The sequence below is a fragment of the Bubalus bubalis genome, chromosome 3 (assembly GCF_019923935.1).
Source record: "Bubalus bubalis isolate 160015118507 breed Murrah chromosome 3, NDDB_SH_1, whole genome shotgun sequence".
NCBI lineage: Eukaryota > Metazoa > Chordata > Mammalia > Artiodactyla > Bovidae > Bubalus > Bubalus bubalis.
Window position 1 is genome coordinate 36,781,184 of NC_059159.1, and position 60,948 is coordinate 36,842,131.

Consider the following 60,948-nt stretch of genomic DNA (forward strand, 5'->3'; position numbering starts at 1 on the left):
ACAGTACAGTTAAATTTTAAAGCAAGTTGCATAGAATTCCCTGTTGTTCCAATGATTAGGACTCAGACGCTTTCACTATAGAGGGTGCAGACAATATGTGGACTTTCTTCCTCAATATCTCTGTCTCTTCCTTCCCTCCTCCCACAAATACTTACTGAGCACCCACCATGTTGATCATTGAAAATACGAGGGGTGAGCAAAGCAGCAATAGTGCAGCGAAGAATGCCCCTGCCAATATAGGAGATGCAAGAGACATGGGTTGGGTATCTGGGTTGGGAAGATCTCCTGGAAGAGGAAATGGCAGTCCATTCTGGTATTCTTGGCTGGAAAATTTCATGGCCAGAGGAGCCTCTCGGGCTACAGTCCATGGGCCACACAGAGTCAAACACAACTGAACGTGCGTGCACACATACACACACACACCCCCCTTGTAGTCCCCTGCAGAGGGACAGATATGTAAGTTCTATTTTCTTATTATAACAAAAAAATCTAGAAAGAACATTTTTATACATGTTCTTGAGCTTCTTTTGGACAGTGGTTCTCAAAGTGTGGTCTGAGCCATGAGAACAATACTATCTTTATAAATAGTATAAAGATGTTATTTGCCCTTTCTCGCTCATAAATGTACAATGGAGCCTTCCAGGAGCTACATGATGTTGATTTGCAACACAAATAAGATATAAGGATCTGGATATTTTTTAATAAGCTAGACAAAGAGATTCATAAAAATGTAACAATGCCAAAAACTTCTCACTAATTTTTTTTTTTTTGGCTTGGGAAAATGTGATTATTTTAACTAAATTTTATTTACATTAATATGAATGGGTCATTGTTTTAAATGAATAAATCAATATCTTAAGTCTTTGTCACTTTTGCTTTCCAATAAGGTAAATATCAATAGGTATCTTCTGCATAAACGAAATTTCTTTGGTGTCCTCAGTCATTTTGAAGAGTGTGATGGAGATCTGGTGCCAAAAATGTCAAAAGTCACTGTTGTAGTGTATGTATTCTGCAGTAGGGTTGCTGGGTCATATTCAGTTTTGCTTTCTGTGTGTGTTCAGTTGCTCAATAGTGTCCAACTCTTTGTGACCCTAAGAACTGTAGCCCACCAGGCTCCTCTGTCCATGGAATTTTCCAGGCAAAAGTACTGGAGCGAGTTGCCATTTCCTATTTCAGGGGATCTTCCCAACCAGAGATCAAACCCACATCTCCTGTGTCTCCTGCGTTGGCAAGCAGATTCTTTACCACTATCTAGATGTTGCCAAACTGTTCTCCACAGTGGCTAAAGCTGGGCTTTTAAAAAAATCTGTATATAGTTGTTTTCAGGTAAATTTGAAACTGTAAATAATTATAGAATTGTTATTAAAGTAGGCTAATGATACAATAGAGATTTGATATATGAAATATTGAATATCTTTTCTAAACAACTGTGAGAAATTCATGGTACTTTTATTTTTAGAGTACTTTAGAGGAAGAAGTTTTTCCTAACCACTAAGAATAGCATTGTAGAGTGTAAACATTAAATGTATTAGATTTATTCTTGTTTGGTGCCTCAGGGGAGGTAGATGTGTACAAGTTATGCAAATCAACCTTTTTTTTTCTATCATCAGGGGAATTTCATTTTTCTTAAATTCTACCTTTTGCTATTTTGGTTAAAGCCTAAGCCATGTTCCACTGACCCTCAATTTGTTTAAAAAAAATGCTGAGGCATCTAATATTGAAAAAGTAATAATTCAAAACCTGTTAGTTCATAGCTCACTTTGTGAAAGTTTATTTTAAGTAATTCAGCTTCAATTTTAAGCTTGTTTGATTGTAGAATATTTAAATTGTGCAAGTCTAGTTGATTTAATACTTTGCATTAAATTTTGGCAACAAGATGTGAGTAAATACATAAACTTATACGGTTGAAGGACCAAGATGCAACAATATTAATTGGCTGTTCTTACAATGGTTTTGCAGATAGAGATTTGCACACTCTCATGGTGGTTTAGTCGCTCAGTCGTGTCCGACTCTTTGTGACCCCGTGGACTGTAGCCTGCCAGGCTCCTCTGTCCATGGGATTCTCCAGGCAAGAATACTGGAGTAGGTTGCCATTTCCTTCTCCAGGGGATCTTCCCACCCCAGGGATCAAACCCGGGTCTCCTGCATTGCAGGCAGATTCTTTACCAACTTAGCTATGAGGGAGCACTTTGCACACTCTACTGTAGTAGTAAAATGCAATGTGACCACAGTCAGCTGTTACCTGTCTATTTATGGTGGAGGGTTTTCAGCAACCAAGAGTTAATCAAGGTAGGATTTCATTCTGCTGTACGGCTGTGACAAAGCATGCAGAGAAGTGGTCGGGCTAGGTTAGAAACCGATGCCTACAATTCAGGAGACATGTCTGAGCAATCATAACACTGTTGATGCAAAGCGCATCACAAGAACCAATGGAAATTGTTTTTTTGTCTGTTGTTAGGAGATTATCCTTTCTTGGACTTCAAAATCACTGCAGATGGTGACTGCAGCCATGAAATTAACAAACACCTGCTCCTTGGAAGAAAAGCTACGACCAACCTAGATAGCTTGTTAAAAAGCAGGGACATTGCTGATAAAGGTCCATCTAGTCAAAGCTATGGTTTTCCCAGTAGTCCTGTATGGATGTGAGAGTTGGACCATAAAGAAGGCTGAGCGTCAAAGAATTGATGCTTTTGAACTGTGGTGTTGGAGAAGACTCTTGAGAGTCCCTTGGACAGCAAGGAGATCCAACCAGTAAATCCTAAAGGAAATTCGTCCTGAATATTCATTGGAAAGACCTGATGTGAAGAGCTGACTCATTAGAAAAGACCCTGATGCTGGGAAAGATTGAAGGCCGGAGAAGGGGATTTTAGAGGATGAGGTGGTTGGATGGCTTGATGGACTGTTGATGTCTGCCCTCAACAGAGTGTTAAAAAAATCTCTTTCAGATGAATGCATGAATGTGCGACCCTCCCTAGGGCTCATTTTCTTCTATCAGAAAAATGGCTGAACTAGATGAAGTCAGTCCATCACTGACTTGATGGACATAAGTTTGAGCAAGCTCAAGGAGATGGTGAAGGACAGGGAAGCCTGGCATGCTGAAGTCCATGGGGTTGCAAAGAGTTGGATATAACTGAGCGACTGAACAACAACAAAGGAAATTATCCAGCAACTAGTGGGGCTACCTGAGGGAACTGTGTCTTCAGATGAGAAGACTTCCATCTTCAGTCCATATTGTGTCAGTTGCCAGCCTCCCAGAAGGTAATGGTCTGTAGGGTTGTTGATCCAGGCGTGAATATATTTGAAGGTGTAATTCTGTAAGGCAGGTCCTTTTGAGGGGAAGATAAATCTGATGGTTTTGGCTTTTAGGATTACTGACTTTATTTGAATCACCTCAAGAAGTAAAGAACTTAGAAATCATCTAGCTCAGCCATTTTTCTGATAGAAGAAAATGAGACCTAGGGAGGGTCACACATTCATGTATTCATTTGAAAGAGATTTTTTATAACACTCTGTTGAGGGCAGACATCATGAATAAGTAGGCTGAATGTATGGTTTATCATCCAAACCAGGACACTTTTGAGAGTTAAACAGAGTGCTGTTAATAATTATGCCAAGGCATTAAAGCCAAAACTCTCCTGGGCAAAAATGAATTTACAGTCACCCTAAAATAATCTAAACCCTCAAGGAGCCCAATATCTGATGGGAAAGAGATGTGTAACCATGAGATGGAGATAGTTATGCATTATGATAAGTATAAGAGAAATACTGGAGAAGGGTGAGTAAAGACCTCATGGAAAAAGCAACACCCCAGCTGGGTTCTGAGGAGTGAGTCACAGTTTATCCAGTGGAGAAGGGGAGAAGGGGTGTTCCCAGCAGAAGGAAGAGACTATGGAAAGCCTTAGTACCATTTCATTCCTTTGGGAGTGTTGCAAGCAGTTTCCTGTGGTCAGGATGCATGGCGGGAGGACAGGAAGTGCTGAAATGAGGCTGGTCAGTCAGTTAGTTCAGTCGCTCAATCGTGTTCGACTCTTTGTGACCCCATGAATCGCAGCACACCAGGCCTCCCTGTCCATCATCACCCAGACTCAAGTCCATCAAGTCAGTGATGCCATCCAGCCATCTCATCCTCTGTCGTCCCCTTCTCCTCCTGCCCCCAATCCCTCCCAGCATCAGAGTCTTTTCCAATGAGTCAACTCTTCGCATGAGGTGGCCAAAGTACTGGAGTTTCAGCTTCAGCATCATTCCTTCCAAAGAAATCCCAGGGCTGATCTCCTTCAGAATGGACTAGTTGGATCTCCTTGCAGTCCAGGGGACTCTCAAGAGTCTTCTCCAACACCACAGTTCAAAAGCATCAGTTCTTCGGTGCTCAGCTTTCTTCACAGTCCAGCTCTCACATCCATACATGACCACTGGAAAAACCATAGCCTTGACTAGACAGACCTTTTTTGGCAAAATAATGTCTCTGCTTTTCAATATGCTATCTAGGTTGGTCATAACTTTTCTTTCAAGGAGTAAGCGTCTTTTAATTTCGTGGCTGCAGTCACCATCTGCAGTGATTTTGAAGCCCCCAAAAATAAAGTCTTATACTGTTTCCACTGTTTCCCCATCTATTTCCCATGAAGTGATGGGACCAGATGCCATGATCTTCATTTTCTGAATGTTGAGCTTTAAGCCAACTTTTTCACTCTCCACTTTGAGGCTGGTAGGGACCAGTTATCAAGGCATTACATGGTGTACAAAAGAGTGTGGATTTTAATTGTAGGCAATAAGGGCACCATAGAGAGGTTTTAAGCAGAGCCATGATATAATCGTATTTGTGTTTTAGAAAGTTTACTCTGACAGCAAGTGGGAGATGCATTGGAGGAGTAGAGAATAGTCAGGAGGCTTTTGCATTAAGCCAAATGAATGATGGCAAGACCTAGATTAGGCAGCAGTGATGAGGATAAGCCTTAATGTGCAGAGTCAAAGACTTAAAGAATATTGGCTCAAGTAACTAAAAACTCCAGAGGGTATGCCAGCTTTCAAGCATGGCTGCTTACAGGAGCTCAAACAATGCCAATTGCATCTGGACTCTCTTAGCTCAGCATCCTTCATGATGGGCTCTCTGTTGAGAATTTATATCCCCTCAGCTTCAGATCCAGTGAGAGGGGACACCTGCCTTGGTACTCAATGCATCAACCAATCAGTCACTGGGGCCAAGGGAATGAGAGCCTCTGATTGCCCAGACTGGGTCACATGCTCTAGCCTATGTTAGGGATGAGACTGTACACAAACTTCACCAACAGAGAGAAGAAAAATAAGTGGATCCAATGGGAAAATCAGGAGCTTTTTCTGGAAAGAGTGGAGTACATATCGGGGAGGTGAAGAACACCTACCAGGGAGGCAGAGCTGGATTGACCCCCAGGAAATTGCTCTGACCTCAGTCCATTGGCCACACAGCAAGTTCGGGAAAAGGTCATCCTTAGTCAGGAGGGAGTCATCCTCTTTCTCTTAATTTCCATGGAGAAGGAAGAAAAGAGAGGGACTAGCTTGACTGAATTGACTCTAAGAGATTTGCTGAGAATAGGGATGAAGTTATTTTATCTCAAAAGGGAGAGATGAGAGGGAATTCCCTGGCAGTCCAGTGGTTCTCCAGGCTTCCATTGCAGGGAGCATGGGTTCTATCCTAGTCAGAGAACTAAGATCGCACATGCCACATGTCATGGCAAAAAAAAAAAAAGGAGAAATGGCTCCAACCCTCTCTCTGGCCTAAAGTGCAGGCTCTACAACTTTCTTGTCTTTGGAATTATTTCAACATAAATTGTGAACACTAGTGTGCCTCCCCTAACTACTTCAGTGTGCATATCATTATAGAGTTCAATATTTGTTTACAGTTTTTCTTTTTTTAAAATTTTATTTATTTATTTATTTTTGGTTGCACTGGGTCTTAATTGCTGCGTGCAGGCTTTCTCTAGTTGTGTCGAGCAGGGGCTGCTCTCTAGTTGCAGTGCACGGGCTTCTCATTGTGGTGGCTTCTCATTGCAGAGCGCAGGTTCTAGGGCACTCAGGCTTTATTAGTTGTGGCACATGGGTTTGGTTTCCCTGCAATATGTGGAATCTTCCCCAACTAGGGATCAAACCCATGTCCCCTGCATTGGCAGCCAGATTCTTTTGAGGTAAAATTTACTTAGGTTGAAATGCAAAAATCTGACGTGTGTAGTCACTGAGTTTTAAGAAATGCATACACCTGTGTAAACCACACCTGGCAGACTTTTTATTACTGTAGAGTGAACAGAAAAATCCATCACCTTCAGATTTTATCTGAGGGCAGGGAAGAATGAGACCATCAGAGTGGTTTTCAAGGAACAGCAAGGCCAAGGAGGTGGAAGGAGGAGGATGAAGCCCTTCCCTGATAACTATAACTGTCCCCCTAGGCCTGCCTGTTCCAGGTTGTTGTTACACTGCACAGTGATCCCTTAGAACATAACATGAAGTAGTGCTCAGTCACTCTGGGCCCGTGTTAGTGATGCTATTGTTGTTATTGTGATTATCCTCACCTGATGGCAATTCTTTGTCAATTTTTAATTGATCAAAACCCTGTAAGAAAAGAAGGGTGAATGGTAGAATCTGGACATGACACCTTACCCTGAACCTACCAACTCTGAGGTTTTAACTGAAAACCAGCAAGTAATGAACAGTGTTATATATAAAAATGAAGTGATGGTAGATTGCCTATTTAGCAGCTATCCCCTTCATTTTCCTTGATGGCAAAGCCCACTTCCAGCCAGAAAGGCTGAAAATAGGCCTTTCCTATAGCTGGGCATGTGAACCAATCCTGACCATCGAGACATTAGGAAAAGTTGCTGGGAGCTTCTGGGAAAGTTTTTCCTAATTAATGGAAAGTTCTATGGGAGAAAATACCCCCTTTTCTTCCTAGGTTTAATGTCAGAGGATGTGATTGTTAGCTTTCCTTTCATAGGAAAATTCTCTTAGCTTTCCCCGCATGGTGGCAAAATAGCTGCCATGAGGGGAAAGCTAAGAGAATGTAAGAAAAGTCAGCTCATACCTCTGAGTCTTAAATCTCATGAATTCTGGAGTGAGTGCTTATCAAGATGCCTTGGTTTGTGAAGTCATACATTTCTTATTGTTTAAGTTATCTTTCATTGGATAGTCTGTTCCTTGCAGCCTAAAGCATACTAATTGATACACATGATTTGTAAAATTTGTTGCTAGTAAACCAGAGCATTTCCAGGGAACAATCTTGTCTGTATCACAAAGAAGATCAGACTGTTAACTATTGTAAAGAAAACTAAATTCACTGATTTGGGGCATGGGTAAGCCATCAGTTCTCAAATCAGCTAAGGTGGTAGGTAGAACAGGAATTGTTTCCAAATGATAGTTTTTCATGTTTGCAGGGATTTTAACATCATCACTGTTGCTCAGAATGGAAACTGTCTTCTTATTTGTGACTTTATCTATGAGTCAGATATGGCAGTGGTGGCTGACCTGGGGTTTCCTGTGGGGCTAGAATACACAAAAATGTCCTGGGGAGTCTTGATGTACCTGACTATATCATCCAAACTGGAAACAACTTTGTGTAGAAAACAAGGTTTTATTACAGGTGCCCTGTACAAAATCTCAGCCAAGTTACACAGGCCCAGAGAAAAATGATTTGTTTTTGTCACACTGGTAGATTTTCCATTAATGATCAACATTCAATAAATATTTATTAAGTGCCTAATATATGCCAGGGTTTGAGCTGGACATTGGGAATATAGTGGAATATAGACAGCTTCCACCCCAAAGAGTCCCAAGTTAGGAAGGAGATAAAGAATTAACTAGGCAATTATAATGCAGAGTGAGAAGTGTTTCATTAGGGCCAATTGCAGGGAGCAGTAAGATCCCATGAGGTCACTCATGAGTGTTTGGAGGGAGATGCAGGGACAGGACCCTGAGAAAGATTGGCATTGAAGAGATGTTTCAGAAGGAGGTGTTCTTGCAAAGATGGAGACAGGCCAGTCAGGCAGGAGGAGAACCAGGAGATGGTGGTGGCCCAGAAACCAAGGAGGAGTTTACACATGTCTGGTATTTACTTTTTAACTTTTGGTGTAGATGTGGATGGTTTGTGGAAATTTTAAAAGGGAAAGCTTGCTTGGTAAACACTTCTATCCTTTAGCCATTTTTTTCCCTATAATTAAAAAATATAATTAATTAATTTATGGCTGCACTGGGCCTTTGTTGCTTTGTGCAGGCTTCCTCTAGCTGTGGCAATCAGGGGCTACTCTCTATTGCAGCGCTTGGGCTTCTCATTGAAGTGGCTTCTCTTGTTGTGGAACATAAGCACTAGGCATGCGGGCTTCAGCAGTTGTCCTGTGCGGGCTCTAGGGCACATGGGTTTTTTCTAGGATTTAAGAAATGAGTCCTCTCTGGCTCATGGAATACCAGAATTCCCTAAGGCCATAGTTAGAGAACCACTGGTCTAAAACAAGGAGGTATTACAAGGAGTTGGAAGTTTCTATGGAGTCTAGAAAGAGAGAACCTGGGAGGAAACACATGTCCTCACTGGTCCAGCAATGGTTAAGTGGTTGAGGGGGATGACAGGTACACACTTTCTATCTCTCAAGGAGGAGCTCAGTCCAGGTGTCACTCCTGGGCCTTTCCACCAGTTCATGCTGCTCGCCCTGCAAGCCTGTTAGCTGGATTTCTCAGGGATTGCTTAGAAGTCAGCATCCTGTGAGACTGGCTAGACAGTGTCAAGTCTTCAGGCGTCAGCAGATCAACTTGAAGGAATCGATGAGGTTCAGGGTGACTTGGGCCTTGGCGACCCCACTAGGACACTCGTATAACTGGACAGCAGCCCGCTCCCCGGATGTTTCATTAGGTGTAGCATAATGAACTGGAGTTTCTGCCTCCCAGTCACTCAGGGGTAGGAATCTGGCAGGGAGGATATGATACTGTTTGTCTTGAATGCTACACAAGGGGGAAAGCAGTAATGAAAATATAGGAGGAGGGTATTAAAGACCCCTGAACTTTCATCTTGAATCTGCCACTGACTCGTCCCTTTCTTTCCTGTTCCCTATAATTTTTCCTGGGGAAACCTTTTTTCCTCCAGTACACATATTGCAAAATTGACACCCCTATGGGTAATGTCTGTCCTGTGGTCTAGAAGGTGACTTCTGTTCTTTGTTGATTGTTACGGTGCAGCCAGGAAGCAGTGAAAAAACTCTGGCTGGAAACTTGGATCTCTGTGGTTAGTTTGGCGGATGTCATAGAGAGGCCTTGGGGCTTGGGGTTGTGTAGGTGGGGAGGGTCCACAAGAACAAGAAGCACACCCCCACCCTTGAAGAATCAACAAGGTGTGATGTGTGACTTGTGTGCAAGAGCACTTAGCTGTGACTACCACCCACAGCCCCTCAGTGTGTGAGGTGGGTAGAGCGGGTAGGGGCTTGTGCAGGGTATGGGAGCCTGGGAGGCTCGTACAATCAAACACCAAGATTAAAGATCACTTAGAACCACACAAACAGGGGAAGAATGCCAGGAACTGAGTGGTTTCTCAGGGCGATGGGAAGTGGGGAGAGCTTTGCAGGGTCCAATGGGCCTCCACATGGAACCTCGCTCAGCAGAAGCCCAAGGCCTGACTCCTCTCCATTCTTAGAGCTGAGCACAGGCAGCTTTCCTCTGGCTGCAGTTATCTGATCACTGATGCTTCTCCATCTGATTCAGAAAGTGTTTATCTTATAGAGCTCCATAATGTTACCACTGGCTTTCGGACCTGGGCACTTATTGAACTTCAGCCATTCTTGATTGTTTTTAAAATAAGCTCTGTGAACCATCTTCTGCTTGCCAAAAGGAAGAAACATTTGTTTCAAGATGATGATTTTCTGTATTGGCAGGGACATCAACATCATCATAGTCTTCCTCAGGCTCAATATAGCTTGGGACGGTACTTGTCTTCTTATTTCTAATTTTATGTACCGAAGAGTATGCAGCTGGTGTGGGCCGACTTGGGGTTTCCTGTGGGGCTAGAATACACAAAAAGGTATCAGATGCAAAGCTAGCGTATGTTTATGTATTTTTGACCAAGTGGCTCTGCATGATTTTCATGGGTTTCAGTATCCTCCCACGTCTTGGTGGACCAGATCCCCATTTTGCAGAGGAAACTGAGGTCCAGCCATGACACAGTCTCAGGCTCACCCTAGTGAGTAAGTGGCAAACATCAGTCAGACGTCTTGACTCCCTTGTCGCTTTGCCTGACTGCACTGCAGTGAGAGCCACAAGACGGAAGTTCAGACAAGAAACTGACCAGAGCTAGTAGTGAAATGAGTAGTGCTGTACCTACAGGTTCTAATCCTCATAAGGAAGCGATACAAACACTATTTCCTTTCAGGCATGTCCCTCACAACGACTGAACACAGCATTCCAGAACTATCTATAATTGCTCACGTCCATCACCCCTCTGCTAAGAAGGAAGGGGGCAGTGGTGTCTTCAAAAGGTAGAATTAGCAGAAGATGGGCACATAGCACATGGACTAAAGTGGGAGGAAAATCTCAGCTCCCCCTTGATGGGGCCTGGAACTGCCTCCCCACATCTTTTCCTAAGAGAACTTGAATAACAACCACCATTTCAGTTCTGCAGTCAGATCCAAACTCATCTTCAGGATTCAGCAGTCACTAGCTGTGTGACCATGAGTAAGTCACTTAACTTCTCTGTGCTTCAGTGTCTTCCTCTGTCAGAAGGACATAATAATGTACCTGCTGCATATAGTTGCTGAGAGGATTAAATGAGACAGTACATATAAAGTGCCAAGCATGGGACCTGACACACAGTGCCTGCTCAACAAATGCTAGCTAATATTACTGTTTATCTATTCAATTAAAATATTTCATCCATTATCTACTAAGCTCCAGACACTATTGTTTTTTTTAATATTTTTATATATTTATTTAGTTGTCCAGGGTCTTCGTTGTGGCATGCAAACTCTTTAGTTGTATGGCACGTGGGGGATCTAGTTCCCCAACCAGGGATCAAACCCAGGCCCCTTGCACTGGGAGTGTGGAGTCTTACCCATGGACCTCCAGGGAAATCCCTTTAGGCACTGTTCTTTATGGTGGGTAAAGAACGGTGAACAAGACAAGAAGGGCGCTTATTTTCTAGGGTTTGTATTATAATGGAGGACACAGATAATGGACAAATGAAGGATAATTAGCTTACTTAGGATAATTGTCATAAGCTTCAAAAGGAGAATTGGAGGGATTTCTTTATGTAGGATGGTCAGGAGTGAACTCTCTGAGGTGGTAACATTTGAGCTGACACCAGAAGGGTGAGGTAAAGTCAGCTGTATGTAGAGCTTAAGGAAGACTATTCCGGTCAAGGGAACCAGGCAGAGATTTTCTGATACAAAGTGTGAGAAGCCCAGTGTTCCTTTATACCCATGCTGCAAGCTGGAATTTGAATATGAATTTACACATTGAATATTGGAAGCATTGGTACTTAGTTTGTACTCCCCCCCACATCTTAAACTTTATTCATCTCCTTGAAACAGGCTGCTGCCATCTGCAAATTCCAGTATAATAGACTGAAAGTTTGTGTCCCCACAAAATCCATATGCTGAACCATATGTGCCAACCACCAGTGCAGTTATATTCAGAAATGGGGTCTCCAAATAAGTAATTAAAGTTAAACAAGGTCAGAAGGGCAGGGCCCTGATCCAACAGGATTAGTGCCCTTCTAAGAGACACCAGAGAGCTGTTTCCCCTCCATGTTTGCACACAGTCATCTACAAACTAGAAGTATTCTCACCAGAAACCAGATTGGCCTGGCACCTTGATCTTAGACTTTTAGCCTCCAGAACTATGAGAAATTTACTGTCATTTAAGCCACATTGTCTGTGTTACTGTTTTATGGGCAACCCAAGCTGACTGCTTCCTAAGTGGCTCAGTGGTAAAGAATCTGCCTGCAAATGCAGGAGGTACAGGAGAGGTGGGTTCGATTCCTGGGTCAGGAAGATCCCCTGGAGGAGGAAATGGCAATCCACTCCAGTATTCTTGCCTGGAGAATCCCATGGACAGAGGAGCCTAGTAGGCTATAGTCTGTGGGGTTGCAAAGAGTTGGACACGACTGAGCAACTGAGGACAAGCTGACTAAGATGCCAAGACAAATTTATTATTTTACCCTGAATGAGACTGTTATCAGCAAAATATACTCACAGGCAACTCCTGGGGAAAGCATATCCCTGGGTGGCAGAGGGGGTAATTGAACTGAGAATTGTTCTGTAACATTCCTGGAAGAGAGAAAGAATAGGAGTCAGTGTTTGGTTTTGATCATGCCTGCCGATTTAAGAGAAACTGTCAAGGGAAATGGACAGAGTTGAACATTCAAATCTTGGTCCATAAAGACTGAAAGCATCTCCTTTCTTTCCTAGGTCTTGCATCCCATCTGTAATTGACACACTAAAGAAACCACTTCTTTAGCCCAGGGACCATTTGGATTGGAGGGTGTGGAGCAGAAGCACTCTAACTTAGACCACGGATCTCATCTTTCTGTGTTTACCTGAGCTGGATCAGCAGGGGGAGGTAAGCACCAGGTGTATTTTGATGTGCAAAATGGATGTGCAAAACCTGGGCTTCCCAGGTGGCTCAGTGATAAAAAGTATCTGCCTGCCAATGCAGGAGACATGGGTTTGACCCCTGATGCGGGAAGTCAACATACTGTAGAGCAACTAAGCCTGTGTACCATAACTATTGAGCCTGTGCTCTGGAGCCTGGGGAGCCACAACTGTGGAACCCATATGCTGCAGCTATTAAAGCTCTAGAGCCTGTGCTCTGCAACAAGAGAAGCCACAGCAACGAGAAGCCCTCACACCTCAATGAAGAGTAGCCCCCGCTCGCCACAACTAGAGAAAAGCCCTTGAAGCAATGAAGACCCAGCACAGCCAAAAAAACAAACAAAAAACAGGTGTACTCCTAATGTTAAACATACACCCACCATGAGACAGCAACATTGGGTATATATCCTGCTGATCAAAAGATATGTTACTAAAATGTTTATAACAGCACTATTCATAACAATGGCAAACTGGTTGCTACTCAAATGCCTATAAGTAGCAGAATGGATAAATTCATCATGGTTCAGTTCCACAGAGGAACACTCTATGGTAATGAGAATGAACAGTCTACAACTACACACAATGAATCTCACAAAAAAGTGCTGAGCAGAAGAGGTTAAACACTGAATAACACATACTGTATAATTCCATGTATATGAAGTATAAAGACAAGGAAAAATGAGCCTATACTATTTCAGACAGTGATTATCCTTAGGGTTTAAAGGCTGAAAGGGCATTTATGGGATTGAGATGCTGGTAATTTTGTTTCTTTATCTGGGTGCAGCTACCGGGTCTGTTTAGTTTGTGGAAATTCATTGAGTTGTACTCTTAGCATATGCATTTTTCTGTATTTATATTATACTTTGGTAAGAAGTTTCAGGGGCTTCCCAGGTGACTCAGTGGTAAAGAATCTGCCAGCCAAGCAGAAGATGTGGGTTGGATCCCTGGGTCAGGAAGATCCCCTGGAGAAGGGAATGGCAACCCACTCCAGTATTCTTGCCTGGAAAAATCCCGTGGGCAGCGGAGCCTGGTGGGCTAAAGTCCACAGGGTCGCAAAGAGTCAGACATGACTAAGTGGCTGACCATGCACATACCAGCTCAGTAGTGCAGGCACAAGAATGCAAGTGGACAGGCGGTTCTCAAAATTAAAAAGCAGGATTCCCCGCACTTACTCATACATCGTTTCTTCATCTCTCTGCTTTTGTTTCAAGGACTTGGAAATTTCCCATTTCTTGCCTAAGGAAAAAAATAAGCATATTCATTTAGGAAAAATTGTCCAAAATTGTGATCTTTAGAGTTTAGAAGAGACCAGAGAATGGGCAGGTTCAGGATAGTCAGAAGAAGAACCATCCAGAGAAAACAGACTTAGGGGCACAGAGCTCATAAGTGATAGAGTCAGAATGTCATCCAGACCGTCTGACCTCAGAGCCTGGGACTAATCCAGTGTGGGCTGTGGCTGCTTCCTCATCGCCTGGTACTGTGTCTACCTAGCATATAGTTGTCACTTAGAAATACTAGTTGAGTGAATAGCCAAAAGCATTAACGGGAGGAAATGAGATGAAGAATGGGAATAGCAGTTTGTAAACTGTGATATGCTGGACATGTAAGTTATTATTAATTATAACCTACTTGTTAATAGGAGTGGGTCAAGATAAAAGAGAATAAGTAAAGTTTTTGTTCAGGGTCATATTTTGTCCATATCTAAAAGCAAAATGTTTTGAGACTTCTCTGGTGGTCCAGTGGTTAAGAATCTGCCTTCCAATACAGGGGAAGTGGTTCAATCCCTGGTCAGGGAACTAAGATCTCACATGCTTCGAGGCAACTAAACTGGCACACCACAGCTAGCAAAAGCTTGTGCACCGCACCCAAGAGCCTGTGCAACCAAAATTAAAACAAATCCAAATTTAAAAAATGAAATATTTTAAAAAGACAAGTGGATAGAGGACTATAGTGGCTAGAATACACTTTCTGTATTTAAAAAACTAATTACCATCAGAGGGTGCAGGGGAAAGGGCTTTGAATGGGGAGCCCAGTGTACCCAAGTTCTGGCTCCAACTCTGCCACCAAGTCCCAGGAGACCTGAACCAAGGATTTGCCTCTCTTTGAACCTTGCTTTTCTTATCTCTAAAGAGAGATTGAAAAGAATGACAGAAGCTTTCATTTCTGAGCAGCCCTGACCTTTCAGCACTGGTTCAGCAGGACCCTGAGGCCATATCCAGATGCATCAGGAGGACAGGGCCCTGATTGTGGAGGGATGGCCCCTAGGTGCCCCAGGGCAAGACGGCCATACCTCTCAGAGCATTTACCATCCCCAGGTGTGCTCCAGGCCTAGGTCATAAGTTAAGGGGTAGGAACTTAAGAAAACTCACTATTGAACCAGAATTTCATGTTTTTGGAGATGAATATTAAAGTAGAAACTCAATTGTAGATAGTCTAAATTTACAGTAATCCTCCAGGCAGCTGCTTATTTATGTCCAAGTGTGCTAAGAACCTCTGTCCAAGGCACATATAATACCCCCAAATTCAGAGTATGATCTTAGAATAGGCAGTCATGGTGGTCAACCATGAAATGAGTCCATTTTTCATGCCTGAAGACTTCTTTTTTAATACCACACTTCAAAATGTGAAGGTACACTATGGGGTAAGGTGAGAGATGGAAAACTCAAATTAGGGCTTTTTTTCAGATAGCTCAAAAACAGTCAGTTTTTAAATTTTTTTTTTTTTTTGCATCTTGCGTGTCATGTGGGATCTTAGTTCCCTGACCAGGTATCAAACCCATGCTCCCTGCTTTGGAAGCATGGAATCTTAACCATTAGACAGCCAGAGGTGTTTTGAGACATTTTTAAAAACTACTTTGTGGAGAATGATTGCCATACAAAAAGCTGTACGTATTTCATGTACACAAGTCAATGCATTTGGAATCAAGACAGTTTTTGACATTCCATGCACTTGTACTCTCAAGTTCCAGCGATAAGGTGCTGTGACATAGGAGAGAGACAGCACTGGAGAACAGCATGCCTTGAAACTGATTCTGCTTTTACCCAAACTGTGAGGGCTGGAAGAGTTCTTGGAGATTAAGTAACCTCCCTCCCTTCACTGTGCAGAGGGGGAAATTGAGGCCCAGAGACACATATTAGTAGCAGAGCTAGGACTCGACCCAGAGTGCATGATGCTAAATCCAGAGTTCAGCCCATGGAAGCCCAGAACTAATCTTTTTGCCCTAAAGAAGCCCCAGTGTCCCCAAAACCACCTCTTCGCTCCCCTCCCTCCACCTGCCCAAGGGAGAGGGTCATTACCTTGTCTAAATAGACACCTACAGACACAGAACAGGATGGTGCCCAGGCTCACAGAGGTAAAGATGATGGCCACAGCCAAGATGATCCAGAAATGGTCCTTCCACCAATCCATGGCCTTGAGATCCTGAGAAGAATGGAGGGAGAGGGTAAGACATAAGTGAAGAGCTTCTTGGGAGGTGGAGGCAGCTATCTACCATGTTGTGTGGCTGCATCTGCTTAGGGACCAGGCAGGCGTTTGCTCACAATCAAACACTGTTGATTTGCAGCTGGGAGACCTCAGGCAAGTGATTAACTTTCTCCAAGCCTCAGTGTCCTCACCTGCAATATGCCAGTGATGCTGTCTACTACCTTACAGGGAATTTACGAAAATTAGAGGTAAGACATGTACTTATCAGTTACTCTAGAAACTGTAGACATAATCACTGCTTTTCTTTACACTGTCAAACATGCAGCAGGAAAGGAAAATGCCATTTAAAGCAATAACTGACAGCAGTTGTTTTTATATCAAAGGGACAACTAGACTAAATTCATAATGGGGCAGATAGAATTTTGAGAGCTTTTTTGGGGGTGTGGGGGAGTGCTTCCCTGGTGGCTTAGATATAAAGAATCTGCCTATAATGTAGACCTGGGTTCAATTCCTGGGTTGGGATGGTCCTCTGGAGAAGGGACTGGCAACCCACTCCAGTATTCTTGCCTGGAGAACTCCATAGATAGAGGAGCCTGGAGGCTATAGACCATGGGGTTGCAAAGAGTCGGATACAACTAAGCGACTAACATTTTCACTTGTTTTTTGAGGTGGAGGTTAGAAAAATACCTTGATGGATCTCTTTGAGTGAGGCATGATCAGAGGGAGAAAGATGCAAAGCAAACTGAATTAGTCTGCATGAGAGAAGGTTCGTTTCCATTATAGGTTATTACAAGATATTGAATATAGTTCTCTGTGCTATACAGTAAATCCTTTATATATATATGTACAGTAAATACTTTATATATAGTAGAGTGTATCTCTTAATCCGATGCTCCTAGTTTATCCCTCTCCTCCTTCCCCTTTGGTAGTTATAAGTTTGTTTTCTAGTTCTGTGAGTTTGTGTCTGTTTCGTAAAGTTCATTTGTATTATTTTTAAAAATTCCACATCTATGTGATGTCATACAGTATTTGTCTTTCTATGTCTGACTTATTTAACTTAGTGTGTTCTCTAAGTCCATCTATGTTGCTGTAAGTGGTAATATTTCATTCTTTATGGTCGAGTAATATTCCATTGTATATGTGTGTGTGAATATATATGTATACCCCCACATTTTCTTCATCCATCTATCTGTTGATGGCCACTCAGTCTCTTTTCTCTTACTTAAATGTCTCCTAGTTCTTAGTCTAATTTTCCCCTCATATATTCTATCTCTTTGACTTTTTCTTTACTCCTGACAGATTTCTCCGAGAAGAAACATAAACATACTCTTTAGAGCTATAGAAACACACACCAGACAGAGTTAAACGCTGTTGCGTCTGAAGAGCATGACTGGGTGTGGGGAGGGAAGCATGAGGCCTGGCAGCTGTGACTGTTCTCTGTAAACCCTCCGAATTCTTTGCTTTTTTATCTTTTTTAACTTTTGCGTTTACTTTTATAACACTGATAAGAGTCAATCAACCATTTAGTGTAGCTTCCCTTTGTTCAGATTTCAAGTTCAAAGAAATTTTATTCTCATCAGATTCTTGGGAAAGAAAGAGGAAATAGGATGATGCCAGAAAGTGAAACTATGGGTCACTTTTCAGAACTATGCAAAGTGGTAAATATTCTGCAGTCCTGTTCACACAAATTGAATGGCTTTGATTTCCCATCAGATGTTTTGAGCGTGTTTAGTGCACCAAGGGCTTTCTCATCACTCACCTTATTTCACCCTCACCACCCAACCCTTTTCTAAACAGGGCCTGAGACAGAGGTGTAGTGACCTCCCCCAGGTCACCCAGGAAGGAGGGTGGGCGGAACGCTTCCTCTCTGTGTCTCAGGGCCTTCCAGTGTCAGGATGCCTCTGAATCATCAAGGAGAGGTCAGATGGAGGTCAGGATATCTCACTTTACTTCAAAAGGAACATCGCTGTGGTAGTCATATGGTGCTATGGGGACCCAAGGCATTCCCCAGAATGAATGATCGGGGCTTGAGAATGAAAGTCCCAAGTTCCGCATAACCTAAGATCAGAGAAATAGCTCTTCCCCCATGAACTGCCGACAGGTGCCTTTACAACAGAACCAAGACGAGCAGGTCTTTTTGGGAGCATGCAGCTGAGGAAGGGGGCTATTAATAACCACATCCCAGTGGGTCCCCCCACCCCGAGAGAGGGAACAGGAGCCCTGGGGAGAGATGGCAGGGAGTACAGCTGGTGGGCAGTGTGTCACGGCTGTATAGTCCAGTTCAGGCTCTGGAAAGTATGGAAACTGAATCCCACTTGTGTTGTCAGGCCTGGAGTAGATAAGGTCGTGGGGCGCAGGCTTCCTGAGAGCTACTGAAACATCAGGCAAAGAGGTGTTTACAAGAAAGGAGGCTGGCAGCCAGCCCAAAGGTGCAGCCGAGTCTCTCAAGGGACTCCAGGGGTGAGTCTCCACCCAACACCACAGACTCGATCAGCAGCAGTGACCCAGCAAGGGGAGACTTCCTGTGGAAAACTGTCTGTCCCTGTCTTTCCTCCTCAATCCCATACCGGGGGGTGGTACGGGCAGGGAAGGGTGCTTAGGGAGCTGAGGCAGCCTTCATCCCTCACCTTGCTCTGTACTCCCCTCACTGGGCAAAGCGGAGAGCTTTGGGTCAAAGATGAGACGGAAGTTTTTAAATGAGTGTGACTAAATTTTTAAAACTGAAATGAGTCTGCTTAGTAATCAAAAGTAATAAAAGTTTTGGGGTTGGACTGAAATGTCACTGGGGGAGGCCTCTCCCTGCTGGAACAAGGCAGGAACCCAGGCAGTAGGATCGTTAGAAAAAAACTGCATCTGTTCGCTATGGCCGCTCCAACAAATCACCATGGATGCCATGTCTAAAAACAGCACAGAAGTTTTATCCAGCCGAATTGCTGGGTAACACAACAGCCAGCACGTTCTCATTGGGCAGGGTTGGCCCCTTCCGAAGGCCCCACTGGAGATGCCACTTCCTTGCTCCTTTCAGCTTCTGGAGGTTGCTTGTGTTCCTTGGCTCACAGCCCCCTCCTCCATCTCCTTGCATCTTTCTAACAGTCCTTCCCCAGTCACGTCTCACCTCCTCTTGTGCCTCCCTCTCCCACTTATAAGGACTCTTGTGAAGACAATGGGCTTCCCTGGTGGCACAGCTGGAAAGAACCTGCCTGCCAATCTGGGAGATGTGGGTTTGATCCCAGGGTCAGAAAGATCCCCTGGAGGAGGAAATGGCAACTCGCTCCAGTATTCTTGCCTGGAAAATCCAATGGACAGAGGAGCCTGCCGGGTTACAGCCTGAGGGGTCACAAAGAGGTGGACATGATTGAGCACGCATGCACACACGCATGCTGTGGTTACACTGGGCTCACCCGGATAATCCAGGTTCATCACTGTGTCTCCAGATCAGCTGATTTGCAACCTCAGTTCCGCTTGTGACCACAGTTCCTCCTTGCCTTGTAGTCTGACATAACCACAGGTTCCAGGGGTTGGGATGTGGACATCTTGGGGTGGGTGAGACCACCACACAAACCACCTCATGCTGATACTGCAGGAAGATGAGACTCTAGTGAAAGTGGTCTCATGGGTTTATACATTATACAATTTATTTTTATTGTTTTTTTTTTTTTGCCTTCTATTGATGTCTCCGGAATGAAAGAGGAAAAAGTCAGCAATGATCCTGCCATCTCTGACCAGAAGTCCACCACAGAGTGCTCGATGTTGCTGGCCCATGGAAGAAGCAGCGAAGACCCACCACGAGGCTTGGGACAGATGTGGGTCTCTGTGTCTGGGAGGGGACTGCCACATGGGAGGGGACATTTTTGTTTTCAAGAGTCTGAGCTCATTGGAAGTTTCTCAAGGCTGGACTTGGACTCAGAGATAAGAGAGGGCCCCGTGAGCCAGAGTAGGGGCTCATAGTGCAGTATGGACCAGAGGAGGGAAGGATTCAGTGTGGCCCCAAAGCTGATCCAAAGCTGAGCCATAGGTCAGCAGGTCCTGGGCCTGGGGAGGGTGAGGTGCTGAGTCTACAGATTCAGGTTAGGGGTCCTGGCTGCTGGGAGGAGGGCAGGGCCTGACCTCAGTTCCCGTCAACTGGGGGAGCATTTGGTGGACACCACGAATGGAAGAAAGAAGAGTCAGAAGAACAAGGGAGCTGTCTTTAGCCATTAGCTATTGAGGACCTTGGTGTGTCAGACCCCAGGGCAAGAACTTGAGGAGGAGTGGAAATTCCCAACCTGGGGCCTGGCCATTGGGACTTTGTTTTAGTAAAGTTCTCCAGATGATTCTAGGGGGAGGCCAATGTTGAGAACCAGTGACATACATGTTATCACTTAATCCTTATACTGGTGTTGGGAGGAGTTATTATTACCCCCATTGTACAGATAAAAAGAGAGAACTCATAGGGTTTAGGCAATTTGTTAAAGGCAGCATGGCTAGTAGCTCACTAGTCTAAGATTGCAGCACAGCCTGGTCTGATGCCAAAGTTCATGCTCTTTTTACTCTGTCAGATTTACACCAAGTTGATAAATACTTCTTTTCATAACAGAACTGAAAGCAGAACTATCGGTCAAGAAATTCCAATATTGGCAAGACCTCCACCTCGAGTTGTGACTTGTTCCAAATAATAAGAACCTCAGTATGAAAATGCATCTTAGAAAAGGAACATACATATATGCTACCTTAGCATGAGTTCAACCACACTGTATGGCAGGTCATAATTATAGCCCCATTTTAGAGAAAAGAGAATAGAAGTTTAGATGAGCTCAGTGAACTTGCCCAAGGTCATAAGTGGAAAAAATCAGAAGCTAAGCCCAGGACTCTTACTTGTGACCACTAAGCCAGAGCTTTGGGAAATGTACTAAAATGCAGATAGATACCACAGTCTGTGTCCCAACTCTACTCTCAATTATGATTTGTAACTCTGGTGCGGGACTCAGCATTGTCAACACACGCTCCAGTGGGTTCTCAGGCCCTGGGGAGAACACTACATCCAGCCAGCTTGTAGAGCCCTGAGCTGCAGAGGTGAGGAGGCTGGAGGCTTGTTCCTTGCAACATTCACAGGCAGTAGAAGCAGCAAAGGAGACTGAAGGCACTAAAACAAACCCCTAAACCCAAAGACTTCTCCTGTTTGCTTGTCACATGGCTGATGGAACTCCATCGTCAACAAGTCACTCTCTCTCCCTACTTCCCCTACTTTTATACCCATTTGCCTGACACTGAGGAAGAGGAACTGATTTTTACTAGGGTGTGAATGGCTTCATGGAGCCTCAGAATTCCTTCCCCAGGGCGTTGGCAGGAGCAGGAGTATCCTAGAATCTTATCCAAAGTCCTTAGAGGATAGTCATAACCAAACATGGCCTCGGAGTGAAGTTCCTGCAGGGCTAAGGTGACCTGGGAAGACCTGCTGTCTGCCCATCGTCCTCCCTGCTTGTCCTCCCCTCCCAGCTTCACAGACACTCCTCGCCCCAGAGCTCAGTGTCCTGCACTCTATCGAGCCACTTCTTCTCAATCACCCTGTCCTCAGATAGACTTTGCATCTCAGTCACTCCTCTGATAACGGCTTAAAGAGCACTAGTCAGCTTGATGAAAGCCCAGAAGGCAAGGGAAGCCTGAATTTCAAGAAGGGGGAAAAGTGAGATGAGGAAAGATTGTTTAAAATACAGGGAGTCAGTGTGTTTATAAACTGTGAAGTGTCAGGAAAAAGGACAAAATGAAATGCAGGCAGAGAAAAGAGAGCAAAAGCTACCTTCAGGGGCTCAGATGGAAGAATCAGCTTTTAAAAGGAAACAAGGATGGAAGGAGGGCTGTGCTGTTGAGCAGAACCAGACTGGGATGAGAGGGCAGGAAGCTGGCCAGAAAGCTCCTGTTATGAGTTAGGAAGAGTCGACAGGCGAGGTTCTGGGGGCGGCAGGGTGAGAGGCAGACAGCCCTGCTTCCCACTCCGCAACATACTATGATCAATATTCAAAATGCATTTTTTTTTTCCTCCAACTGAGCCTGCATACGCTTACTGTGACAGCTGTCTGATGGTTTGTTTGCTGTTCATCATCTCCCACACTGGCTGTAAGCTCTCGGAGAGCAAGAATCTTGCTGCTCCCTCTACCACTCTTTCTAGTTCCTAGACCGTCACCTGGAATGCAGTGGGAGTGCCATACGCATCTGTGAATAAATGACTGCATGACTGATGGCCCCACCTCCTTCCCTCTTCCCTTGTTGTGGGCAGGCTTCTCCGCTAATGATGCAGTAGGCAGTTTGGATCCAGGGTCTGAAATTCAAGTGCTGGCATTCTAGTTCTAAAGCACCTCACCTGGACACGAGAGCTTGGGCAGGCTCCCTGATCTCCCCCTGCCTTTGGTCGTGGGCTTCAAGCAGCTGGCTGGGAAGCAGAAGCCAGACAGAGAGGTGTGAAGGGTGGAGTGGCAGCTTCTCTCTCTTGATTGCTCTAGGCACTCAGTTCTGAGTAGGCTCAGGGTGGGAGAGCCACTAAAAGCAACTACCAACCCAGATCTGACTCTCACTTCCCCAAAAGGCGTTTCCGGGGAGTCAGTGGCAGAAAACACATTCACTCTCCATCACCAGGAATTCTGGAGACTGTGGCTTTATTCAAGAATTTGCTTTTTTTTTTTTTTTTTAACCAAATTCCTCAGAGTAAGATGTGCAGTTTACAATGTGACAGCTACACATATATTCACATAAATAAAACGTTTCACAAAGTGCTTCAGGCACTCCAATTGGCAGTTGCTCATCTGTTCTAGCCTATTTCATGAGAAGAAGTCCTGAGTGTCAGCCTTTCAGTTTATTTCAAAGTGTATTAATGGTAATGCCCTGTGTATTGAAAGACTTGAGTTTTTCTCATGAAAAATAAGCGACCTGAAATAGCCATGAGTCCCAAGAGGTGTGGGTGGAATGCGTGTGTTGGTGGTGAATTAGAGTTTCAGAAAGTTTGTCAGAAAAAGGCTTTGTCGGAAGAGGTGGACTTGTAAATAGCTTAGCAGGAAGTTGGGGAGATGTGAATATGAGTCCAGTTCCTTACTCTCTGCCTTTATGGACACAAATCCCTCTACCAGAGGCCTGCCCTATCCAAGACAGCAGCCACTGGCCCTGTGAGGCCCTTCCACTGAGCACTGGCTAGATGGCTAGTTGAGTATGTGCTGCAAGTTCGAAATACACGCTGGATTTCAAAGACTTGGAACAGAAAGAACATGACAGATCTCATTAACAAATGTTTATCTCGGTTACATGTAGAAATGATAGTATTTTGGCTAGAGTGGGCTAAGTAAAATGTATTAATAAAATTAATTACAGCTTCCCACCCCTTTTTAATTTACTCCCACCCAAATTGTAACACTGTTTCAGCCTTGGGTTGGTGCAGTATGGAACAGAGGCTCACCCACAGGGGTTCAGAGCAGGGCTGGCCTCCTGCGGAACCCACAGAAATCTGAGGGACAGCTCTACACTTTGCAGGGCATGGAATGAGGGTCCGAGCTGCTCTCCGCCTGGATCTCAAGTGTCTGGGAGACTCCAGATAATACTGAGGCAACACCTGCCAGCCAGCATGGGCTGTGCTTGCCCGAATTCATCTCTAGTTCCCAGACGGTCACTGCTCAGCCTTAGTGAGGCCAAGTTCCCACTGGATCTGCCCTGCTGTTGTCAGCCCCAGAAATGGCTGTCTGGATAGTTGATGGCCACCTAAAGTCCAAGTGTGGGATTTCCCTGGATAGAGGTCCAGAGGTTAAGACTCCGTGCTTCCAAAGCAGGGGGCATGGGTTCGACCCCTGGTCAGGGAACTAAGATCCCATATGATGTAATGGTGTGGCCAAAATAAATTAAAAAAGTAAAACTCAAGCATGCCTGGGGTAGGGTGGGAGCAGAGTATTAAAAGGAGTTGTTTCTCTTCTCCCTCTCTCTGTCCTTCCACTTCTGTGAAAGGTTAAATACAAGTCCTAGAGAGCACGTGCTCCCCTCAGTGTTACAGCTTATCACACTAGCTCTCAGATTAATCTTGTCTGATTTATTTCATCACAGGGCTTGACTCTGTTCATATACACTCACCCATCATAGTTTATCGCCCCTGTGGCCACAGTTAGGAACTACATCTACTTGCTAGCAAAAATGAAAGATAACCATAAAATCCTATCATGGCAAAGTTGTGGTGAAATGGACCCTCCCACAGGGCCAGTGATAGGACACATTAATTTTAAATACATTTTTGGAGAGAAAATAGTACATTTAAAAAACGATCACACCATTTAATTCTATAATATCATTTCTAGAAATATAGCCTGAGAAATAATCTGATCAAAGTAAAACCCTAAGAGGACCACCGTGTAGAGATGAACCTTCGTAGAGATGAACAGGGAGCTGCCCAGCAGCCAAATGGGGGTCTCTTGGGGAAGAAAATTACACAAGGGCCACTTGATAGGACGTGTGTGTTAGTCAGTCATGTCCAGCCCTTTGTGACCCCATGGACTGGGGCCTGCTAGCCTTCTCTGTCCATGGCATTTTCCAGGCAAGAAGACTGGAGACTTGATAGGATAGGATGCAGTAATCAAGGAGTCATTAGGAAGAAAGCATCATCAACTATTGAGAAACCACATAAAATGAAAGGAACAGAATGCTGACTTATATCTAGACTATTGCCACATCTTATAACATTACTTGAAGATGTGCCAGGAGAATGGCTGGGATAAAGCACAGAAAGGTGAATTTAGATTGTTTTGTGCGTGAGAGTAGGGTCCTTCTTTCTTTCCCTCCCACCCAGCCTTGCTGTGAGGCATAAAGCAAACACGTTTTCAAAAATTTAGGCATCATGTTTTACAAGAGCTTCTGCTCCCTGCTCTCAAACAGGTCAATTTTCTAGTATCTTCGAGATGTTCGGGATGATGGGTTAGCAGAGCCCTCCAGAGCTGCAGGTCATTCAGGATTCTTAGTGAGTTTATCCCAGGATTTCTACAACCCAGCAGTCCTTCCTAGGGTCCAACCAAGTTTCTACTTGCCTTTGCATGTAAGTGTAAGTCACTCAGTCATGTCTTACTCTTCGGGACCCCATGGATTGTAGCCCGCCAAGCTCCTCTGTCCATGGAATTCTCCAGGTAAGAATACCGGAGTGGATTGCCATTCCCTTCTCCAGGGGATCTTTCTGACCCAGGGATCAAACACAGGTTGCATGCACTGCAGGCAGATTCTTTATCGTCTTAGCCACCAGAGAAGCCCCTTGCTGTTGCTTACTTTCCCCTATTTGTTTGGCTCTGAGAATGTGAGGGAAACTTGAACCTGTCACCCAGGGGCTCTCTGGCAGGAATGCCAGCCTCATGTTGAGTAGATGGAAGAGAATCAGGGATGCTGGTGCCCTGAAGACAGCAGTGACATCTGTATTTCTATGTCTAGAATGTACTTATATCAAAATAAAACATAGGTAACTTTCCAAAACAGCTACGCCTAAGAAAAAATGACTGGAAGGCAAGACAGCAGCACCCTCTTTACCGTGATTGTTGTGAGGTGGTGGGATCAAGGGTCATTGTTTCTGCTATTGCTTTGCAGTTTTCTAATTTTCAGAAAGAGAAAAAGAAAGAGATGCTAAAAAAAAATTATTCAGAAGAAGCTCCCAGCCCTTGTCTTCTGCAGGCTCAACAATCCCCACTTCTGATGCCTCCTTAGAGGTCCACACATGCAGAGGGACCAGGAAAGGGAGTGACATGAAGGACAACTGATGCATGAGAAGGTGGAAGTGAAAAGGACAAAGCCGAACCCAGGCCCCCACCGCAGTAATTTTTTCCAGACGGCGAGAGTAAATGGCTCAGTGGAGGTCTTGACCCTGAGGCCTCTACAAGAGAGGTCCCTGAATGCTAGAGACACAGTGACAAAGACACCAGGGCTGTTGGTGCTCATCCCAGGGCTTCAGGGGGAGCCCCAAGTTCACAGAGTTAGTGCCTCGATCCCCACCCTCCCTCCAGCATGGACCCACTGAGGGTCCTCGCGTGGGTCAGGTACCCAAACTCACCATCAGAATCCAGAGAATGATACAACCTGCTCACAGTACACACATCTCACTCCCAGGCACAACATCATTCCAGCCTGAGAAGCAGGCCTCTTCATGACCCCACCTTTCACACGAGGAGGCCCCAGGAGCTGGAGATGACCTTGCGGTCATCCAGCCAGCCACCAGCAGGGTGGTTTCAAGGCTAGTTTTTCTCCAGCCCCACCCAGTGGTCCCCAGGCCCCAGGCTACAATCCCCTGGCCCAGCCCTGGCGGTCCCCTGCTCTGACAGGGCCCAGGCGCTTACCTGAGTTGCAGGAGCTCCAGACGTGAGCGGCTGAGGGGCCATCAGTGCTCTGAAGGCCGTGGCTCAGCACAGCTGGGGAGAGGCAGTCCCTTGCCCACACGCCTTCCACCCAGCCCGAGCTGTGAGTGCCAGCCTGACCACACTTCCCCTTTATGCTCAGCCCACCAGGGAGAGGCCCCAGACACCATCACCAGGCAGCCAATTCCTCTTCTAGGAGCCAGATTCTTCTTTCTGCTCCTGTGCTCCTGCAAGGCCCACCAGTGGACCATCCTGTGGTGGAGAGGTCGGGCCCCAGGGTTGGGGGGCTTTCCCACAGACGAGCCTGCCCTGAGCACCCTGGAACTCCAGAAGAGCTAAGGGAACCTGACAACCCCCCAGACCCAGAGACAGACTGGGTAAGAAACCAGTTCACATGTATTAATATAAGGGCTGTCCCCCAAGGAAGACAGCTCTCATAAGCCCACGGGGGGCCCTGGCACTCTGACCCAGCTTTTGCTCCTGTTTCTGAGGATGTGTGGCACACTGCATCAAGAAGTGGGTCCAACTGACCACTGGACTGAATCGTCTTTCCCACAACACCACTGCCTCCGAAATGGGGGCCGCGGGTGGGGAAGCCAACCAACTATTCTGTGGAACTGACTGTTCTGACTGAGTGGTCACGTCAGTAAAAATAGCCAAACTGGTATGCATTGTGTCTGCCTGGGGTGAAAATGTTCTGATTACTTTCAACCATAATGACAATCCCCTGGGATATCTGGTAAACATTTAACATCAGGCTCTCGGGAGACAAAAAGATTCCTGAAATTTGTAGTGTTTGCTTATTTCCATGACATAAATATCTTCACCAGGGCCAATTTGAAGTAACTGACAGGAGTCAATGGACTTGGCACTGGGAGGGGCCAGTTTTTCTCCAGCCCCACCCAGGGGTCACACAATTGTCAGCTCACCACAGAACTGATAAATCCCACTGTGGAGTATCCCAAAGTAGGTGGCCAATATTTTGGCCACCTCATGCAAAGAACTGACTCATTGGAAAAGACCCTGATGCTGGGAAAGATTGAAGGCGGGAGGAGAAAGGGATGACAGAGGATGAGATGGCTGAATGATATCACTGACTCAATGGACATGAGTTTGAGTCAACTCCAGGAATTGGTGATGGACAGGGAGGCCTAGCGTGGTGCAGTCCATGGGGTCGCAAAGAGTTGGACACGAATGAGTGACTAAACTGAACTGAACTGAGGGAGTATCCCCCTTCTGGGAATCAGGATCCAAAATCGGTACTCTTATCTCATCTTATCTTCACTTATTTGGAAGATTATTGTCTCCATTTTGCATGTAAGAATATCGAGGTTCCGGGTGGTTACATCAGGAATCAGCTCTGCACAGCCCAGGAAAGACCTTTAACCCAGGTCTGTCCATTTGCAAAAGTCTAGGTTCTTTCTTATTAAGGTTGATCCAAAACTTAGCTGCTCAAAAACTTCTCTAAGAGCAAATGTAAGAGTGAATTTATTTACTTTTGAGAAGTGAATAAATGCTTCGGTGGGTAGAACTTATCTTCTGCTACTCCTTGGTGATTCCTTGGTTTGTGTCTCATTGACTCATGCCATAAATGATTTTGCTAAGCCTTTGGGATGGCCGTGTTCAGCTGAGATGCAGTGAGCTTGGTCAACCCACTGCTTCCCACAATGCACTTGGCACAGTACATCCAAGCAGGGGCGTCAGGAGGTCCAAATGCCGGACTCCATCTGCCAACAACTTCCTCCATGAACCCTTAGTCTCCCTGGGCCTCAGTTTCCTTGTTCGTAAAATAGAAGAGTTTGATAAACAAGAAGGTGCTTCAGAGATTGTGCCATGAATCTCTCTTCCATTATTGTCTGCTCTCTGCAGCTGGGACAGGATACCTCCTCAACTACCCTCCTCAACCCAGGACCTCAGCACAGACCCGGGCACAACTGGAAATGCCTAATGGATACGTGTCAACTGAAAAAAGAAGCCAGGTCATCTGCAGGGAAAATAAGTGAGTTATATACCCAAAGGGGGCAACTTCATTCTGGCAACCTTGAGGGCCTGCTTTGCCAGGTCACATGCTGGTGGTTTGAGGGCCCGAGAGAAGAGTTAAACACAGTGCCTGCCTTCAGGAAAGCCTCTCAAGGTACAGAAGGAAGCTAGAAACAATATAATTCTGGCGAGGTTCAATACCCTTTGCTTTGTGCCAGGTCTCTGCTCTGAGCTGAGCAAGTCTCCCTTGGGGAACCCATGTTCTTCAGGGCAGAAGGGCACATAAGTAATTACCATTGAAGCCAATGAATACCAGTGCCATGGGAGCACAAAATGAGAGGGTTGAGAGGGCGTTTGAATTGGGCCTTGAAGGATGTGTAGGAGCTCACCAAGGGGAGAGAATGTGGAGAGACCAACCCAGAGTGTTTGGGCAGCAGCAGATGGTTGTGTGTCTGGTGGGGAGTGACTGTGTTGGCAGAGGGAGTCAGAGCAAAGTTGAGAGCCCCCACCAGGTCGTTTGGACCTGCCCACTTCCTTGCCGCCCACACTTTCCCTGGCCCCACCACAGGAGGAGGACAGGAAGTTGGGGTGGTCTGTTTGGCCTTCTTCTAGCACATCTGAAGTGCTTCTTGCAGAAGAGGTCCCTGCAGGGATCAAGGCGCCCTCTGGTGGTCATCTGTGGAACTTTCCTCTCCTCCTCAGGATTCTGAGCAGAGATAAGGCTGGATAACTTTATCGCCCTATGGTTAAAAGTATCAAACTACATTAAACTGAAAGAAACGGGGGGAAAAAGCAACAGTTCTTATTTTGGTCAGAATGCACAAGACCTTGGAGGTAAGGCTGGGCAAATAAGACATTCATCGCTTAAAGCCACAAAACTGGTGACCATCCCACTAGAGGAGACTCAGAAGGGAGTCTAATCCATCCCTTACCCCCCACAAATTCAGTGTCCTGGTTAACATCCTGCCAGGTAACACACAGCTTCTGCTGTGTTGTTTCTTCTCCCTAGGGTGGCCCAGCCACCTACAACATGAAGGTCTTATTCTTTGTGCCCCTTCACCAGTGTTCACTAATTCCTTCTATGAACAACAGCTGAAGACAGGGGTGTATGGAGTCATGTAGACAGAAATAACATACCCAGAAGCTGTGGTTTCTGGCTTCTGATTGCACAACTGCTGACACAGGAAAGAAGTTCCCACTAATATTGTGTAGCATTAAAACAGAATCAAAACCAATGAGTGGAAGCTCTCAGTGTGGAAGCAACCCTTGTGGTGGCAGCTAGCACCTTGGAAGGAGTGGCTGCTGAAGGGAGGACCCGCAGCTTAATGGAGTTCGCCATCTTGAACATAGGGCACAGTTGGGCAACCTGGTACAGTGGTAAAAGCACTCAACTTGGCAAACTCAGATTTGAGTGAGGTCCTTCCCAACACTTCCCTGTGGCTTCCCTTGTCCCTTGTGGCTCAGCTGGAAAAGAATCCACCTGCAATGCGGGAGACCTGGGTTCAATCCCTGGATTGGGAAGATCCCCTGGAAAAGGGAAAGGCTACCCCCTCCAGTATTCTGGCCTGGAGAATTCCACGGACTGTATAGTCCAAGGGGTCACAAAGAGTTGGACACGACTGAGCAACTTTCACTTCACACTTCCCAATGCAGCTCAAGTGACTCCACTGAACTAGGACGCCGACGTCCTGAAACCGGGTGGCAGGTCTTGGATGGAAAGACTCTTCCAAGAGGGAGGCAGGAAGGTCAGAGTCAGGGTAGGAGCTGTGACCATGGAAGCAAGAGGCTGGAGTGATGGAAGAGGGGTCATGAGCCGAGGAAAGTTGGCAGCCCCTGGGAGTGAGAAAAGGCAGGGAAACAGGTTCTCCCTGAAAGCCTGCAGAAGGAGCCAGGCCTGCCAGCCTATCTGGGACGCCTGAGGTCCAGGACTAGGAGAGTAGATCTGTGCTGTCTTAAGCCCCTGCATTTGTGGCAATTTGGCACAGCCACCAACAGGAAACTAATACTCCCCCAGCATCTCCTGAATCTTACCAAACCTTCCTGTACGTGTCTAAGCCAGTTCAGAGATGGTGTCAAGGTCATTTGCTCACCCAGACAATCCTTTCAGAACTAGTATCATGCCATCAGGCCAGTTTCCCCTCTACACACTGCCAGCTCCTTCTTTTTTTTTTTTTTTTTTTTTAATCTCCATTCTGTTCCATGGAAACTTCTAAATGGTGGGTCACAGTTGTTTGCTGTTTGGTTGAGAACTGAGGGGATTTGGTGGAAGGAGGAAGGTTTATTTTTAAAAATCACACATACACAGAAGATCAGTCTCTGAGAAACTGTGAAATCTTGTCCAATTTCAACTTTACTCACAGGAACCCACCCAAGAAAGTATTCAAATGAGCCACTCTTTTTTCTTTTTTTTTTTTTCGATAAAATATACGTAACATAAAATTTACCATTTTTACCATTTCTAAGTGTAGAGTTCGGTGACATTAAGTACATTTACACTGTTGTGTTACCATCACCAGCATCCCTCTCCAGACCTTTCTCATCATCCCGAAGTGAAACTCTGTCCCAGTTAAACGTGAATTTGATGCCCAAAACTCAGCCTCTGTGCACCAGTGCTGAGCTGAATCTCGGACAGATTCCTGCATGAAGTAGAAAAGAATGGCTTTATTGCTTTGCCAGGCAAAGGGGGACACAGAGAGCTGGTGGCCTGAAAACCCATGTGTCCCGACCAGGGAAGACTTGGTGAAGAGTTTTAGGCGGTTCTAGGGTGGGTTTGCTGATATGGATCAGGGTGTGTGTGAGGCCTGCACTCCTTTAATCTGGTCTTGGTAGTCTCTTTACAAAATTAATTAGGCTGCCTTGGGTGTCAGTCCCAGTGGGATCTTAGTTGCATCATGCAGCATAGGGCTCTCTAGTTGTGGCATGTGGGCTCCAGAGCCCATGAGCTTCAGAAACTTTGGCACCTGGACTTAGTTGCTTAGTGGCACTTGGGATCTCAGTTCCCTGACCAGGGATCAAACCAGCATCCCCTCCATTGGAAAATAGATTCTTAACCACTGGACCACACCAGGAATGTCCCCAAAGATAATTTTCAATGAAAGATAAAATCATGGGCTTCCCTGGTGGCTCAGTGGTAAAGAATCTGCCTGCCAATACTGGGGACCCAGGTTTGATCCCTGGCCTGGGAATATCCTACATGCCTTGGAGCAACTAAGCCTGTGCACCACAACTACTCAGCCTGTGTTCTAGAGCCCTGGAATCCAAAACTACTGAAGCCCAAGCACCCTAGGGCCTGTGCTGTGCAACAAGAGTAGCCACTGCGATGAGAAGCCTTCACACTGCAACTACAGAGTCACCCCCACTCACAGCAACTAGAGAAAAGCCCACCCAGCAATGAAGACTCAGTACAGCCAAAAATAAATAAAATTACAAAAAAAAGAAAGATAAAAATCATGAATCTCATGCAGATATAAAAATCAGCACCTGTTAAAGTTTTTTACCCTACTAATTAATCAATGAGGCAACCAGGTAGATGTTAGAGTAGGTTTAAAAGAAAATCCAAAGAACAGACAAATTTGTAGGTCAAGAGTATTGAAATAAACGTGCAAATGTGAGCCAAACTGGTTTTTCCACCAAGAGGGTGGGCGGGAAGAAAGCCAGCCTCTACAGGATAGGACTGAATTTCCATAGCTGTAGATAAGAATCATTTCTGTCTTGCTATCAATTATCTCTACACTTTACAGAGAACTAGGATCAGAAAACTCAGAGGGATGACCTCTGCTGCTGCTGCTGCTGCTGCTGCTGCTAAGTCGCTTCAGTTGTGTCCGACTCTGTGCAACCCCATAGACAGCAGCCCACCAGACTCCCCCGTCTCTGGGATTCTCCAGGCAAGAACACTGGAGTGGGTTGCCATTTCCTTCTCCAATGCATGAAAGGGAAAAGTGAAAGGGAAGTCGCTCAGTCGTGTCTGACTCTTAGTGACCCCATGGACTGCAGTGCACCAGGCTCCTCCATCCATGGGATTTTCCAGCAAGAGTACTGGAGTGGGGTGCCATTGCCTTCTCCAGGGATGACCTCTAGAGTTTACATAACGTATAGTTTCCCACTGAAACTTTTTTTTTTTTTCTCTCTATGAGAAGTAGCAGGGCTGAGGAGAAGGAATTAAAAAGAAGAGCAGACCGGGGGACTTCCCTGGTAGTCCAGTGGCTAAGACTCTGCTCTCAATGCAGAGGGCCTGGGTTCAATCCCTGGTCAGGGAACTAGAGCCCACATACCACAACTAAAGATCCCACATGCCAAAACCATGATGGAAGATTCTACGTGAGACAACTAAGACCCAGTGCAGCCAAGTAAATAATAAATTAAGAAAGAAGATGAAGAAGAGCAAATCAGTGGAACTTCTGAGGGAGGAAGGACCTCAGGAGTAGGGGGGAGAAAAGTCCACATATTTCTGAAAGCTACTGGAGCTTCAACTATTAATTTGTTACTTGGGACACTACTGAATTTTGCAGTGCAATTCTGCTGTGAAAGAGCTAAGGGTTTGCTTCAAGGGCAGCAGGAAGGGGAAGCCACAAAGCAAGGCGGGACCGAGCACCATCATGCTCAGGAGATCCACAGTGTTGGGATGAAGGCAAAGCTGCAGGGGAGTGGTACTTGGGCCACCCAGGCAGTCTGACCAAGGCTGGACCTCTCAGACCAGGTGCCGCCAGGGTGTTCTCCATGTCAGAGAGGCCTTGAGGCCCAGGCCTGAATGGAGAGATGTGCACATTCTAGAAATGAGAAGGACAAGATTACCCCTGAAGGAAGAATTCTGAGATGGAGGGAATTCCTGCCTGTGGACATGGAACAGTCTGGAGTCCCTATGACCACTGCATGGAGAGCGCTGCCTGTGATTGCTGCCCTGGCATTCTCCAAAGCTGAATGAGGAAAGGAACCGCTTCAGCTCCCACTGAACTGAAGAGATTCTCAGAAAGCTAAAGCCTGGTGGGTGGGACTAAATCCCGCTTCTTCCTCCATTCACCCTTTTCCTGGGATCCTCAGTGGAAAGTCTCCTCTGAAAGTCTGCAGATATTCTCCCCGATACCACCAGATGGCGCCCCTCTCCACCACACTGGCTAATTGTCAAACCAGATAAGACTCGCTTGGAGAAGGCAATGGCACCCCACTCCAGTACTCTCGCCTGGAAAATTCCATGCACAGAGGAGCCTGGAAGGCTGCAGTCCATGGGGTCGCTAGAGTCGGACACGACTGAGCGACTTTACTTTCACTTTTCACTTTCATGCATTGGAGAAAGAAATGGCAACCCACTCCAGTGTTCTTGCCTGGAGAATCCCAGGGACGGGGAGCCTGGTGGGCTACCGTCTATGGGGTCGCACAGAATCGGACACGACTGAAGTGACTTAGCAAGCAACAGACTCATTAGAAAAGACCCTGATGCTGGGAAAGATTGAAGACAGAAGGAGAAGGGGACGACAGAGTACGAGATGGTTGGATGGCATCACCGACTCAATGCACTTGAGTCTGAGCAAGCTCCAGGTGATGGTAAAGGACAGGGAAGCCTGGTGTGCTGCAGTCCATGGGGTCACAAAAAGTCGGACAGGACTGAGCGTCTGAACAACACAATTACAGAGGAGCCTGGCAGAGCCCAACCCAGCCTGCTCTCCTAGCATGAAAACAATGGGAATTTCTACTGTCGGGGCTGGAGGAGGAGCAGTGGACAATAGATACTGTCTGAAGAGCTGAGAATCCAGACAGGGAAAGAAGATTCCCATCTTCTCCAACACTCCTGACCACGTACTGCTATTTTTTCACTTCACACTCATTGGTTAGGGCTTCCCTGATGGTCCAGTGGTTAAAGACTCTATGCTCCCAGTGCTGGGCACCCAGATTTGATCCCTGGTCAAGGAACTAGTTTGCTCATCCTGCAACTAAGACCGATGCAGCCAAATAAATTAATTAATTTAAAAAAACAAGATAAACTCTTTTCTCCTCCAAAATATGTTTAATAACACTTGTCATGAGCTCTGTTCTCTATGCTTGGGGGATACAGAAGTGCACAAAACATATATCTCTGCTCTCCTACAGTTTATTTTCTAGATAGGGAACAGTCACGACAGGAAACATAACACAAATAAATATACGATACAGCAGGTGGTAGCAAGGATTTTGGAGAATAATAATTAAATATTATTGTGTAACTGTGTAACTGAATCACTTTGCTGTACATCAGAAATTAACACAACACTGTAAATCAACAGATAAAAAGCAGTCTTACTATATTGCGCAAGGGACTATATTCAATATCCTATAATGAACCATAATGGAAAATAAAATAACATCTCTTGATGAAAAATTTCCAAGCATTTGATGAATCAGGAAGCTACACTTCATAATGGGGAGAAACATCAGTCAATCAAACAGACCCAGAAATGACAGAGATGATGGAATTAGTGGACAAAAGCATGTTAAGTAGAGACTTTTTTTTTCCAATTTGATAAAAAATATAAACCCACATATCCAAGAAACTCAAAGAACCAAAAACACAAGAAATGTGAAGAAAATGACACCAAAGTACATCAAAATTTAAACTAGCAGTAAAGAGAAAATCTAAAAGCAGCTATAGAAAGAAAGGGCACATTACAGCTAGAGAAATACATATTTCATTAATCTCCTTATTGGATTCAGGGTGACCTAGAAGATAGGGAAGAAACATTTTAAAAGTACTAAAAATAAAACAAGCAAACCAACCACCCATCAATCTAGAATTCTATAGAATGACAAAACAAATAGTAAAATTAATGAGTTTAATAATGTTGCAGGATACAATAGAAAACTAAATTATGTAACAGCAATGATTAATCAGATATCGAAAATACCTGATGAATCAGATATTTCAAAATACCATAAAATATTATCTACTTGGGGAGACATCTGACAAGGACATGTAGGACTTGCACATTGAAGACTACAGAGAAATGGAAAGAAATCCCAAATAGAGACCTGTATTATATTCATGGGTCAAAAGACTCAGTACTAGTAAATGTCCATTCTCTCCAAGTTGATCTACAAAATCAACATGGTTCCAATCAAAATCTCAGTGGGCTTTTTTGGTGGAACAAGCTGATTCTAAAATTGAGATGGAAATGCAAAGATGGATAATGGCCAACATAACATGGAAGAAGAACAAAGTTGGAGGCTTACTGATACCCGATTCAAGACTTATTATAAAGCTCAAATAATAAAAGCAATGTGTTGGGCTTCCCTGATGGTCCAGTGGCCAAGACTCTGAGCTCCTAGTGCAGGGGACATGGGTTTGATCCCTGGTCAGGGAACTAGATCCCACATGCAGCAACTGAAAAGGTCCCACATGGCTGCAAGAAAGACCCAGTGCAGCCAAATAAATAAATACGTAAAAGAAATTACTATCAGTACAAATATATCAAATATACAATTAGATCTTTGGAACAGAATATAGAGTCAAGAAATAGACTTGTATTTATATGGTCAGCCGGTTTTTAACAAAGATGCAAAGGCGATTCCCTGAAAAAAGGCTTGTTTTTCAATTCCTTAAATAGGTCAATGGAACAGAATAGAGTGTTCAGAAAAAGATGTACACATATATGGTCAATTGATTTTCAACAAAGGTACAAAGGCAATTCAGTGCAGAAAGAAAGAATAGTCTTTAAAAAAAAAAATAGTGCTGAAATCATGGGACATCCACAGGCGAACAAAACAAAACAACCGAAAACCAAAACAGACAAAGAGAAACCAGAACACTCAAAATGAACCGTGGAACTAAACAGAAAACTCAATATTATACAACTCCTACACAAAAACATAGGAGAAAATCTCTCTGACCTTAGATTTACCCAAGACTTCTTAGATACTACATTAAAAGCACTATCCTAAAAGAAAAAAAATCAATAAATTCGACTTCGCCAAGATTAGAAACTTCTCTTCATTGAAGACAGGACACCATTATAAGAGAGTAAAAAGATAAGCCAGAGACTGGAAAATATGTGAAAATCATATATCTCATAAAGACCTGAACTCTGAAAGCTTACTAAGAAAACAAATAATCCAGTTAAAAAATGGGGAAAATATTTGGACACTTCACCAAAGAAGATACAAGCAACTTGCAAATTGCAACTGAGTCATTGAAAGCATCTCCAACATAATGTTGTTTTTGTTGTTTAGTCACTAAGTCATGTCCAACTCTTTTGCGACTCCATGGACTGTAGCCCTCCAGGGTCCTCTGTCCATGGAATTTTCCAGGCAAGAATACTGGAGTGGGTTGCCATTGCCTACTTCAGGAGATCTTCCTGAGCCAAAGATCAAACCCACATCTCCTGCTTTGCAGGCAGATTCTTTACTGCTGAGTCACTAGGGAAGTCCATTTAGTGGTTAGGAGAATGCAAATTGAAATCTCAATCTACACACTTGTTAGAATGACAGCAATAAAAAGACTCACCATTCAAGTCTCTGCGAGCATGTGAGTGATCTTTTACACTCTGGTAGGAACTTAAAATGAAGCAACCACTTCACGGAAAATAGTTTGATAGTTTTTGAAAAAGTTATGAGACCCACTTCCGCCATGGATCCCCTATTTATTTACCCGAGAGAAATGAAAGCACGTGGCCAGGCGAAGATTTGTACACAAGCACTCAGAGATGCTTTATTTGGGAATCAAAAACTGGGAGCAGTTGAAATGTTCATCCACAGGCAAATGGATAAACAACTTGCAGTACATTCATACAATGGAAAATATTAAACTGAGCAATAAACAGAAGTGCCTTGTTGATCCGCGCTACAACAAGGATGAATCTCAGAATAATTTTGCTGAATGAAAGACTCTGGACAAAAAGGGATGTGTACTGTGTGAGTCCATCTATGCATAACCATTCCCCCACCCCAAACTGCAAGCTAATCTACAGTGACAGAAAGTGTATCAGGAGTTGTTGTGGCGGGGGATGGGGGGAGAAGTGGGAAGAAGGGATGACAAAAGGATATGCAAAAAAATTGGGGGGAGGTGATAAATATGTTCACTACATTGACTGTGTTGTTGGTGTATGGGATATATATTTTTGTACACATCAAAACTTACCAAACTGTATCTTTTTTTTTTTTTTTTTTGCCATTCCACTGGCTTGTGGGATATTAGTTCCCCATCTGGGGATTGGACCTGGGCTCTGGCAATGAAAGAGCTGAGTCCTAACCACTGAATCATCACGGAATTCCTGAAAGTGTACACTTTAAACATGTGCTGTTTCTTTTATGTCAACAATACCTTGAAACGCTGTTGAAAAAAAAGGTCTGAGTGTCAGAACATGGAGGACTTTGAAAGCCAGAATGAGGGACGTGGGTGACCCTGGAGTGATGGGCAGCACTGGGCTGTTTCAGATAGAACTTGGTCTTGAGGAGTCAATCCTTGAGGGCAGGGCCAGAAATAGCCCAGAGGGGCAAAATCAGGACTAGAGATTCTTTTTTTTCCCTAATTAATTTGTCTGTGCCGGGTCTTAGTTGCAGCATGTGGGTTCTTGTTCCCTGACCAGGGATCAAACCCGGGCCACCTGCTTTGTGAGCACAAAGTCTTTACCACTGGACCGCCAGGGAAGTCCCAGGAGATTCTTGTAATGGCTCCACCAGAGGGATGGGGTTGTATTCTAGAGATAAAGGAAGGAAAAGCAACTGGATCAATGATGACTTAAGACCTATTCCCTGGCTCCCAGGACAGTCATTTAATAAACCGAATCTGGGGCAAGGAGTGCCTTTAGGGCTTGGGGAAAAAAAAAAAATCCTGCATGTCTGCTTCTTTCTTGTTTCTCCCTTGTGGATGGGGTCTGGTGACCACAGCTCTCTCTGCTGACCACAGCTGGGCTTACTGCCTGTCAGAGAGCCACTCACTCAGCCACAGCTCACCCGGCAGGAAGAGGCCTGACCAGCTGAGGCACTCTTCCTACTGATCTTCCAGGCTCCTCCCGTGCCCAAGCCAGGCACTGATTTCTCCCTCAAGTCCCGGTCCCCCTTGCGTCTGACCTCCATCTTTCCAGCTTTCATGTAAGCCATGCATTTTCATCTCTGCCCTGTGTCTTGCTTGAATGAAGCTGGGGTCGCTGCCCACACATCTATCCCCCTCCTCACTGCCCAAGGACCCACCTCAGTTTACTCCCGAAATGGCACAGCTGCCACAGTCCCCTGATTAATGGGTGACCCCATCAGGTGACAGAAATCTAAATATAGCTGTGGCTGACTGCCTGGTTGGCTCACTTCCTGTATGTGTTCAGGGCAAAAGACCAAGACGTGTGCCTTCCCCAGGCCTGCAGATCCAGACGCTTGCTGCTGAGAGAGCACTCAGGGCACAGGTTTGCAATCTGATGACAAAGAGAGAAAGAGCAGGTGTAGGTGTAGAAGACAGCACAGTCCAGGGATAGATGGGGGCCAAACCCAAGGCTGGAGGCAAGGTTTGGAGCCTTGAAGAGTGATTGACATCCCTGAAGGATGGATTTCTACAAGGTTTGTCCTTCCTTGTGGGGAATCTGCAGAAGGTTTTGATTGAGATCTTAAATGAGTGTCTGAACACCCTCCCCGCACTGAGTGTTTCATTCTTCTATCCAGTTATCCTTGCAGCAGATATTCATTGAAGCCTCTTCACTGAAACTCTGGTTGTAGATCCTGCTTTCAAGGAGTGCGTGCTTAGTCATTTCAGTCGTGGCCGACTTTTTGCAACCTCATGAACTGTAGACCACCAGACTCCTCTGTCCATGGGATTCTCCAGGCAAGAATACTTGAGTGTTATTGAGGGCATGAATACATGCCCTCCTACAGGGGATCTTCTCGACCCACGGATTGAACCCTAGTCTCTTGCATCTCCTGTATTGGCAGGTGGATTCTTTACCCACTGAGCTACCTGGGAAGCCCTTTGAGGAGTGGAGATCAAAGAACAAAACCAGAAATAACAGCCACTGTGGTAAGGGCACTAAGAGGGCTGGTCTTCTTCCCAGATCTGGGAGGGGATGAGTGAAGGAAGGTTTGGTGGAAGAGATTCTATTCAGATTCAACCCAAAGAGTTAGAAGAAATAAACAGAGAGATGTATCAAGTGGGACTGATGACCTTGGAGATATCTGCAAAGAACTATAAGTAGTTTGTCTATTGGGTGCTTGGTGAGATGGGATGGGGTGTCTAGAGGAGGTGAGGCAAAGCTGGGATCCTGTTCTTGAAGGCCCTGTGTCCCTGGCTGAGAAATGTGGGTTGTGTCCAACCAGCAGCAGAGAGCCACCCAAGCTTTTAGGCATGTTGGAAGGGTCATTCAGAGCCAGAATGAAATGGAGGTAAGCAAGATGGGAGGTGGGGGAATCCGCAAGGAGATGATGCAGGTGTCCCAGGTGGTCAGCAGTGAGGCCTGAGCTGGGTACTTGTGGTGAGAGCAAGAGGAGAGAGTCTGAGACAGGAAGGGGGTGGAATTTGATCTGGCTACCAGAACTGGGGCCCAAGGAAGAGCAGGTGTGATCACCCCCATTTTATAGGCAGGATACTGATTGCCCACTATCAAATATGTTTGAACACATTTTGGAGTGCGGGGCACCTACTTTGGGTCCGATATTGCACTGACGGATTAACAGTAGTCCCGGATCCATTGAGAAATTTGCTCTCACCAAATGATTTTCAGATTTAGGTGATTCTACTATTGACAACAGAGCTTCCCTGGGGGGAAGCTAAACAACATATTTTTGAGCACATGCTACCGATTATTCTAGTTACTTGCTGTATTTATAATTACTCACACTGCTGCTGTTATTTTCTCAAAACTGACTATAAGCTCAGGGTCAAAAGATTAATTAGTGTGGATGTAAACATGGAGTTCAAACATTCTTTTTGATAATCTCTGTCTCCTGTTCTGTTGCTCATTTGCCAGATTTTTATCAGCTCTGACTAGTTCACCATTGTTTTCATATCATACATGGCTGTAGAAGGACTTCTACCAGAAGTAAGAGAGGCATCAGGTCTGCTGTTTCCTTGTTTGGGGCGTGTACTGGTTTTATTGGTTTATCTTCAATCATCTTTGCAAGGCGTGTGCCCAGTCTTGAAGGGTTGGTTTAGTGCAAACTGGATAATGTCATCAGAAAACCTGTTTCACTGGGCCCACTTAAGCTGCAGCACATCACAATAGGCTGAAAGCAAAGACCGAAGGTGCCACCGTGCCCCCGTCCCCCTGCTCCCCAGCAGCTGTGCGTGGGCCTCCTCCTCTTCTATCAGGACACCTGGTGCATCCTGATAGAGGGACTTTGGAAGACCTGATCTACTCACCAGGTGGCCAGGGCCCAGCTGCACAATGTATTCAGATCAGATCAGTCGCTCAGTCGTGTCCGACTCTTTGCGACCCCATGAATCACAGCACACCAGGCCTCCCTGTCCATCTCCAGCTCCTGGAGTTCACTGAGACTCACGTCCATCAAGTCAGTGATGCCATCCAGCCATCTCATCCTCTGTCGTCCCCTTCTCCTCTTGCCCCCAATCCCTCCCAGCATCAGAGTCTTTTCCAATGAGTCAACTCTTCGCACGACGTGGCCAAAGTACTGGAGTTTCAGCTTTAGCATCATTCCTTCCAAAGAAATCCCAGGGCTGATCTCCTTCAGAATGGACTGGTTGGATCTCCTTGCAGTCCAAGGGACTCTCAAGAGTCTTCTCCAACACCACAGTTCAAAAGCATCAATTCTTTGGTGCTCAGCCTTCTTCACAGTCCAACTCTCACATCCATACATGACCACAGGAAAAACCATAGCCTTGACTAGACGGACCTTTGTTGGCAAAGTAATGTCTCTGCTTTTGAATATGCTATCTAGGTTGGTCATAACTTTCCTTCCAAGGAGTAAGCGTCTTTTAATTTCATGGCTGCAGTCACCATCTGCAGTGATTTTGGAGCCCAGAAAAATAAAGTCTGACACTGTTTCCACTGTTTCCCCATCTATTTCCCATGAAGTGATGGGACTGGATGCCATGATCTTAGTTTTCTGAATGTTGAGCTTTAAGCCAACTTTTTCAGTCTCCACTTTCACTTTCATCAAGAGTCTTTTCAGTTCCTCTTCACTTTCTGCCATAAGGGTGATGTCATCTGCATATCTGAGGTTATTGATATTTCTCCCGGCAATCTTGATTCCAGCTTGTGTTTCTTCCAGTCCAGCGTTTCTCATGATGTACTCTGCATATAAGTTAAATAAACAGGGTGACAATATACAGGCTTGACGTACTCTTTTCCTATTTGGAACCAGTCTGTTGTTCCATGTCCAGTTCTAACTGTTGCTTCACCCTGTGTAATATATTTCAAGCTTTTTAGTCTTGATACAAAGTCACACTCAGATTAGCTTGCAGATCCCTGGAAAGAGAAGCCACTGTGTCCTCATGCTGTTTGTTTTTTTAATATATAATTTTATTTATTTTATCTATCTGTTATTTATTTTTGGCTATGCTGGGTCTCTAGCATGGCGAGCAGAGGCTATTCTAGTTGCCACAAGCGGGCTTCTCATCTCAGTGGCTTCTCTTGTTGTGGAGCACGGGCTCTTGGGCCCACAGGTTCCAGTAATTGTGGCACTTGGGCTCAGCAGTTGTGGTTCCCAAGCTCTAGAGCGCTGGCTCAGTAGCTAGTGCAGGGGCTTAGTTGCTCCATGGCCAGTGGGATCTTCTGGGACCAGGGATGAACCTGTGCCTCCTGCACTGGGAGATGGATTCTTTATCACTGGCCACCAGGCAAGCCCCTCATGCAGTTTTTTAAAAGAAGCACTTGTCACTGGTGGAATTGCCTTTTAGTTTATTTGTTTGTTATCTATTATGTCTGCTCTGCTAGACAGTAAGCTTTGTGAGAGCAGGAACGGTGTCTCTTTCACTGGGGTATCCTCAGTACCTAAAACAGAGTTTGGTGGGTAGCAGTCACTCTCTGGGGCTTCCTTGGTAGCTCAAATGGTAAAGAATCTGCCTGCAGTGCAAGAGACCTGGGTTTGATCCCTGGGTCGGGATGATCATCTGGAGAAGGAAATGGCAACCCACTCCAGTATTCTTGTCTGGAGAATCCCATGGACAGAGGAGCCTGTTGGGCTATATAGTCCATGGGGTCGCATGGGGTCACAAAGGGTCGGATACAACTGAGTAACTAACGCTTGCACTTGCTGTTACTCTTCCCATATTGGATGGATGGATGAGTGAATGGATTAATGCAGCAGTCCCCAACCATTCTGGCATCAGGGACTGGTTTTGTGGAAGACAGTTTTTCCATGGGGTAGAGTTAGGGGTGGTTTCAGTTTTGCTGGGTGCTCACCTCCTGCTGTGCAGGCTTAGGGGGCTGGTTTCTGGACTGAGGCATACACATCAGATTCCCATGTGACCCCCTCCCAAAGTTTAGAGTTACAGCTATGCTGGAGAATTGATTTACATTGGTCCCCTGCATGACTGAAAAAACAGCCACAGTCATCTCACCTCTGCTACTTAAAAATGATGTGAGAGTTTTAACCAATGCAATGAGACAAAAAAAAAAAAAAAGACACAAAAGGTACAGTTGCTAGTAGTTGTTGAGTTGGTCAAAATGTTTTTTTGGATTTTTCCATAAGATGTTATGGAAAAACCAGAAAGAACTTTTTGGCCAACCCAATACAATCAAAAGAAATGATTGGTTACAAGAGTGTTTGAGGGGAGCCTGAAAAGGAAACATTATTTTTGCCAAAATTATTTGAGAATGCAGGTGTTTTGCTGGTTATTGCCATCTTAGAAAGAGAAGGAAGAGAAAAAGTTAGCACTATTGGGGACTAGCCAAGTGTCAACAAAGATCTAATTTATGATTAAACTATACATGCCTGCTTCCTTGTCATCATCATAACAGTTCTTTTCAATGTATTTACTGGGACTGACAAAGAAGGAACTAAGTACGTTCCATAAGATAGTCATCTATTAGAGGACAAGAGGCTTTTTGTTTTTGTTTAATCTTACAGGAATCTAACCTTTAACCACAAGGCTTGAGATAAGCAGAAAACTTGTAAACTGTATTTATCATGACAGATTGTATTTGTTCATTTGGGCCACAAAATACACCTGATATAGGACATTGAATTTGCTTACTTAATCCGAAAGTTAACTCCATGATTTTATGATAATTAATGTGCCATTTTATAAATGAAGTAATTTGGGTTGCATACACGTGGATTGGCTCAAAGAGCTGCTGGGAGGTCTGGAGAACCAGGTTGGAGGTTATGTGCTGAGATCCACAACCAAAATTATGGCATACAACCAGTCTGGAGAGGACACCTCTGCTGCCGTCTGAGAGTTAACTGTGCGGTGACATTGTTGATGGCACTGGGAACTGGAGGCTACCACTGGTATGGTTGCCACCGCTGATGCCAGAAGCTGGGTGTTGCTGTCAACCCCTCTACCACTGTCAGTGATGATGCTCCACCATCTCTATTTATTCTTTAGCTCCTGATTTGATATTCTGGACAGTGCACTGGATTGGCTGTACCTAGATCACGTGCTCAGGCCCATCCTCAAAGGAGACTAAGAAAGTAAGTATCTGGAAAGTTTCAGCTTCTATGCTGGGAGGAGGGCTGTATCATTCACCAAGACTGTTAAGGTGGGGAGAGGGCTTCCAAATGTAGGAATGGGGTTCTGATATAGGAAAGGGGCTCAGATTCTGAGAAGTCATTTATTTATTTTTCAACAATGAAGTTATTTATTTATTTGTGACTGAGCTGGGTCTTTGTTGCTGCCCGCAGGCTTTCTCTAGTTGCGGCAAGTGGAGGCTACTGTCTAGTTTTGCTGCCTGGGCTTCTTGTTGCAATGGCTTCTTTTGTTGCAGAGCACAGGCTTAGTTGCCCCGTGGCATGTGGAATCTTCCTGGATCAGGGACTGAACCCATGTCCCCTGAACTGGCAGGCAGATTTTTTACCATTGGACCACCAAGGAAGTCCCTGAGCAGTCATTTAAAAATATAAACTCATCATAACTGGATAACTTCAGCTCTACTCTTTGCACGTCGTGAGAACATCACCTTCTTATACTGATTGAACTCACTTTTGATGTGTGACCACGGGCGAGTTTGCAACACTGCCACACTATTCTGCTTCAATTTCCCAGCACCTTCATTTTTCTGCTTTCTGATACACTATCTCATGTTTCTCTCAAATCTGTAGCATCTCCTCCTCAGCCTAATTGTGTCTCTTTTTAGTGATCCCTTGGGAAGACAGACACATTAGAGGAGGTCTATCCGGCTTCCCTGATAGCTCAGTTGGAAAAGAAGCCTCCTGCAATGCAGGAAACCCTGGTTTGATTCCGGGGTCAGAAGATCTGCTGGAGAAGGGATAGGCTACCCACTCCAGTACTCTTGGATTTCCCTGGTGGCTCAGCTGATAAAGAATCTGCCTGCAATGTGGGAGACCTGGGTTCGATCCCTGGGTTGGGAAGATCCACTGGAGAAGGAAAAGGCTACCTACTCCAGTATTCTGGCCTGGAGAATTCCATGAACTGTACAGTCCATGGGATCGCAAAGAGTCAGACACAACTCAGCACCTTTCACTTTCACTTTCATCATCTCTTCCCACCAACCCAACCCAACCCATCCTCCTTGTCCTCTGGATCCTACCCTCTCTCACCTACTCAGCTCCTTCCTTCCTGCACCCCTTTTCAGTCTAAAAGATCATCCCTACTGGCATGGAAACATGTGTTCATGTCCCCTATCTTCAAAATCATGCTTTCTAAACAAAACCAAAACCTGCTCCAAGCCCACGTCCCCAACAAACCTCAGCATCAGAATTGTCTATCTTTGCTCTCATCCTTCCTCAAATCCAATTTTTCCACAAACAACTTCAGTCAGGCTCTTGTCCTCACTATTTTATTAATATCAAGGTCACCAATGACCTACTTCTTGGGTCAAAGCCCATGTTTGTTTGTTGGATTTTTCTGTTGTCATCTTATTGAACTTCAAAGCAGCATGTGATAATGTTGAACACTGTCTTTTTTGAAATGCTTTCTTCTTGACACTGGTTTTTCCCCTCTTTCTCAACTGACTTCACACTGGTTTTTCCCCTCTTTCTCAACTGACTTTGTTTGCCCAGAATTCCTCGCCTTAGGAGTCGCCTCTCCTCCATCTAATTCTTTCCCTTAGTGATTTTTCCAGCTTCTTTACCTATTTTTTTTAAAGCTCAAGAATATTTATAGGAATTCAAACATATACAGCCTCCAAAAAGATAAACTTAATAATGTCCAATAAAAAATTATCAACATGCAAATAGGCAAGATATTATGATCTATAAAAAGTAGAGAAAAAATTAGTATTATGTAGCTATATTCCCCAAGTTTAAGAAGCTGGAGTAAATATTGCACATCTTAAATAAAGACCAAAAATGTTTAAAAAGGCCCAACTGGACATAAATGGATGAAAACTGCCCCATGAAATGACACTAATGAGATGAAGCCTTTCAGTTTTTGCCTGAACCTATTTTTTATTCCTCCATGAATTTTATCATTTTCCACTTAAATTGTTATTTTGAAAAATTTCAAGCTTAATTAAAAGTTGGAAGAATAGTAACTCTGAACTCTTCCATGAAGTCTATCAGTTGCTAACATTTCACTAACATCTGTGTGTGAACTCTGTCTTCCTCTCACCTTCCTTTCTCCCCCTGTCCCACTCACTTAATTTTTTGCTGAACCATTTACAAGCAAGTTTCAATCAATGTAATACTTCTCCCTTAAATATTTTTGCATGTATATACCCCAAGATTGGAATAAAGATCTTCCTAAGTAACTATAGTACTATTATGACATCTAAAACAAAGAATAAATTAATGTCACCTAATATGCTGTGCATATTTAAATTTCTCCAAATTTCTAATATATGACTTCTATAGACATTTTTTTCTTTAAATCCAAGATCCAATCAAAATGTATCTATTACATGTGGTCATTAATATCTCTAGTCTCTTTTAGTATAGAACAGATGACTCCTTCCCCTGCCATCCCCCTCCTTCCCACCAATGATGATTTTTGGAAGAGCTGTCTCTTATAGAATGCATTCGAGATCAATATTTCTCAACTAGGGTGATTTTTTTTTTACCTCCAGGGTAAATTTGGCAATGTTTGAAGCCATTTTTGGTTGTCACAACTTGAAAGGTGTATCTTAATCCCTTTGGACTGCTATAACAAAATAACATAGCCTGGGTCATTTGTAAACAATAGAACTTTATTTTTCACAGTTCTAGAGGCTGGGAACTTCATGATCGAGATGCCAGAAGGTTCAGTGTCTGGTGAAGGCCCACTTCCTGGTTCATGGACTTTTTTTTTTTGCTATGATCTCAAATGGTGAAAGGAGGGAGGGAGCTTTCTTGGGCCTCTTTTGTTGTTTTTGTTGTTCAGTTGCTAAGCTGTGTTCGACTCTTTGCAACCCCATGGATTGCAATGTGCCAGGCTGCCCTGTCCTTCACTATCTCCTGGAGTTTGCTCAAAATTATATCCATTGAGTTGGTGATGCTATCTAACCATTTCATCCTCTACAGCCCCCTTTTCCTTTTGCCTTCACTCTTTCCTAGAGTGTGTGCATGTCTACGAAGTCGTGTCAGTCATGTCTGACTCTTTGCAACCCTATGGGCTCCTCTGACCATGGAATTCTTCAGGCAAGAATACTGGAGTGGGTTGCCATGCCCTCCTCCAAGGATCTTCATGACACAGGGATCAAACCCACATCTCCTGTTCTCCTGGATTGGCAGGTGAATTCTTTACCACTGAGCCACCAGGGGAAGGCCTCTTTCCAAGCATCAGGATCTTTTCCAATGAGTTGGCTCTTCACATCAAGTGGCCAAACGACTGGAGCTTCAGCTTCAGCAGCAGTCCTTCCAAAGAATATTCAAGGTTGATTTCCTGTAGGATTGATTGGTTTAATCTCCTTGCATTCCAAGGGACTCTCAAGAGTCTTTCCAGTGCCACAATTTGAAAGCATCAATTCTTTGATGCTCAGCCTTCTTTATGGTCCAACTCTCACATCTGTACATGACTATTGGAAAAACCATAGCTTTAATAAGAATATTATTCCCATTCATGAGCCTCTGCTCTCATGATCTAATCACCTTCCAGAGGTCCCACCTGCTAATACTATTACCTTGGGGATTAAGATATTAACATATGAACTTTGGAGGGACACAGACATTCAATCTACAGCAAGGTGCTACTGGAATGTAGTGGGTAGAGACCAGGGGTGTGTCTAAACATTCTTCAGTGCACACAGCAGTACCCACAATAAAGAATTAACCAGCCCAAATTATCAGTGGTGTTAAGGTTGAGAAACTCTACCCTAGAGTTATCTGATTGCTTACTTATGATTAGATTCAGATTTGACATTTTTTGGGTGAGAAACCTGAACAGTTGCTCTTAGGGCTTTATAGTAAATCTCATCAGGAGGCTCCTCCTGTCACAGCATCCCTCTTGGTGTTCCCTAAGTCTGATCACTTGGTTAGAGTGGAGACTGTTGGGTCTCTCCACTGAAAAGCTACATTTCCTGCTTTGTAGTTAGTGAGTAATCTCTGAGGTGATACTTGGAGGTCTTGTGAATATTCTATTGCCTCCAAATATTTTAACCAATAATTTACCATCTATTGATAATTGTTGCCAGAACCAATTAGTACACCAGGGGTTGCAGAATGGTTATTTTCTTCTAGTCTATTTTTCCTTCTGTCATTATTAGCTGGGTTTCTTCTGTAAAGAAGAGCTCTTCGTTTCTACTTTTCTTTTTCACTTAACTATACTATAGATTAACAGAAATGTTAATTTAACATATTATAAACCATTATCATTGTTACACATTTTGATGCTCAAATTGCCACTAATTTGGCCAATGGGAGTCAAGTCAAGCTGTCTCCTGTGTCCTTTTGACATTCCCATGGATGGAGGAGCCTGGCAGGCTACAGTCCATGGGGTCGCAAAGAGTCGGACATGACTGAGCGACTTTACTCACTCACTCACTTAGTCTTTGAGCTTTCTTTAATCTTTTTTAAAAAGATGTTTTATTATTTTTATTTTTCATGGTTATTGACTACATTTCCCCCCACTGTACATTTCATACCCATCACCCATTTACTTTGCAACTGGAAGTTTGTACCTCTTAATCTTTCTCATCTATTTCTTTCCTTCCCTCACCCTTTCTTCAGCCTTTTTGGTCTTCTTTGCTTTCTGGCTCAAAATACATCCCAGGCTCATATTCTACTTTCCCTGCCCTGGAATCACTCATTTCTCCAATTTCTCCAAATGTTCCTCCCCTCCCCCCACCTCCCGCCACCGCCCTGTTCCTGCCGCTTAGTTTCAGTGGTTGAACCCATGCTCCCTGCAGTGGAAAGATGGAGTCTTGTCCACTGGACTGCCAGGGAACTCCCGAGGGGGATAGTGTTTAGAAACCAAGAACTGGGTGTTAGATATGTTCGTTACTATGAGAGTATCATTGCTTCTAAGATCTTTCAGTTGACTGAGAAAAAATCATGAACTCTTAAAAAACATATACATTTTAAAAATTCTAACACTAATTCAAATTCAACAAATACTACTAGATTTTTGTCCTTCTATATTTGTATATTATTTCTCACATGGTCATAATCCTGGTTCTCAATAAAATCAATATATTTGTGCATTTGCTCTGTCCTATAACATATCCAAATAGTTTGAGGACTTCTCTCAATAGTGATTTTTGTTAGTCTGTGGTTTATCATTTCTTTTTGTGAAAAAATGAATACATACAGAAACATTTTCAGAATAGCAAAATAAAGGTCTCTGAAAATCTAGTCTTCCATAAAAGCAACAAAAATGCAGGCAAAAAAGGTCAAAGCCAACTTTTTCAGAACTCTGGAAATTAACCACAGGCTTGCTAAAAGTCAAGAAGGATTCATTCAAGAAAAACTGCTAAAACTCAGTAAGAACAAAAAACTTTCTGACATTTTAATTTACTCTATTCTCCTTCCCTTCTCCTTAGCTTTGTGGTAGACATGAAGCTAGCAGCTATGAAAACAAGCAGCCTAGAAGGCCCTGGAGGGTATGGAGTAGGTTTGAATCTCCCTGCAAAATCCCCAGCTCAGAGAACTGCCACTATTTGATCTGTCTGGTAGCTCTCTAAGAATCTCCACTCTCAGGGCTTGTTTTCATTAGAACTGACTCAGAGCTCACTCATTGCAAACAGCCCTATCCCCAGGGGAAAGTCAGTTGTAATTGTTTAATGTCACTGCTGCCAGAAGTGGTAATACCAGTTGGGACTAACAAGAGGCTGACCAAAAACTTGAAAAGGAAATCTGGGGAATGAGATGCCCATAAAGGATTTTGATCATATCTGACTTATTCTTGGAAACTTAGAAGGACATATGCTTGTGTAGGGCTGTGCATATGTCTAAGAAAGATCTGAGAGGTCTCAATCTCTCACTTCTGGCCAGCCCTGAGGCTTTGCACAAGCAGGAAGTTAAGGATAAGGCAGAGTTATAAACTGCCTACTGGAGCATTGAAGTCATGACCGCATACACACAAAGAGCCCCTCGGCAATGGCTGGGACTCTTTGTCTAATTATTAGCTGATTGTTAAAATAATTGAGTAGAGACTTCAGTGACTGTAGATCCAAAATGCAGACTTCATAGAATTAGCCCAGGAGAATCATTAAACACACTAACCAAAACAGTGTCAACAACAAACTGGAACAACAACAAATCCTGGGAAACTGGGAGTATGATTTCCAGAGTCACCATATTATATTTTCAGGAAAAAAATTATGATTCATAATGAGGCATCATTCATGTCTGGACATAAAAGAATGGCCTGTATATAGGGGGAAAAAGCAGTCAATAGGAGCCATCCCTATGGAAGTCCAGACATTAGACTTATTAGATAAAGACTTTCCAAATAACTATAGGAAACTATATCTGGGACTTCCCTGGTGGTCAGGTGGTCAGGTGGTTAAGACTCCATGCTCCCAATGCAGGGGACATTGGTTCGATCCCTGGTTAGGGAACTAAGATCCCATATACTGCATGGTTCAGCCAAAAAAAAAGGGAAACCATACCTAAAACACTAAAGTATGAGAACAATGCTGTACCAAACAGAGACTATCAATAAAGAAATGGAAATTATAAAAAGGGACTAAGTAAAAATTTAGGAGTCGAAAGTATAATATCTGAAATAAAAATTCACTAGAGAGGCTAAACAGAAGATTTGAACTGGAAGGAAGAAACAGCAAACTTGAAAATAGGTCATTTGAGATCATCCAGTCTGAGAAACAAAAAGAATTTCTTTTGAATGAAGAAAAATGAACAGAGTCTCCCTTCTCCAGGGGATCTTCCCAGCCTAGGTATCGAACCTGGGTCTCCCATTGCAGGTGGATTCTTTATCAGCTGAGCCACCAGGGAAGCCCAAGAGACCTGTGGGACACACCTTGTTAAGCATACTAACATATGAATAATGGGAGTCCCAGAAGGAGAAGGAGAGGAGAGAGAAAAAGAATATTTAAAGAAATAATAGCAGAAAGCTTCCTTAATTTGATGAAAAACATTAATTTGCACATTCAGGAAGCTCAGCTAATTCTGTATGAAAAGCTCAAGTGATACATACTTAGCTACATCAGTGTCAAACTGTTGAAGACAAAAACCAAACAGCAAATCTTGAAAACAGCAAGTGAAAAGTGACTCATCACATAACATAAAATAATAACATTAACAGTTGGCTTCTCATCAGAAACCATAGAGACCTAAAGGCAGAGGGATGACATATTTAAAGTGCTGAAGGAAAAAGATTGTCAACAAGCATTTCCATATCCAGCAAAATTATCCTTCAGAAATGAAGGAGAAATTAAGACATTCCCATATAAACAAAGACCAACAGAGTTCATTGCTGGCAGACTTGTTCTACAAACAATACTAAAGGGAGTCTTCAGGCTGAAAGACTCAAAGTCACACGAAGAAATAAAGAAGAGCAATAAACATATGAAAAGATGTTCAACATTATTAGCTTTCAGGGAAATGTACTCCAAACCTGAATGATATATCATTTCATACTTGCTAGGATAGCTAAAATTAAAACAAACAAACAAACAAAAAAACACCAGCAAGTGTTGGCAATGATGTAGGGAATTTGGTGCCTTCATTGCTGATAGAACTGTAAAACGGTGTGGCCATTTTGGAAAACAGTTCGGTAGTTCCTCAAAATTCTAGAGATAGAGTGACCATATGAGCCATCAGCTCACAGTTGGATAGACAAGTGAAATGAAAACATGGGCCACACAACTTATATATGTATATTACAGAAGTGTTGTATGGAAATATCCCGCAGCTGATGAATGGATAAACAAAATGTAGTATATGCATACAGTACAAAATTATTTGGCCACAAAAATAAACCAAATATTGATACAGGGTATAATATGGATGAATCTTGAAAATGTTATGCTTAGTGAACAAAGCTAGAAACAAAAGATAGCATGCTGTATGATTACTTTTATATCAAATGCCCATAAGTCCATATTCATGGAAAATAGATAAATAGCTATCCATAACTTCAGGAAAAGGTCAGTTTTCATTCCAATCCCAAAGAAAGGCAATGCCAAAGAATGCTCAAACTACCGCACAGTTGCCCTCATCTCACACGCTAGTAAAGTAATGCTCAAAATTCTCCAAGCCAGGCTTCAACAGTACGTAAACCGGGAACTTCCAGGTGTTCAATCTAGTTTTAGAAAAGGCAGAGGAACCAGAGATCAAATTGCCAACATCCTCTGGATCATAGAAAAAGCAAGAGAGTTCCAGAAAAACATCTATTTCTGCTTTATTGACTATGCCAAAGTCTTTGACTGTGTGGCTCACAATAAACTGTGGAAAATTCTGAAAGAGATGGGAATACCAGACCACCTGACCTGCCTCTTGAGAAACCTGTATGCAGGTCAGGAAGCAACAGTTAGAACTGGACATGGAACAATGACTGGCTCCAAATAGGAAAAGGAGTACGTCAAGGCTGTATATTGTCGCCCTGCTTATTTAACTTCTATGCAGAGTACATCATGAGAAACACTGGGCTGGAAGAAGCACAAGCTAGAATCAAGATTGCCAGGAGAAATATCAATAACCTCAGATATGCAGATGACACCACCGTTATGGCAGAAAGTGAAGAGGAACTAAAGAGCCTCTTGATGAAAGTGAAAGAGGAGAGTGAAAAAGTTGGCTTAAAGCTCAACATTCAGAAAACTAAGATCACGGCATCTGGTCTCATCACTTCGTGGCACATAGATGGGGAAACAGTGGCTGGACTCCAAAATCACTGCAGATGGTGACTGCAAGCCATGAAATTAAAAGACACTTACTTCTTGGAAGGAAAGTTATGACCAACCTAGACAGCATATTAAAAAGCAGAAACATTACTTTGTCAACAAAGGTCCGTCTAGTCAAGGCTATGGTTTTTCCAGTGGTCATGCATGGATGTCAGAGTTGGACTATAAAGAAAGCCGAACGCTGAAGAATTGATGCTTTTGAACTGTGGTGTTGGAGAAGACTCTTGAGAGTCCCTTGGACTGCAAGGAGATCCAACCAGTCCATCCTAAAGGAGATCAGTCCTGGGTGTTCATTGGTAGGACTGATTTTGAAGCTGAAACTCCAATACTTTGGCCACCTGATGTGAAGAGCTGACTCATTTGAAAAGACCTTGATGCTGGGAAAGATTGAGGACAGGAGGAGAAGGGGACGACAGAGGATGAGATGGTTGGATGGCATCACCGACTCAATGGACATGGGTTTGGGTGGACTCCGGGAGTTGGTGATGGACAGGGAGGCCTGGTGTGCTGCGGTTCATGGGACCACAAAGAGTCGGACACGACTGAGCGACTGAACTGAACTGCAGGAAAAGGGGGATACGGAGTGACTACAATGAGTAAAGGGTTTCTTTTGGTGTTAATAAAAATGTTGTAAAATTGATTGTGGTCATGACTGCATATCTTCATGAACATACTAAAAATCATGAAATGTATACCTTAGAAGGGTGAATTTTACATTATATGAATTCTATCTCAATAGAGCTGTACTAAAAATTAAGAAATATAGACAGTATAGGCTTATTTCCCTACTTTTTTCTTAACAAAATGTAGCATACTATATATACTTAAAAAAATTTTTTTTAAATTGGAGGATGATTCATTTACAATGTTGTGCTAGTTTCTGCCATACAAGAATGTGAATCAGCCATAAGTATGCATATACCCCCTCTCTCTTGAGCCTCCTTCCCACCACATAACATACAATATATACTTTCGATTCATTTAACAATATAGGCATTCTTTTCATACTAGTACTCAGAAATATTCATTCTCTTTTTAAAGACTTTTTAATATATACTTTTATTTACTTATTTTATTTGGATGTGCTGGGTCTTAGTTGTGACATATGGGCTCTGGTTTTCTGACCAGAGATCAAACCCAGACCCCCTACAATGGTATTGCAATCTTACCCACCGAACCACCAGGAAAGTCCTATTTCATTCTCTTTTATGGCTATGTAGTACTCAGTTGTATAGCTGTACTATCTTTAATTCAGCAAGTTTCCTATGTAGCATTTGGTTTGTTTTTAATGTTTTGATATTAAAATAATGTCACAATTAATAACTTTGTGCATTTGTTGTTTTATTTTTGCAGATGTATCCCCAGGGTAACTTCTTTTAAAAGAGATTACTGAATCAAGAGGTAAATGCCTGTGAACATAAATATTGTTAAATATTATCAAATTTTCCCTCCATAGAATTTGTTCCATTTTGTTCTTTAAACAGCAATGTAAGACAATGTATTTGCCTCACACAGCTTTACTAAAAGGGTAGGTTGTCAATCGCTTAAATTTTTGTCAGTCAATGATAAACAGTATCTCTGTGGTTCCATTCTGAATTCTACTTTGAGTGAAGTTGATATGTGTAAAGAACTTAGTCTTTTTTAATGAACCACCATGTCCTTTTGCCCATTTTTTCTATCAGGCTTTTGGTCTTGTTTTTCTAGATTTTTACAGAGTTCTTTATATATCTTAGCTACTGACTATAAATATCATGTAAACTGGTGATTCTTAAACCATATGTCCATGCCTGCGCTCCAAATTTGTATATCTAACCATCTACTTTTTTTCCCCCTCAACTATCTACTTGACACTTGCACTCAGAAACCCAAGAAACATCTTACATGTACTATGGCAAAAACAGAACCGTATATTACCCCCCTCAGCAAATCCTCTCCTCAATAAATAACTCAACCCCCAATACCCATTTTTCTGTATCTCCTCTGATATCATTCTGGACCAAGTCCCCATCATTTGTCTTTCTGAACATGGTAGCACTTCCTAACTATCCTCCCCACTTCCATCTTTATCTCTCTCCTCCCTCATAATCCACATTCCCAAGTAGTGGCCAGGATGATCTCTTTTGAAAGTGTAAATTAGAGCTTGCCTGGTGGCTCAGTGGTAAAGAATCTGCCTGCCAATGTAGGAGACACAGGTTTGATCCCTGATCCAGGAAGATCCCACATGCCTCGGAGCAATTAAGCCCGTGTGCCATAGCTACCGAGCCTGTGCTCTAGAGCCTGGGAGCCACAAGTGCTGAGCTGACATGTTGCAGCTTCTGAAGCCCCACACCACAGAGCCTGTGCTCAGCAACAAGAGAAGCCACTGAAATGAGAAGCCCGCACACTGCAACGAAGAGTAACCCTAACTCACGCCACTAGAGAAAAGCCCTTGCAGAAATGAAGATCCAGCACAGCCATAAATAAATAAATAATTTAAAAAAAAGTGTAAATCAAATCCTGTAGCTTTTCTCTTTAAAACTTTCCAGTGGGCTTCCTGTTTGTAGGACGAGGAGACATGGCGGCGGCACCGGCGGCTGCTGGGTCTGGGGCCGGCCGAGGGCGACGGGCGGCGGCAACGGTGGCGGCCTGGTGAAATTTTAAGATTTAAAAAAAAAACAAAAAAAAACTTTCCAGTGGCTCCCATAATGGAAGGAATGTGTGTGTGCTCAGTCACTCAGTCATGTCCGACTCTTCGTGGCCCCGTGGCCTGTAGCCCATCAGGATCCTCTGCCCATGGAATTTTCCAGGCAAGAACACTGGAGTGGTTTGCATTTCCTACTCCAGGAGATCTTCCTGACCCAGGAATCAACCCCAAGTCTCTTGCATCTCCTGCATTGGCAGGCAGATTCTTTACCACTGTGCCATGTGGGAAGCCCCAATAGAAGGAATAAAATAGAATAAAATTTAATCGTTCTTGTGGCTTCAGTTTCTGACAGGATTTGACCCTTCTTACCTCTCTAGGAGTCTCCCACCCCTCTGGCCTTCATTCGCCCTGCTCCACTCATTGTGGCTTTCTTTTATGTCTTGAACATTACAAGTTAGTTATATTTGTAAAACTTTTATACATTTCTCCTCTTTTTGCATGAATATTCTTCCCTTTCACGTCTTCTTATGGCTGCCTCCATCTTTCCATTCAGGTCTCCACCAAAATAGCCTCACGCTCTATTCCTCTAGTTAGTTCTATTCGAAGCTTCTTCCCCAACCAGTTGGTGCTATGGATATTTCAGTTACATAAGCAACCAAATTCCATCTTTTTAAAAACCTATTTGAGGTTTTTTTTCCCCCTCTTGCAACAAAAAATAAGTCTAGTATATTTAATATTAATATATTTATATTAATATAATATATTAATATAAATATTAATATATTTATAGAAACTTATCAACAATTAAAGTAGGGAAAGAATGATTTGAGGACAGTTGCCTATTTATCTGAAAAAATTAAGTTAGATCCCCTACTTTACATGTGCGTGCATGCTAAGTCGCTCAGTTGTGTCAGACTCTCTGTGATCCTATGGACCATAGCCTGCCAGGCTCCTCTGTCCATGGGATTCTCCAGGCAAGAATACTGGAGTGGGTTGCCATGTACTTTTCCACCCCTGCCTCATTCCATATGAAAAATAATTCCAAGTAGATTAAAAATCCAAACATGAAAAACTAAAAGTATAATATTGGGGCAATACTGGGAAAACTATTGAGAATACATGTATGAATTTGGAAATGAGAAAGGCCTTCTTGGACAAGATGAAAAATCCAGGAGCTATGAAAAGATATAAAAGCTGACAATTAAAATGTAAAACTTCTGTGATTTCTCTGGTGATCCAGTGGCTGAGACTCTGCACTCCTAATTCAGGGGGGCCAGGTTTGACCCCTGGTCAGGGAACTAGATCATACATGCTACAACTTAAAAAAAAAAGGATCCTACACGTTTCGATAAAGATCGAAGATCCAGAGTGTCACAGCTAAGAACTCGCACAGCCAAATAAATAAATATTTTTAAAAATAAAAAATGTAAAATTTCTGTAAGTAAATAACACTATTAGTGTTATGAAAAGACAAATAACAAACTAGAAGAAAATACACTATATATAAGATACCAACAGTTACTATTCAGAATACCTAGGAACACCTACAAATCAATAGTAAAAGACAAATAGCTTCATTTATATAAAGTTCATCGTATGAACTTTATATAACTTTATATAAATTTATTTTTATGCAAACAGCAGATAAAAATAAACATGAAAAGGTTTCTACTCTCACTGATATTCAGGGAAATGCTTATTGTCCATTGGATTTTTTTTGTCCATCAGATTAGTAGACATAAAGAAGATTGACAAAAGCCGATATTGGTAAGGAGGTACAGAAACAAATACGTGCATGCTGCTGCTGCTGCTGCTAAGTTGCTTCAGTTGTGCCCGACTCTGTGCGACCCCATAGATGGCAGCCCACCAGGCTCCCCCATCCCTGGGATTCTCCAGGCAAAAACACTGGAGTGGGTTGCCATTTCCTTCTCCAATGCATGAAAGTGAAAAGTGAAAGCGAAGTCACTCAGTCACGTCCGACCCACAGCGACCCCACTGTTGTTATATTATTGATGTGATACTTTTTGTTAACATTCATTAAATGAAAAAGTGTTCATGATTTTTGATCTAGTAATTCTAAGGGGGTAGATAAATCTTCTGAAAAATCACTCATATAAGTGCCTAGATAGGTATGCATGTTCCTTGCAGCGTTGCTTGTAAGTAATGAAAAAGTGTCAGTAACCTAACCATTTACCAAGATGGAAAACTACAAGAGTTAAAAAGAATGAAGTAAAGCCATAGGCATTGACCATACCGTTGAGGAAAAACACAAGTTCAGAGTACATGTACAATATGATCTTATCTATGTGAGGAAGATAAAACAGAGGCACGTGTTTCAGCATGTTCATAGATGCATAAAAAAGTGTCTGAAAGGATTCATACAAAGCTGGTAACAACAGTAGTTTGCCCTGGAGAGAGGTGTGGGATTGTGTGTGTATTGGGGGGAGGAGAGGTTGAGGAAGTATTTTTGCTTTCTCTATATATTTAAAAAATTAAAACTAGAATTTTAGCCAAATAATCTGAAAAAATAAACAAGTAATTATAAGAAGTGTAACTTGGGCTTCCCTGGTGGCTCAGTGGTAAAGAATCCACCTGTTAATGCAAGAGACATGGGTTCGATCCCTGATTCAGGAAGATACCATGTGCCTCGGAGCAAATAAGGCCATCCATCACAACTATTTCTAGAGCCCAGGAGCTGCAACTACTGGACTCATGGGTTTCAGTTACTGAAGCCCACACACCTAGAGCTCGTGCACTGCAGCTAGAGACTAGCTCCCGTTCACTGCAACTAGAGAAGCCTGCACAGCAAGGAAGACCCAGCACAGTCAAAAATAAGTAACTAAATAAAATTATTTTAAAAAGAAGGGTAACTTTCGGAGATACCATTTAAACTTCTAAACACAAATTCAGTTGATAATGGCACTGAAGTGTTGGGGTATTTGTTGATACCTGATAGACATGGTTAGTCAGCACTGACAGCAAAAAGCATATACTCTGGGGTGGGACAGATTTGGATTTGAATTCTAGTTCTTCCATTTACCGTGTGACATGGACAAGTCATTTAACCTCTCTGAGTTCTGGGATAATAGAATCTACTCCTAAGAGCTGTTACCAGGTAATATCTCTAGCATATAGTAGTAGGTGCTCAGCTAAGTGGCGTTATTATTAATAATGGTTAGAATTATGGTTTGTAATCCAATGAGAAGTGAGAAGCAGGTGAATGGTGATCAAATAGCATTGATGTGGAGGGTTTACAGAAAACTTACAAGGGGAAAGCATACATGTGAAACACTTCCATCCTGCACAGAAGTTGCCTTTATTGAAGATCAGAGAAGTATGGTGTCATAAGCCTACTCTTTGGTTCCTTCCTGCCCTAGAGAATCTGGATCCTAGAGAGAGAGAACCCCAACACTTCTGAGTACTGTCAGCTGGTTGCCAAGTTGGGACACCTCGTCTCAGAGCCGTACTTGTACTTGCAGAAACCTTACTTGCAGAAACCGGAGGACTCTGACATGGAAAATTCGGAGAATTTTGACATGGGATTTATCCAGCAAAGTTTGGTTTATCTGCTTTGTGTCTACTGTATACCTTCTGGAATGCTGTGAGAAGTAAAATGAAGAAACACATGAGAAACTGCATGTATGCTCAGTTGCATCTGACTCTTTGTGACCCCATGGACTGTCCCCCCTTCAAGGGGATTTTTCAGGCAAGAATGCTGGAATGGGTTGCCATTTCCTTCTCCAGAGGATCTTCCTGATCCAGGGCTCAAACCTGCATCTCCTGCACTGGGAGGTGAATTCTTTACCACTGAGCCACCAGGGAAACCTAGAAAACTTTTAAATGCAGCAAACTTATTGCCATTAGTATTGCAGAACCTTGAGGCTGAAAAGGACTGTAAAGATGGTCTAGTCTAATCCCACCAATGTAGTAGGAATCCTCCTGTAAGCATCTCTGACCAGCTGCTAGACAGCTCTACTTGCGCGCTTACAATGACAGGGACTCCTTCCCTGAAAAGTAGCCCCTTCTCTCTCTAGTTAGCTCTGAGAAAAAGTTCTTCTTCAGGTTGGGTTGAAGCCTGTCTTGCTGCAGTTTCTGGGCATGCAGCACGCTTGTACACATTGACTTCCACAATTTGAAGACAGCCTTCACAGCTCAAGTCACTCCCCACCTCTCCCCCACTAGAATACTTTTGCCTGCTATTTTCATCAGGAAATAATTTTCAGATTCTTCATTCCCTGAGACTCCACCCACTCCAGCTGGTTAGTGTCCCCTTGCAAACAATGGTGTGCAGAACAAACATAGTCAGCACTGCTGATGTGACCTAATCAGGGCAAAGTGCAGAACAGGCATCACTTCCTGTGATTTACACACTGTGACTCTATTTTTTTTTTTTCCAGTTGTGAATTCTACCAAGAGTCTCTGTGACTCTGTTCATGCAGCACAGAATCAATACTTTCCAGCAGTTGCATCAAGTTGGCTCATTTTAAGCTTGTATTTGGCAAATACTCCTAAGTCTTTCTCATCTGAACATCACCTTCCCAGATTCATAATTAGTTTAGGTGGACCCAGTTTAAGGAGTATCACATTGCCAGCACTGTAGAAGGTGGGCTTTTAGATACCATCCTTCATCCCGTGTCCTTCCCTTCCTGGTTCAGGAACCACTGTCATGACTTCTGTGAAAGTCCTTCTCTTCCCATCTTTACAGTTTACCAACTTTGTATGGATGAGGTTTAGTTTTGCCTGTTTTGAAATTTTATATAAATGGACTCACTCTGTATGTATTATTCTACAACTTCTTTCAGAATTATGTTTGTGCAATTCATCTATATTGACTATGTAGCTGTTGTTTGTTCATTATTATTGCTGTAGAGTATTCCATCTTATGAATATTTTAAAGTATCTATTCTGTTGAATTCTTGGGCTTTTATTTATTTTATTATAAGCTATGTCACCTTAGATATTCTGTATCTACTGTGGCACATGTGCAATGTAATTGATAAGTAATTATTACATGTGTTTAAATCTTATCTCCCAATTTCTTTCAAAATATAAGAATCATGTCTTTACAAGTTAATAAAGGCTTTGAGCATACACTAGTTTTCTTTAAAATGTATGCCTGGGGGTGGAATTGCTGGGTGTTAGGATTTACCTAAAAATATGAAAATGTACATAACCCATGCATGCTCCTAATGTGATTTCCAAATTGCTTTTTCAACCACCTCCTTTGTGTGGGGTGCCCTATGTGTTTAGATCAGCAGTCTAATCCTTTTTGAGTGACCTTGACCTTGGGGGCCTGGCTTCAAGCCCCAGATTATCAATGGCAATAAACATACCTCTTACTCACTAGAAGAGCTCCTTCTGTAGAGGGTATCAGCATCTGCTATCTTTATGGTCCCTGCCTTGAATTAGTCATCACCAGAGAGAAGCTGCACTGGGCTGCCTTATCCTGGACAAAGGTCTTCATGTCCAGCATGGATCTGCAGGAGAGTCATTTAACGGGGGATTGGGGAAGCCACTCTGCTTGCTCTCTCAAAGGCATACCAGTCATTCGAAGATACTAACTGCTCAAAAGACTCAAGTCTGTATATAGGCCCTTCTCTAATGTTAGCAGAATTTGGGGCAAAAGTACAAACAGATGCAACATGTCTACCTAAATTATTTAAAATTATAAATCACTCCAACTGTTCACATGCTCTATTCTATGTCGA

The 60,948-nt window shown here is 43.6% G+C and overlaps 1 protein-coding gene and 1 long non-coding RNA gene across 4 annotated transcripts; one reads left to right on the plus strand and one right to left on the minus strand.

Moving 5' to 3' along the window:
- Positions 1–7,571: 7,571 nt before the first annotated feature.
- Positions 7,572–26,458, minus strand: LOC102408097 (SLP adaptor and CSK interacting membrane protein). Of its 3 annotated transcripts, XM_025280766.2 has the most exons (6): positions 26,321–26,431; positions 25,521–25,581; positions 15,881–16,004; positions 13,757–13,820; positions 12,187–12,260; positions 7,572–10,001 (listed from the first exon to the last, which is right to left on the minus strand). In XM_025280766.2, exons 3-6 carry the CDS (start codon positions 15,990–15,992, stop codon positions 9,790–9,792), a joined length of 462 nt encoding a protein of 153 aa, XP_025136551.1. In that variant the 5' UTR covers positions 15,993–16,004; positions 25,521–25,581; positions 26,321–26,431; the 3' UTR covers positions 7,572–9,789. The 3 variants fall into 3 exon arrangements, with proteins under 3 accessions (XP_025136551.1, XP_006060104.1, XP_006060105.1); XM_006060042.3 differs by lacking the exon at positions 25,521–25,581 and having other exon boundaries at positions 26,321–26,458; XM_006060043.3 differs by lacking the exons at positions 25,521–25,581; positions 26,321–26,431 and adding an exon at positions 22,345–22,667.
- Positions 26,459–26,609: 151 nt separating this feature from the next.
- Positions 26,610–58,754, plus strand: LOC102407877. Its single transcript, XR_003107942.2, has 5 exons — positions 26,610–26,715; positions 28,208–28,337; positions 43,770–43,855; positions 53,971–54,018; positions 58,618–58,754. It is a non-coding gene; the product is annotated as an uncharacterized LOC102407877 (long non-coding RNA).
- Positions 58,755–60,948: the final 2,194 nt, after the last annotated feature.

Excerpts from the sequence above, each read along its gene's own strand:
- LOC102408097 (XM_006060042.3), bottom strand. The coding sequence starts at position 26,362 with ATGGCCCCTCAGCCGCTCACGTCTGGAGCTCCTGCAACTCAG. Across the intron at positions 12,261-13,756 it reads GATGAAGAAACGATGTATGA|GAATGTTACAGAACAATTCT; the intron begins GTAAGTGCGGGG and ends TCTCTCTTCCAG. Across the intron at positions 10,002-12,186 it reads GCTTTCCCCAGGAGTTGCCT|CCCCACAGGAAACCCCAAGT; the intron begins GTGAGTATATTT and ends TGTGTATTCTAG.